At 36.2% G+C, this 72,089-nt stretch overlaps 3 protein-coding genes across 5 annotated transcripts in view; 2 read left to right on the forward strand and 1 right to left on the reverse strand.

The window, feature by feature from the left end:
- Positions 1-5,792: 5,792 nt before the first annotated feature.
- Positions 5,793-27,969, reverse strand: LOC144964264 (uncharacterized). 2 transcript variants are annotated; one of them, XM_078898344.1, is made up of 13 exons: positions 27,915-27,969; positions 24,774-24,882; positions 24,489-24,567; positions 19,389-19,474; positions 17,455-17,607; positions 16,297-16,454; positions 15,814-15,861; positions 15,414-15,608; positions 13,392-13,778; positions 10,928-11,087; positions 8,706-8,807; positions 7,232-7,309; positions 5,793-6,119 (listed from the first exon to the last, which is right to left on the reverse strand). In XM_078898344.1, the coding sequence occupies exons 2-13, from the start codon at positions 24,874-24,876 to the stop codon at positions 5,983-5,985; spliced, it is 1,686 nt and encodes a 561-aa protein (XP_078754470.1). In that variant the 5' UTR covers positions 24,877-24,882; positions 27,915-27,969; the 3' UTR covers positions 5,793-5,982. The 2 variants fall into 2 exon arrangements, with proteins under 2 accessions (XP_078754470.1, XP_078754471.1); XM_078898345.1 differs by having other exon boundaries at positions 24,489-24,564; positions 27,915-27,964.
- Positions 27,970-37,122: 9,153 nt separating this feature from the next.
- Positions 37,123-51,883, forward strand: LOC144964265 (uncharacterized). 2 transcript variants are annotated; one of them, XM_078898347.1, is made up of 3 exons: positions 37,123-37,449; positions 42,574-42,739; positions 47,475-51,883. In XM_078898347.1, exons 2-3 carry the CDS (start codon positions 42,577-42,579, stop codon positions 51,863-51,865), a joined length of 4,554 nt encoding a protein of 1,517 aa, XP_078754473.1. In that variant the 5' UTR covers positions 37,123-37,449; positions 42,574-42,576; the 3' UTR covers positions 51,866-51,883. The 2 variants fall into 2 exon arrangements, with proteins under 2 accessions (XP_078754473.1, XP_078754472.1); XM_078898346.1 differs by having other exon boundaries at positions 37,160-37,245.
- An 8,202-nt stretch (positions 51,884-60,085) lies between these two features.
- The window catches only part of LOC144964266 (ubiquitin carboxyl-terminal hydrolase 8-like), a 41,608-nt gene continuing 29,604 nt past the window's right edge, over positions 60,086-72,089 (forward strand). The window contains exons 1-9 of the mRNA XM_078898348.1: positions 60,086-60,223; positions 61,556-61,671; positions 63,054-63,198; positions 64,237-64,322; positions 65,329-65,465; positions 66,166-66,346; positions 68,808-68,970; positions 69,729-69,888; positions 71,026-71,623. Coding sequence (XP_078754474.1) covers positions 61,568-61,671; positions 63,054-63,198; positions 64,237-64,322; positions 65,329-65,465; positions 66,166-66,346; positions 68,808-68,970; positions 69,729-69,888; positions 71,026-71,623 — 1,574 coding nt within the window. The 5' untranslated portion in view covers positions 60,086-60,223; positions 61,556-61,567. The remainder of the gene's footprint in view (positions 60,224-61,555; positions 61,672-63,053; positions 63,199-64,236; positions 64,323-65,328; positions 65,466-66,165; positions 66,347-68,807; positions 68,971-69,728; positions 69,889-71,025; positions 71,624-72,089) is intronic.

The following is a 72,089-nucleotide window of genomic DNA, read 5'->3' on the forward strand; positions in this document are numbered from 1 at the left end:
AAATAAAATGAATAAATCAGTTCCTTCGGATAACCAACCGTTAATTGCAGTCAGTTAATCAAACATATCCAAGAAACAAATTTTATTAGGCATGGTGTTTGAACACTCGCGTTAATCGCATAACGAGCATCGGTGAGGCTTAGTCTCATCACGGTAATCTCGTTGACTCCAAAAAATTAAACGACAAAGCGTGAAGTCATATTAATCTATCAATCAACTTGCATCACACGCTTTGATTAAAACATACAGGGCTGCCATATGCTATTATTAACTTTCTACAGCATTTATGACTCAAACAATTTTAAAACAAACGATTTGAGTTACATGGTATGTCATGGTTTGGGTGATTTTGTGGTGACTGGAAACTCAACTTCGTTAATCGTAATAATCGATGATCAAGAGTGTTGCGAATATGCCGAAGTCACTAGTTAAAATTAATTAAATTTTATTTCGCAAAATAAAAAGTGTGATTTATAGAACATTTATTTTCGCACATGCATGGCTAGTTGAAACTTTATTAGTGCCATCAGACCAAAAAAAATAGTTAACCATATCAAGTTTCTAGATCCCTCTCAACACTTTATGATCGCCTTTTGTATTCTTTAACAATAACCATCGAAGCTACAGTTAGTACACAGTTCAGACCCAGATCAATGGAGATGTAAAAGTTGCAAATACCCATACACAGAGAACATGGTATTACGATGTTTATGCGTATTGTTACTCAAATAAATACATGGTGGCAACAGCACTAGCATTGTCAAGCTAAGAAGAATATTTGAGATAAAGTCGAGACAAAAGAGACACAATATAATTTCCGGGGGTGACCATTCAAACTAACAATTATTTTTTAATCAAAAACTCCGCAGAGTATGAAAATTAAGATATAAACTATTATATACAACAAAACGATATATTACGTCACCCTTTATTTTGGACACGACTTTCCATTGAGCTTAAAAGATTTGTTTCAGTCCAACCATTCCATAGTAAATCTTGAAATAAAAGTTCTTGCTATAAGCCTTTAAACTTTGTGATTTCACATCAAAACATACCATGGTTTTCAGTGTTTAAGTTTAATATTAATCTGTGATGAGTCGCGACAGGCTGCTTATTTTGGACAAAGCATTGGTGAAAGTAAAAAAAACAAATAGATGACAACAATTATCATGGGCGGATGGTGGTTGAATCTGACTTTTTTAACTCTGCGTTTATATGCTGTATTATAGTGTGATCCATGATCATATATTTGTTTCAAACCAAAGTCATTTCTAATAAACCCAACTTCTTAAATCCCGACTTCGCACCATCGCGAAGTAATTTTGACCAGCAGTTAAGCTTAATAGCCAATATTCTCAACACAAACATATAACATAGAAACGATTGAGACGTTGAGTATGCTCCGGTGTATGGGGTGAATTTTTAATTCAGAAAAGTGAGTGGAGCAGGCACTTATGTTGGTAACAACAAGATATGAAGTGAGTAGAAATGTGCCAGAAGACAATAGAGAATAAAAAATTTTTTTCGCGGCGGTGGTGGGGTTTGAACCTGCGACCTTATTAGTACGACAACTCCGCCTGGCAGGTGAGAGCGTGGCTCTACCGTGTGAGCTATCCACGAACACAAAAATATTCGTTTCAAACCCAAAGTCATTTCTAGATCCCTCTCTCACCACTTCTTGAGATCGCCGATTCGTTCACCACCATCGCGAAGTAATTTTGACCAGCAGTTAAGCTTAATAGCCAATATTCTCAACACAAACATATAACATAGAAACGATTGAGACATTGAGTATGCTCCGGTGTATGGGGTGAATTTTTAATTCAGAAAAGTGAGTGGAGCAGGCACTTATGTTGGTAACAACAAGATATGAAGTGAGTAGAAAAGTGCCAGAAGACAATAGAGAATGAAAATTTTTTTCGCGGCGGTGGTGGGGTTTGAACCCGCGACCTTATTAGTACGACAACTTCGCCTGGCAGGTGAGAGCGTGGCTCTACCGTGTGAGCTATCCACGAACACAAAAATATTCGTTTCAAACCCAAAGTCATTTCTAGATCCCTCTCTCACCCACTTCTTGAGATCGCCGATTCGTTCACCACCATCGCGAAGTAATTTGACCAGCAGTTAAGCTTAATAGCCAATATTCTCAACACAAACATATAACATAGAAACGATTGAGACATTGAGTATGCTCCGGTGTATGGGGTGAATTTTTAATTCAGAAAAGTGAGTGGAGCAGGCACTTATGTTGGTAACAACAGATATGAAGTGAGTAGAAAAGTGCCAGAAGACAATAGAGAATAAAAAATTTTTTTCGCGGCGGTGGTGGGGTTTGAACCTGCGACCTTATTAGTACGACAACTCGCCTGGCAGGTGAGAGCGTGGCTCTACCGTGTGAGCTATCCACGAACACAAAAATATTCGTTTCAAACCCAAAGTCATTTCTAGATCCCTCTCTCACCCACTTCTTGAGATTGCCGATTCGTTCACCACCATCGCGAAGTAATTTTGACCAGCAGTTAAGCTTAATAGCCAATATTCTCAACACAAACATATAACATAGAAACGATTGAGACATTGAGTATGCTCGGTGTATGGGGTGAATTTTTAATTCAGAAAAGTGAGTGGAGCAGGCACTTATGTTGGTAACAACAAGATATGAAGTGAGTAGAAAAGTGCCAGAAGACAATAGAGAATAAAAAATTTTTTCGCGGCGGTGGTGGGGTTTGAACCCGCGACCTTATTGGTACGACAACTCCGCCTGGCAGGTGAGAGCGTGGCTCTACCGTGTGAGCTATCCCGAACACAAAAATATTCGTTTCAACCCAAAGTCATTTCTAGATCCCTCTCTCACCCACTTCTTGAGATCGCCGATTCGTTCACCACCATCGCGAAGTAATTTTGACAGCAGTTAAGCTTAATAGCCAATATTCTCATCACAAACATATAACATAGAAACGATTGAGACATTGAGTATGCTCCGGTGTATGGGGTGAATTTTTGATTCAGAAAAGTGAGTGGAGCAGGCACTTATGTTGGTAACAACAAAATATGAAGTGAGTAGAAAAGTGCCAGAAGACAATAGAGAATAAAAAATTTTTTCGCGGCGGTGGTGGGGTTTGAACCTGCGACCTTATTGGTACGACAACTCCGCCTGGCAGGTGAGAGCGTGGCTCTACCGTGTGAGCTATCCACGAACACAAAATATTCGTTTCAAACCCAAAGTCATTTCTAGATCCCTCTCTCACCCACTTCTTGAGATCGCCGATTCGTTCACCACATTTGCGAAGTAATTTTGACCAGCAGTTAAGCTTAATAGCCAATATTCTCATCACAAACTATAACATAGAAACGATTGAGACATTGAGTATGCTCCGGTGTATGGGGTGAATTTTTAATTCAGAAAAGTGAGTGGAGCAGGCACTTATGTTGGTAACAACAAGATATGAAGTGAGTAGAAAAGTGCCAGAAAACAATAGAGAATAAAAAATTTTTTCGCGGCGGTGGTGGGGTTTGAACCTGCGACCTTATTGGTACGACAACTCCGCCTGGCAGGTGAGAGCGTGGCTCTACCGTGTAAAAATTTTTATTCTTTATTGTCTTCTGGCACTTTTCTACTCACTTCATATCTTGTTGTTACCAACATAAGTGCCTGCTCCACTCACTTTTCTGAATTAAAAATTCACCCCATACACCGGAGCATACTCAATGTCTCAATCGTTTCTATGTTATATGTTTGTGATGAGAATATTGGCTATTAAGCTTAACTGCTGGTCAAAATTACTTCGCGATGGTGGTGAACGAATCGGCGATCTCAAGAAGTGGGTGAGAGAGGGATCTAGAAATGACTTTGGGTTTGAAACGAATATTTTTGTGTTCGTGGATAGCTCACACGGTAGAGCCACGCTCTCACCTGCCAGGCGGAGTTGTCGTACCAATAAGGTCGCAGGTTCAAACCCCACCACCGCCGCGAAAAAAATTTTTATTCTCTATTGTCTTCTGGCACTTTTCTACTCACTTCATATCTTGTTATAAGAATAAATGTATATTGTATCGTACCAAATGTGACGATTTTGCTGTAGGTGGTAAGGAGAAGGTTAAGAAGGTAAAATAACATTAACATGTTACCACATACATTAAGAGCTGTTTAGATTCTTTTGTTCTGAATGGAATTAAATTGTTGACATCAGACATTTGTTAAATGGGTTATCTATATTTTTTCATGGAATGCATTGGCTACGGCAGGGCTGTGTGGAAAAGCGTAATTTTTTTTAAATATACAAGAACACTTCAAATAAGCGTTTTGTTATTTTGTTGGGTTTTTTAGGTTTTTTTGGGGGTTTTTTTTTAATTCAAGAGGAACCAACTCATCAACTGTGCAATGGTGAATTCTTTTATTCTGTTAACTTAACAATAAATAATAGTAATAAATACAGTTCCCTCCGGATAATCGCAACTCGGTTAATTGCAACTTTCGGTTAATCACAACATTTCCCAAGAAACAGAATTAATACTATATAAAAGTCACTGGTTAATTGCAACAAACTTCGGTTAATCGCAATAACGAGTTTGGTGAGAGCTTATAGTCTCTCATCACGGCTAATCTCTTTGACTCCAAAAAATGTTGAGAACAAAAGAGTGAAAGTCAATCAAATCTGAATAAGATGTCAACTTGCATCAACACTGCTTTTGATTGAAAAAGTATATACAGGGCTGCCATATGGTTTTTATTTCAATCTTATTGCTCAGTATGTAGTGGACTAAGAACAATGTTTACAACAACTGGTTTGAGTTTACCATGTATGTGTAAAATGTTGCGATAGTGGACTGGAAACTCAACTTCGGTTAATCGCAATATTCTCGCTGATCCCAAGGTGTTGCGATTATCCGGAGTCGACTGTAGTTACAAATTAATTAAATAATTCTGAAAAATAAAAATATATAAACATTCATATAGAACATTTCTACTTTTGCACCATGCTAAATGCGCTTCAGCTTTGTAATACTTTATTTACTCCCCATGCAGACCATATAGAAATAGAATCAAAGTTCTCATTCATAAAGTTAAAAGACATTTATAATCAATCCTTTTTGTAATACCACTTTAACAATAACCATCACAGTCTACAGTTAGGTACACAGTTCAGACCCGAGTCAAGTGGAGGATGGTGTAATGTGTGCAAATTACCCTACCAAAGGACACAACACTGTGATTAGATTTTATGCGTATTGTTACTAACAAGCCTTGACTCCATACACTTGGTCAACAGCACCTCAGCATTGTCAAGTGCTTGAAACGAAATATTTGAGTCGTATAAACTGGTAGACAAAATAGACCACAACTATAATTCTCAGGTAACCAATTCAAAATAACAATTATTTTTTAAATCAAAATAAATACAAAAATACATAAATAAATATAAAAATAAATAAATCTATTATATAAAAATAACTGGCATATATTTGCACGTGCTACCCTCTTATTTATTGGACAGACTTTGTCCATTGATGTCTTAAAAGATTTGTTTCAGTCCAAATTAATTTCCACAGTAGTAAAATCATTGAAATAAAAAAGATCCTGTGCCTATTAAGCCGTTTAACTTTGTGATTTGTCCACATCAAAACATACTCCATGTTTTTAGTGTTTTTAAGTTTAATATATAGATGCTGTGTTGATGACGTCACGCGACCAGCTGCTTTTTCAGCTGGATGGCAGAAGCATAGGTGAAAGGTGAAAAAATAAAATCAAATAGATGCAACAGTTATCACTGGCGGCGATGAAGATGATCATATTTTTTTTTTTTTGCTTTTTTTATGTATTGTATTATTAAATTGAATGAGTCTTTATATTTGTTGCTCCTTAAAGTATTTTAAATAAACCAATTTAAATCCTCCTGTAAGCATAACTAGTGAATTATGACTAAACCTTAACTCATCTAAATCAAGAGCTCGTAATTTTTAGATAACAGATTTGTTTCACAATCAAATATTTGAGCAGAGAAATGGATAAAGAGCAAGTGGTAGCACGAGGTTGTCAATTTGATCTGTAAAGGCCTCATAAAGGGCACTGTGCACTATGCCAAGTAACACGGCCATATGATTGTAGTATGACAAGAAACCTGTGGGAAAAAAATAGGCAAATAATTAGTGTATAATCAGTGTTCAAAAAGTAAGTTTGATCCTCAGAACAAATAGTTATCTTAACACTCAAAAAGTATAAGAAGAAAGAAGACAAAAAAGCAGCATTTGATTATCACAAGTCCTTGTGAAATGAAAACCTTTTAGAGGACCATAATGATGTTGAGTCAAACATTGATATTGCCACAAACTTCTTTAATTTTAACCAACTTATCCCTTTTAATTTTAAAACTCACTCGACTGTAAAAATGCAAGGTCCATTTTTTCAAAGTTCATTTTTATAATTTTTTTTTTTTTTACACACAAAATAAATCAGATCACCATTATGTTATATATCAGAATAAAGGTAAATCTTTCTTCTCTTCTAATATCACTCTGAAATTCATGTCTTATGGATAGGAAGCTAAAAGTTAATTTTTATTTAGAATTAGGTAGCATTTTCCCCAGAGTTACTTCTTTTGGCTTAGGATGACAGGGTATTCGTCTTCATTTTGGCTTAGGATGAAGGGTGTTAACTTCATTTAGGCCTAGGATGTAATGGGTTAATGAATTAATACAAGGGATTTGAACTTGTAAGTACTTTAGTACCAAGCTGTGATTAGCTGTGTTTAAAGTTTAAACAACACTTGTTGGATCAATCCCACTCTTCTTCACACATCATTCACAATGATACCCGTACACGCCCTATCCACCAGGTAAACAGTTCACACAAAGAGAAAAAAAAATCATCCCATTGCAATGTGAACGTCAGGGATGTGACAGCAGTCTACCAATGTCGGTTTGTAATAAAACTCACTGAGTTCAGAAAGCATTGCAACATTTTTAAAAAAAGTGCACTTCTTGCCTCCATTCTGCAGGCACTTTATGGTTTTGATTACTTTGTAGAAGGCTAGATGGCTTAAGTGGTGTCAAATATTTGAAAAAACAAACAAACAGGGATTAAAAATTTTTTTAATTAAATCTAAGGTTTCGTTGGATCTGAAGTCACTGTATCCGAGGTGCACGATATAATTGGAATTCAATACCAGCAAGCATAAAGAAAAAGAGAGAAAAAAAAGGGAACCAAGATCTTTGCAGATACCCTTAAACTTACCATAATATGAGAAAATGTAAACAAAACTCAGTTGAATAACAATCGAGCTCAAAGTACCTTCCACAGTTTTATTTGTCCCTGAAATCAATATGAATAAAAAATGAAATTTTTAAAATGTAAACTGGTGTCATTTGACAAACACTTGTAAAAAATGAAACAGGGGTAAAAAGTTAACCCAATTTAATACTTCCAACCAAAATGTCATATCAATGTCGCTCATAACAATTTAAAATTTGTACGTACTATTTAGTATCTTAGTACAAGTAGATTGGTAGGTGCCATTTTTGTACTAATACTCTTACAAGATCTGTCACTGTCTATTGTCTATAGCCATTCATACACGAGTCGAGTGGGAAAATATGTGTAAAGTGCCCTTTTAAATGCCCAGGCAAGAGTTTTGTAACCACTGTTACCTATCAACTTAACTATCTATTTTTGTTTGTTTGTTGCTTTAGGTCTCTTCCAACACAATTGAGGTTATATGAGAGACCGCTGAAACAAAAAAACAAGCAATCTAACAAAAATAGTACAAATGTAAATCAAAATCATAACCTAAAGATATCATAAGCTAAATTATAAATAACCAAGAACAAACAGGCAGAAGATTTACAGAAAAAAAATATCCCCTGTCAAAAATACAATCACAAACCAAAGAAGCAGGATAGGCTAGTAAAGAGAAGAAGAAACGACATCACTATCGGATCGTACACCCATGCGAACATCATAGGTATATGATTCAAGGGTGATGCTCCCATCCAACCACCCGCACTTAACTATCTAACTCATTCAACATGATTTGTTTTGTTACAAGACAAGCCATAGTACTGCTTAGTCATTGATTGCCACATAATGCAACTTGTTTTATTTTGTTCATCCATTGAGTCAAAGTTCCTCTTATCTCCTCTTATTTAACAGACACTAGCTTTCATAAAGAAAAATATTAAATATTACTTTCACAGTTTTAAGATTTCCATTTTCAGGGGATGTTGGCACCGAATTTTGTGTTTTCAAAAAGTATTATCAGCTATATGATGCATAAGACAAGAAAATAAAGGAATTGTTCTTGGATACGACAAGAGATGAATAGATTAGATGAATATGATGACTAAAGAAATGAGCCTTGGCAGAAGCATTACTCGAAATAAAGCTATTTGCCTTGATTCAACTTTTTATTTTCTTTCATACTTTTCGTATTTTACATTTTTTAAAAATTTAGCTCTGCAGTTTTAGATGGGGGATGCGTGTTTAAAAGCCCCTGAGGTAATGCTAAACCTAATTGCAAACTGATAACCAACAAATTGCATTACACTTTTTAAAATAAAGCTGTCATTTCCATACCTAAGCCTTTTACATAAAGAATTGAAAAAAGTAAGTACAAAATGTAACTTTACCAAAATCAACTGCCTTCTAATAGCAAAGTTTCATGTTGATACAGATATATTCTTGTTTACATATAAAAAATATGTGTACCCACCAATCCATTTGCGTCTACCAAATGTTCTCCCAATCACACAGGCCACAGTATCTCCTATACCAAGGGACAACACTCCACTGTACAATTTCAATGGAGATTTTTCTACAATAAGAGAAAACGGAGAAAACAAAAGTGTATATTGTACAGGGGCGTGGCTCTATTGGTTCAAATGGTGCCTGGCACCGCATCCATCTTTTAAAAATGGATAATATCATTTTTTTAAAAATATAAAACTGTGAAATGGTATATACCGCCTTTTGTCAACAGTGCGAAACATACTCCCTTTCTCTCACAACGCCTTCTGTCCACGCTTCTATCTCGAATCACACAACCGTTGATGACTGCGACTGTGTACCATCGCTGGGCGAGTAACTGGATTTTCCCACGCATGGAGCGGATTTTCCTTGGATCCATTTAAGGCTATTACTATCAGTGTTACCACATTGACCACTTGAGAAAATGACTCGAACTTTTACCATCTTTAAATACGAGAAAAAACCCGGCTTAGGTGCCGAGAAATTTTTGCTCCAACTCTGGTGGACTGGGCAATAATAGCTAATGTTAGTCATTTACGTCATAGTATGGTAACTTCGAACATCTTTACTATTATCGAAATCCCGATTATTAACAAGTTCATTTGTTTCTCTCTCTTTGTCGTGATTAATAATAATAATAATAATAATAATAATAATAATAATAATAATAATAATAATAATAATAATAATAATAATAATAATAATAAAAATAATAATAATAATAATAATAATAATAATAATAATAATAATAATAATAATAATAATAATAATAATAATAATAATAATAATATCATTATCATCATCATCGTCATTATTATTTTGTTTTTTTTTGTTTTTGTTTTTTAAATGATTATTATTGCTGCAAAAATTGATAGGAAGGAATGTGAACGAATTAAGCAATACATTTCTTGATAGTGATGCTATATGATCTTCGCGTGTATATGTGTGTTTGACTTTGTGTGTGTGTGTGTGCGCGCGCGTTCATCATAAGAGAGAGAGAGAAACAGAGAGAGAAAGAGAGAGAGAAAGAGAGAGAGAGAGAGAGAGAGAGAGAGAGAGAGAGAGAGAGAGAGAGAGAGAGAGAGAGAGATCTTGTATGGTGTCATGTTTGATTTCCTAAGTGGAATAGCTTTTTACATTCCTATGCTTTGTAAGTTTTAAAAATAAACTTTGTTCGATTGACATTCAATGTCTGCATGTGTCCCTTAAGCCATTTCCCTCAGTGTCCAAATTCCAATCAATATATCGTTCGCGATTTCTATAAACAAACTACGTATTTAAAAGATTTGCAGGGATAGAAACATCACCATGCAAATTTACTTTACAATTATGTAAGTATGTATTTTCTTTAATTTTTTTTTCTTTCTTTTATATTTACAAATATAGCATGTGTAAGTCATTTTCGTCTGGCACCACTTTATACTGTAAGCAAGCCATGCCGCTGATATTGTATAAATTCAGGAAACTACAAAGCAAAATATTTAGTCTAAATGTGACCCATCGCCCTAAAACGGTATTATGTATGGGTGGTTTAGATGGTGAAAACTGATTTTAGAGCCAGAAATATGAGACTTGTGCCAACATTTTTTTTATTAAGAAAATAGAAAATGATTTCTGAAGATACTTAAAAATAACATTTCCTAAATTTTAACTTTAAATTCACCTTTCATCACTTGGTTCACCCCGACATAATACTTGATTGAGATGGTAGTCACAAATTATCATTAGTTTTTATTTGACTTGGCCATAGTTCTCCTGATAACTGGTGTGACATAGGGATGCAACTATAGTGTTGAAGTGTATGTATTTGGCTCTGGATCATCATCCTCAGTTTGGCCCATGATAAACTTGCTTCTGTCAACCGATCATCCCAGTGTCTCTCAACTATTAGAAATATTTCTTCTGCCAGAGAGCCAGTATGGTCAACCTCGGAAGCTCTTTTTACTGTCTGTCCAATCCAACTGCACCTCTCTTTTGATATTTCTTCTCCTATTGGTTATTTAAAGTCATTTGTGCCCGATGCAAATTGACATGAGCACCAAAATTCAGAAGCATAAGATTTTGATTTAATCCCAAAAACAATATAATTGGAAAATATAATTTTATAATTACTCTCTTTCATATATCAAAAATCACAAGCAAGAGGTTCACATTAACATAAAACAACAACGAATCTTAAATACATACCTGTCAAGGAAGAGCATGTTATCCAGAGAGGAAGAGATAGCCCAATCAACAGATAAAAGTGTGTCAAAAACAAAACACCTTGATCCCTCTCATCAACAAAAGTACGAAGAATATTATCAAGATGGCGACCAATCCATGGCACTTGCATCACTCTGGCAGCCTAAAAAACAATGATCATCATTTTTGTGGACAAATTGAAATGGAAAAGAGGTATAATATAAATAGTTGTTAACTAGAAGAAGTGTGTAGTGTGCTTAGCGCTGAGAGGCTGCTTTTCATCCTCTCTGCACATTTTCAATTGTTTTACTGCTATTCATTTATATTGTAGATTTAATTTTAGTTGTGCAATATTGGATTGAAATTCCTTTTACTACCAGAATATTTTAACAGTGAAATTGTATGTTTTATTTGAGATCTTTAGTGTTTTACAAACTAAATTCGTAAATTTAAAATTTATATATCTACCATTAATCATTTTTATTTTGTTTGTTTGTTTGTTGCTTTAGGTCTCTTCCAACACAATTGAGGTTATATGAGAGACCGCTGAAACAAAAAAACAAGCAATCTAACAAAAATAGTACAAATGTCAATCAAAAGCATAACCTAAAGATATCATAAGCTAAATTATAAATAACCAAGAACAAACAGGCAGAGGATTTACAGGAAAAAAAATATCCCCTGTCAAAAATACAATCACAAAACAAAGAAGCAGGATAGGCTAGTAAAGAGAAGAAGAAACGACATCACTATCGGATCGTACACCCATGCGAACATCATAGGTATATGATTCAAGGGTGATGCTCCCATCCAACCACCCGCTTAATCATTTTTACCACCGTGAGGATCTACTCAAGTTCAAATCCATAACAACACTGCCACCACAACCAGATGTAACTAATTAACACATCTCAGTCTATTTCAGTCGACACAGTCAAGAAGAGGAAAGAAGGGTGGAAGAAAACACAAAGAACGAAAAGCGATGGAACATAGCACACTGAATGGAAATTAAAAACAACAGAGATACTATAACCACTGATGCACTGAGCAAAACTAAACACAACAAAAAGTCAAAACAAAAACAAACATTACAAGGAAGTGACACTGACATTGATTGTATAACACATCAAAAAGCAACCGACACATTAAGAACATTAATCTTTAACTTTAAGAGTTTGTGGAATTAAAAAGAAGAATTTTCAAACACAATTGAAGAAACAAATCAGACATCATTTTTGGAACGGAAATTTGGTAAAATGATAAAATAAGAAATAGTGAACTTCTCCCCATTGACTCATTTGATATTTACAAAAAGGACAGACTGTCAATGTTAAGGAGGCGAGGGTGGTATATTTTTATGTGTCCAAAAAATCATTGACGAGTTGCGTTCTAAAATATAATGAAAAAGACGCCAGTATTGTTCTGCAACATCTTGTTGAAACCAAAACTACCCCTGATAAGGGGAGTTTTTTACAGGAAGTATAGAACAAATGTGAATGCCGAGCTGATGAATCTTTCACGAGGAAATTTCAGCTTTAAGAGGAGGAATAATAAGAAGTGTATCAGATATTTACTTAAACTAAACCAAAAAACATAACCTAGAAAGTATCTTCTCCTCAATATTTATAAAGATAAACTAAAATATTTTTTAAATCATTAATTTCAAACTGAAAGTCAAAAATTACTTTATTCTTTTTAGTTATTGCCCATAAGGCCATGAGATCATCTAAAACTTTTTTAAGGAACAGCAGAGAACAAATGCATTCATATCTGTCCATCAGGACAACATGCTCGTCTGTTGCCTTATTTAACACTTTTATCCAGATTGTGATTTACCTAATAACCCAATCACAGATGGATCAAAATGGTAGTGTAAAAAAAAACCATAGTTATCACATGCTCAGTGCACTAAACATCACATAAATCAATGTTTAAATAGTAAATGTTTGTTAGATATTTACGGTTTTTACACCAGTTTTAGATCATTTCAGCACAAGCAAAAAGAAAGATAATAGAAATGGTAAAAGATTTAGATCTAGTTATATAACAATAAAGAATGAAGTTCAACAAAGGGGACTATATCAACAAACATCAGAAGTACATCCAAGAGTGATGTATCCATGTCAATTGTCTGAAATCATATTGACACTACTTTAGGATCTCTACCAAAAGAGATAAATTCAGATGGTTACAAACATTATGAGAATAATCTTATAAAGACATAAAATTTTATAGAGAGTTAATTTACAAGAAAGAAAAAATATCATCTCACACACCCATCTGACTGCTTTCTTCTCTTTCAGAAAAATAAAGACAGACTCAAAGCAGAGCAGAAGAGAAAGCAAATTATGATACCATTCCAGAACAAGAATACAAAGGTGCAAGGAAAGGACAAAAGATTTAGACAGGAAGAAGATATGGCAAGGCTGTCGACCAATGTAAATAGAGAATGATTTTAAAAACTAACCTCTACAATGATGAAAAGACCAAAAGCTATGCAAGAAGCAAAGTACAAAAGGTGTGGTGCTATTAATAATCCTGGAATGTACACCAATAAAATGAATAGATGAAAGACTTTGCGTGTGTTGAAAGAGACATTGGGTCTTGAAATTTTCTCATCATGCCTTTCGATTTCGAGATAATTTTGGTCTCCAAAATCTTCTGATGTTCTAACATTTTTCCTCCGCATGCGAGAACCAGACTTGTCTTTGCTTTCTTCCTGCCTCTCCACTGTGTATTGCAGTATATCTTCCAACTTCGTTTTTTGTACATGAAGAGATGATTGAAGAGCATGACCAATGGTCCAAATCACTGTGATGCCACAAAATAATATCCATGAAAACACCAACATGGACTGAAATGGAAAAAGAAAGACAGAAATGATAAAGATATCAATGAATTTTAAAATGTCCTTGATAGGAAACTTTTTGCTTTAAAATACGACTGAGTATTCATAATATTATCTCAATAATAAGAATTGGTGGGTTTTTTGTTTTTTTTGGTTTAATGCTTTTATCTGTTTCTTTCTTTTTAATAATTTTATCTCAAAGAATATGCAATGTGTAATGAACAATATATTGTTACTTATAATTTAAGGGCAATTAAAGAACACAGTCCATTTTAAAGCCCTATTACGGATATGATATGGTAAGTTCAAAACTTGCTTAACAGTTTGACATAATGTTTTCAATCATTTAACAGGTTGAAATCACTGGCTACAAAAGTACTAAAATCCAGTCCAGAACATATTGATCTTACAATATTATAAAAAAAACCTATATAGCAAAACAAAATCACAGCTTTTTATTTGACATCCCTCGTGTCTCTTAATGGACAAACCACAAAGATTTGCGAAAGATTTTTAAAAAAAACATGTTGTGCAAAACTCAATTTGATCCTGAATGCTAAAACTGAATGTATAATACATTGCTGAAATGTTCCGAATTGAATCATTGCATTGTTAAGGAAATCTTATCTTATATTACGATAAATCACTAAGTTCTCTATTTGGATATAAATTTTTTTTTTTAATTTTGAAAAGGAGGGAATTAATCTAGGTTTCAGATGCTGTTTATAGAAAGTATTTTGATGTTATTTTGTCTTCCTCAAGGGTTCATCCAAATCTATTCTTGGGAACTTTTCCATTCCTTTCTGTCTTCTTTTTATTTTGTTTTATACAATACCAACAAAAAATGAACTTTTGAATTGAGTTAATTGCTCTATTAATTAAGTTTTCATGAAGCCAAATTCTTAGATAACATATGATAACAGACCTGTAAATACTGAAAGACAGAATAGACTGAACTTTTTCAAACTCAAAATTGCTTTATACACCACTTTCATTAAATTTTAGGTCAGCAGAATGATCGACATAAACTTATACTTTGAAATTGATGAATCTGAAAATCAAAAGTCAACTGTAAAAATATAAGGCTCCATATAACTGCAGTTTCATTCATCGCAATATAACTATTACCAACAATTTCATGGCCAAGAAAACAGCAAATCAAACTTTTGTAGCAGTAGAAGGCTAAAAATAGCACACATATTCATTGACCTGTTGGCTTAACTCGAATGAGGTTAGTGACTAAGAGTGAAGTTTGCACATCTACAATGCTTTGCAGATTTCATGGGTTTGCCAAAATAAAAATAGCACAGCACAGTCGAAGTGGAGCATTCAATTATTTTATTTCTTCACATTTTCAACCTACTGAAGAAGGTTGGTGGATCAATTGCTGACAAATACTGGTGAGTCCGAATTATAATTATGATGAGAGGATTGACAGGTCTGTAACAAGCAATTGAGTAAGGGGCCACTGAACAGTTATATTTTTTTTTTTTTACTAAAATCTCGTAATTACACCTTTCCTTGCAAGGGGAGGGTGGGGGGGGATTTTGAAAGCATTTTTTTTTATGCTCACAAATCTTGTAAACTTGAAAAAAAAGAGGGGACGGGGGACATGACTGTACAAAAGTCATCCTGACCTACCAGAGTACAATCCCCTTGAATCAACTGCCAAAACCACCACAACAAATTGTCTTGACAGACCCAGGTAAGGAATCCCAAAGAGGCTATGGCAAATGCAGCATACACACAGAGGCATGACAGGAGTGAGAATACTGAAAGAATAGCTTTCATTATCCAAATGGCAAATGTTGCTGTCAATATAGCAATCACTGCAGTCTGGAGAAAAGAAAATTTTAAAGAAAAAGAAAACTATTAAAAGGATCTATTGCTTTTTAAATAGATAAAGAATTTATCTGTATACTTTAGATGTTAATATGAGAAATCAGTATGTCAAAAACTGAAACACTTTATTAGAAACAATATATTCAAAGGTGATGCATTTTAACTTTGCTACTATTCAACCCTCCATTTCATGACTTACCACTCCAATCCATTTCAAACGAAGTTCATCTTGATGTACATATTGCATCTGAAAAAAAAAATTTATAAAAACAGAAAAAAAAATAATTCGAAAAAAAATCTAATAATTCTACATTTATGTGAAAATTTATTATTTACTTTAAAAAGAAGAAATAACAAAGAATTCTAATTTGACATTAAGTCCTACATAGAACCATATTCACATATCTGTCTCTATCCTTCAAAGTATATCAGTTGACACTAATAAGGATAGAAAAGATTGCAGGAAAAATATATCCTGGCCAAAATGCATTTAACAAGCAATATAATACCAACTAATCTCTTTCATGAACGTTATAGTTAATGCAATATCTGAAACAGATAAGTCACTTATGGAGGAGTGGACAATTGCCTAAGGAGTCCAATTTTAGATAATCAATTAAATAATGGTCATATAAAATCTGACAGGAATTGATATGACTCCAGTTTCATAAACAATACAGACCCTGAGTAATTCTCTTATTATCCGTGCAATAAAACAGAGACCCAACTGAAGACAAATAGTCATTTCAGCATATGAAAAAGACCGAGGAGCAACTTCAGGAATCCAGCTTAAACCTTTCCACAACAGTAATGATGACAAAGTAAAAATAAGATGTGTGCCTGAAAAATAAAAATAAATTCATTTTAACTATAAATACCTGTTTATTGATTGAATGTCAAAAATTCAATATTTTGTCAAATGAAAAAGAAGACATTGTAGACATATCTAAATTGTAAGCTAATTATGGGACATGAATCATGAGAATGAAATTTCATTATTGGTACCAAGGCTCAAAGTTCAGTTTTCAAAGAGAAATTACACTGTCAAAAAATAAAAGGCATGAAAGATTTTTTTGGTTCAAAGGATTTTATTGTGCAAGCATTAATATCGGTCTGTGTAAAAAAATTTGCGGGCATACTCTCTCTCTTTTTCACTCTCTCTTCTTGTAACAAGGAAATCTTGAATGTTGTCAGGGATAGGGTGAGTGACAAAGATTATAAAACTCAATTGCGTCATGTGCTTTGATACAGCATTTTACACACATTAACCTCAATCATCCTTAGTGTAAATGAGTACGTACCTGGCAAACGGCAGTGACAAATATTATAAGAGTACTAGTACAAAAATGGCAACTAAAAGGTGCATAAAATTGAAATTTAGTTCTAATGGCCTCTTTGGGATATAAATTAATTTGTTGTGAAGCACATTGAGGCAAGGTGTGCTTATAAAAATGTATTATTGTTCATACTTATACATTTTGTTCTATGTGCTAATTTCATATAAATACTCATTCTCTAGTAAAAACATGTTTCTTCTTTTTCCCAGCATTTAGGTGGTCACCACTGCATTCATTTTCATTTCATTTGGATTACAGCTGCATTAGCATATTTTGCCAATTTTGTCAAAAAGCGTAAAAAGAAATGTAAGAAAATGGCCATGATTTGATCAATTAAAGTGGTTAATAGTCCGCCTAAACAGTGCTTACAATTATATTAGACAGATCGTAGTTTTGATCAATTAAAAAATAGAGAAATAATGAAAAGGGCTCGACTGCAAATGGTCATTTAAAGCTGGATTTCTATGTAATTTTAAATCAAAAAAGGACTTGTTGAAACTTACTGAAATTAGCAAATACTAAAAGGTAACCAATTGTTGTTAATAAAACAGCGATTGCTGCTAACTTGTGCTTGCCCATAAGAAAGAAAAATTTTGTGACACTGACTGCTGTAACTCCTAAACTCAGATGAATATCATCAAATCCATCGAATTTGTCTGAAAACAGAAAAATGTCATTTTCATTTAAATAGATATTATCATAGGTAAAACCAAATCCTGCATAAATGGAATAATGTGTATTTGTCTGAGTATAGAGTAAAACAATTCAACACGAGGAAGGGGGGCCTTTTTAAAAGAAAACATATTTTCCCTTGTTTTCCTACTGTCACCAAACTTTAAATTGACCAGCTTTGTGACACTTGCCTTCAGACTGGTAAGTCACTGATTTGATTCCTGCTCTTGGCAATGCAAAGTTGAATCCTTGTAAAAGACTCTGCATCACATTCTCTCACAACACTCGTGTGAAAACTAAGTACCTAGCCAGTAACAGTGTTGTGTTTAGATAGATCGGGTGTGAAAGAAAGAAACTGGAAAGTTTCGAAACATGAAGCATGTAGCCGTCAGACTGTTGCAAGTCTAAAATTTTACCACAAACCCATTTATTGAAATTTCTAAACAATTTATATACGAGCTGTGTTTCAGAATTAAGTTTCCCTCTTCTATAACGTCACTAATAAGCAACCTAGAACTACTAAATTTGAGACAATATGATGCCATATCTAAGAAATTTCAAGTAAATTGGCGGTCATGTCATAGAGCTGTGATGTGCAGCCTTCTCACACTAGGATGATCGGGTTGTTATAAATTTCCAACTCTTCTGTCAAAATACAGGGAGACCTTTGTAAAATTTTGGAGCACACTGCTCCTTCAATTCAAACTGTTAGAAGGTGGATCGGGGAAGTTGAAGATGGGAGATCTGACATGCAGAATGCTCACAGAAAACAAGGAGAGAAGAAAGTGATGCATAACGTTTTTGTCCAACACACGTGGCATTATTCTGAACTGGCCTGTCCAACCTGGTCAAACTGTTAACGGAAACTATATCAGATTAGTTCTTAAAGACAATCTGAGACCAGCGATATACAAAAAAAAAAGACCCACTTTGCTTTAACAAGGCGTCATTCCGCATCATGACACAGCACCAGTTCACAAGTCAAGAGTTGTGAACGAACTTCTCATGGGAACTGGTGGAAAATACGCCCTATTCACCTGATCTTGTCCCATGCAACCTCCATCTCTTCCCTAAAATGAAAGAAATGCTGCGAGGTCAACAATTTGAAGACAAGGACCAGATTCAAGAGGCAATAAGGAATGCAATCATGGCCTTGGATAAATAGCAACTGGTAACCATCTTTAACCATTGGGTGCAGAAGTATGTGAAACTTAATAGTTCTTATGTTGAAAAGGTAATTAAGTAAAGTTTCATATGATACCAAATACAAGGTTATTCATAATATTTTGTGAGTACAGCGTGACAGGGAAACTTAATTCTGAAACATACCTCGCGTATATATAATATATATATTTATATCAGGTGGTACCAAAAAAAATGTGCCAATGTTTATTTATTTCTATTGTAGAATGTTATAAAGATATCTTTTCCAAAATTTCACTACTATTAGAACTATTCTTTGTTAATAGACTTGCAAAATATCAAAATACTTGGATGAGCGATGTTTGAAGAATATAAAATCTTGTAACACCACCTAAAAATTTCGATATCAGAGAAAAGATGATACTAATTATATGACATTTGTGCATTGTAATTCTTTAAAGAAGACACTTGTTGCTATGCCTAGATGCACATCCAACTACATATCTGTCAAAACCATAATGAACCATTTTGCACTGTTTGAACCGTTTGAAGAAAGGAAAGGGCACAGCCTCAAATATATATATTCACTAGAAATAGAGTCAGAAAGCTATAACGCACTTACCTAATTTTGATCCCATTGCTAACTTTTCATTGACGAAACAAAGTGGTATCATGAATAAACACATTAGGTTTGGACTAACTAGCGGTCTGTAGAATGGATTTTAAAAATAAAGAAGAGATCAGAATTAGCAAACAGATACAGCAATCTATTCAATCAGCCCACTTATAGTTGGGATTCTATACGATATTTGTAGTATCAGTGATAAAGTCATTAAATAATTATTTTACTTAGAAATGATTAAATTACAGAGCAATCTCTAGATAACAACAGCCTTGAATAAAGACAACCCCTGGTAACGACATTGTCCTCTGGTCCCGATTTTTTTTGCTATATGTTATTAGTGATAAAATAAACAAAATAGCAACATATATTTTAGTAAAACCAATAATCAGCAGTTGATACCAATGCTTGATACCCGACCATCATCATCTCTCGTACTCTTAACCAATAAAATATGCCTTTTTTTTTGCTCCCAACGAGATCACTTTGTTAATGACCAATCAGAACACACGTTTACAACACTGCATGGAATCAGCGCTTGTTCATATGGAACCACAGCTAAAAAAGTTTATCAGTGGATGGAACTCTAAAGGGTCCATTAATTCTTCCATTTTAGTAATCTGTCTGAGATCAGTGGAGATAAACTGATATTAGGCAAATGCCGTGTCCAATGACGACAATTATGGATATTTATGGTCTCATAATATGTTGGAATAGTTGGGAAAACAATAACAGCCTCTTTAACTTCATCATTTTCAATTGAAAAATCTCTAAACATCAGTCCAAATTTGATCTTTTTGTGTTAATAACTAGTTTGTCTTTTATGTTTTTAATATCGCAAGATGTAGATCTACGATTTCTTAAGTGCTTGTAAAGTACGGTGCACTTAAATAAAAATTTCAGTATCGCATGGATTTGACTTTATTTAAAATAAAAACTAAATGTGTGCACCTGTCTTCTTGTGCTGTATTATCATAGCGGCACTTGAATTTTTATTAAATTTTTAGTTTTGTTAAATGGTGTTCGAGCACTGTTTACCATCAAAACAATGACAATACACATTGGAGAGTGAAAGCGTAACTGGTATAACATTTGTAAACAGGAGAAAGACACATTCTATCATTGTTGAAACATGTCTCCTCTCAGGCACTGGTCCGTGCATTGCACTGTTGTGTATTCACAGGTATCACAATGTCCCCCCCCCCCCCCACTTAAAAACCCTGGAATAATGACACCCCAGGATAATGACATAATATTCCAGTCCTGGGCAGTGTCGTTATTTAGGGGTTGCATTGTACCAATCTCCAGTGAGAATTCCTCTTTCTTTTTTTTGTCTTTTCTTTTTCTTTTAATAAGTGGACACCTCCCTGCACAGGTCTTACAAGGACTTTAAAACGTACTTGTTTCATATCCTTTAAAATCCTTCGAACATCATTTATTTTCAGTCATGAGATCTAAGCTCCATTAATATAGTCAGAGATTCACCATTGTTATTATCAACAGTGGCAGTGGTGTATAACAGTGGTCCTCAAACTTAGTTGGGTAATCGCCCCCCTAGGGCTAGGTAACAGTCCACGGGACTCCCCCCCCCCCCCCCCCCCCCATCCCACTTTTTAACCATCAACACAAAATGACTAAGGCAGACAAAAAGATAGTTTTGAGTGTTATTATTGTGCAAATCTCTCTCTCTCTCTCTCTCTCTCTCTCTCTCTCTCTCTCTCTCTCTCTCTCTCTCTCTCTCTCTCTCTCTCTCTCTCTCTCTCCTCTCCTCTCTCTCTATCTCTCTCCCCCCCCCTCCCTCTCTCCCTCCCTCCAAATCGTCAATAGACTGAACGAAATCGGGTCGATCGAGGCGCCGTACGCCGAACCCAAACGGATCTAGCCTTCTCACGTGACCATGAACGAGATCTGGATAGTGAAGGCTCTCAAGCGATATGCAGCATCGGATCTAAGGTCACGTGATAGAAGATAGCTTGGGTTTTGGCAGCGACATCTAAACAGACGATGGTTGCTGGCCAATGCAGCGTGTCTTCGTTGTTTGCTTCGTAGAAAGGAGGAGGGGTTATGAGTTGTAGTAGTGTATCTCCTATTTATGTAGCAAAAAAAATTAATAAAAAATTTTTATTTTTTTTAAATTATAATAATAACAATAATAAAAATAATAATAATAATAATAATAATAATAATAATAATAATAATAATAATAATAATAATAATAATAATAATAATAATAATAATGATTATAATAATACCATATAAAAAAAGACACCTAAAGTAAAATATGTTTGCTTTTTAAAAATGTTGCTCTGAATGAAATAAATATTATTTCAACAAGAATGATATATTAATTTCATCACAGAAATCATGAAGAGATGTAAAGTTTGATAAATAATGTGTTATTGTACCTACTGTACTTTAAATAGTCCAGAAAATGTGGAATCTCTATTTGCACTTAAAACGTTAAATTTTCTTTTTGTGTGTGATGGATGGTCATAATTTAACAACAGAATTAAATGTATTTTATTGCTTTAGATCATGTAAAACTGAATTTGGGTAAATATTTACAATATGTTGTACTTCAAATCATGGGAATTCAATTTGCTTTGAATACCTACTCGTAATGATAAAAATCAGCATTTTTAATGCTCCTATATTCTACGGAAGCATTCAGTTGAACTTCAGAAAACCAAAAGTCTACTGTTGGCTTCAGCTGACAAGAAACGGAGAAGGAAAGAATGGAGACTACCTCAGGCCTCACCCTACTATGTGTTAGGGGAGGGGCAATGTCAGTGTCATTCAATAGTAGATAATTGTGCATGACAGAACTTTTATTGCGTTATATCATATAAGCTCCGCCTCCTCTTTCTATTCTGGAGTGACGAGATTAGACGAGAGGAGGCGAGAAAAAATTGATCATGTGTTCGTTCAGCTTCGGCGTCCAACTATAACTTGGTAATATCAAACTCCTATTCCTATAGACCCAGGATCCATGCTAGCACATCGAGTAAGGATGTCCTGGAAGTGATTTCTCATATCGACTTCAATTTTTTTCAATATGATCTGTTAAGATCCGAATGTTGTCATTAGAGATATGCTCTGCGATGTCTTTGAGGTTTGGATATTTAGTGAAGTCCCTCGGCAGAAGGAGTGCCTGTAAATAGGAAAATTTGCTATGAAGTTGGATATAGCAGATTTCATTTGGATCATGTTGGTGTCATTACCTTGTAACTGTAGGTACAGTTAGTTGGATTTTCCGTAGACCTCAGACAGGTAAGTTAATCTATCTTTGATTTCGGTGAGCTGGTCGGCGATTGGAGAATTGATTGACTGTAAAAGCTCGACAACGGAGTTGAATGATGCAGTCATTAAACAAAAAAGTTCCCTTTAGAAAGCCATCAGAACTCTGTGTGGAACAGCAACCTATTGAAGCAGGGTTCGAAAGGAAACAGCAAACAAGTGCTGTATTTATAGACCTATCAGCGGCGTACAATACACGGTCTGGTGCAAAGGGTTATTGCTCAAACTTGCAAATATCATAAGTGCAAAAACACCTTGAATTGTTTTCTTCAATCCTAGGAGAAAGACAATTCCATGTCACTGCAGCAGACACCACGAGCAAAGTCATGAAACTGAGGAATGGAGTCCCTCAGGGATCTGTTCTGGCGCCAATGTTGTTTAATGTCTACATTAGTACTCAGTGAGGACACCATCAGACTCAAATCCTACTTTGATAAGTGGTATCTGAAGATGAACATTTCAAAAGCCCTGGCCACAGCATTCCATCTATGCAGTGGGTGGCTCTCCCATAATCTGAATTTTTTCGTCGGGGACCAGTTTCTCCCATATGAGCCGAATCCAAAGTAATTGGGGATTAAGCTGGACCACAGCCTTACCGATCGTGTCCATCTCGAAGGAGTTGCCAGGAAGATAGAGGAAGCTGGTATTAACAACTTGGGGTGCTAATCAAGCACCTCTGAGGATTTCCGCCCTGGCACTTTCCACTGCGGAGTATTGCAATCCAGTGTGGGGTAGAAGAGAAGGTTGAAGTAAAACTTCACAATTCCATGCATATAGTGTCGGGAATGCTGACAACGCCTAGAATGAATGTGGGGCCCAGTAATGGCAGCAATCCAGCCCCCCCCCCCCCCCCCCCCCACCTGTCAACTGGCTTAATAAGATCATAAAGAGAGGTAATGGGGATACCCCTCTCTAGCATGTAATGAATTTCGAGCCAAAATAATTCCTGGCAATACCTGACTTTGGACAGAGCTCCATGTACAAGATGGAAGTCGGTTTGGACGAATTCAATCCCTGGAGGGGGCGGGGTCATTGACTACTCGAAACTGGGGGAGAAGTTGCCAGGCTTCTCTACCACCAAGAGGGGACACTAGGTGGTAGCAAACTGACTTTGGTCAAGAACCTGTCTCAAGGCATTCTCTCTTTATCAGTGAGGACTTGCCACCTGTCCAACATGTACCCGTTGTGGTCAAGAGTCCAAAATGTAGTTGAACGTTGTCTTGTGATGAAGCTTCCAGGTGGGTTCGCAACTGTACACAATTGTAGCGATGAGTTTGCGACCTGGATAGATCATCATAACATAGTAGTATGACACCAGTAAAAGCTGCTGTCAATGACAGCTTTGTGTGGATGGAAATGGTGACTAAGCTGGAATTTACAATGCTAAAGGGAAAGGACATAAACTAAGCTTTGTTACTGCACTAGCCCCGACTTTTAGAGCAATTGAGAGGATAAACTATCATTGATACTAACTTCTGGAGAGTAGGAAACTGCACCTATTTGTTCCACCACACATCAAGTCTCTCACTTCAAGTACATTTGATTGGGGGAAATGTAATTTTTAAAAAGGAGGAAATTCCTCCTCCAACTGCAAAATTGCGGGTTTCCAGAGATCCAAGAAAACCATCAGCACTGATTTAAATTAAGCAAATTTCTAGACTCAAAACAAATTATGATAACCACTACATACATTGAACCAGAATGTGCCAAGCCCTCTAAATCATTGAAAGTGCAATTGTGGCAATGACAACATAGAATATCAATGGTTTTAAGAACAAGATCGTTTGTGCTTGTCATACTCACCGGTACTTTGATTGATCTTTCAATCCATCTGTATTTCTACTTAATAACAAAACAAACAGAGACTGCAGGATCAAAACTTCTGAAAAGAAAATTAAGGTAAGAAAAATCATAAAAGAATAAATCTCAAATTATTAATAGCTTGTGAAGTTAATAGCAAATGACAATAACTATGATGAGGAGATGACGACGCTTATGAAGATGAGATGATGAGGATAATGAAGATTATGATGGGTGATGATGATGATAATGATGAAGATAATAACAAGTATTTTCCAGTCATCATACCAAATGTAAAGCTTGTAGTTGATGTTAACCATTCAACCCTGACACAGACATAGAAGCTGTAAATCAAAGATACACAAATGAGGAGATTGCATTCCCTCTCCATCGTGATCTGAAAATTTGCAAATTGAAAATATAAAATATATTTACAATGCTAATTGACTGATAGAAAACCAAACAAATCGTTTTCATAAAATCTTATTCCACAAAAAAAATATTTTTTGTCTTTTTTTTTTGCTAATCATCAACTGCCCTTTGCACCAGCTGGCTTTACCCCCAGCTTCCAATCGTCTTAAGTTTGGTCTCTACTGTTTGTCTCCAAGAGCCCATCGACCACCCATACTTTTTTTTCCCCTCAGGATCTCATTTCGCAATTACTGTCCAGGCCTGTTTGCCCATCTCGTATGTACATTGTATGTACCAGTACCCGACACTACTTCTGCAGTTTGCGCTGAGAATCTCTCTTGACTGTTACTGTCTTCCTGCTGGCGTTCACTAATGCCAATCATCATATAAGACTCTTGAACTTGAAGAATCCCAGGTGGGCCCTCACTCATTGGTTTTTCCGTAGCATGTTTTTAAAATTTAATGGGATAATGTTTTTGGCCCTAACCCAACCGCTAACCTGCAGTGCCAGTGACTTTGGTCCTGATGCTGTAACTGTAACCCTATCCCTAGCTACTAAAAGTGGCAGATGAGTATGCGGCCTTACCAAATGGCCTCCCATGAAGAACTTCCATATACAGCACCACTCAGGGAAGAACTGAGATTATACATCAAATGTCATAGTCATAAGTTATGCATAGATATTTATTAAACTTTAATATATATCATAATATTAAATGCATAGCTAGATATAGGAAACTTAAGTATTACATGGATTCAAAATTGAAATAACTGGCGAGTTGTATATATAAAAAACTATTTCAATGTGCAATATTTTTTACAGTTAAGACATTTCCATAAGAAAGTATGGAATAACCATTAATATAGATAATATCCGTAGGAGATGCTTTGAATGGAGCATACCTATTAGTAAATGTTTCAAATACAGTCCACTCTGGATAATCCCAACTCGGTTAATCACAACTTTCGGTTAACCGCAACATTTCTCAAGAAACGGAATTAATTCTATATAAAAGTCATTAGTTAATTGCAACAAACTTCGGTTAATCGCAACAAATTTTCAACCTCAACAGTAGCAAATTCAAGAAACCGATCAAACAAATTCTCCTGATTAAATTTAATCATGAGTGAAATATGCAGCTTTAAGAATCGTGATTAGGCAAGGTTTAATCCTACACCACTCTGAGACAAAAGAGGGTGGGGCTTTGCAGTATATGGTTTTTGCTGATATCTTTAACCTCGTGAAAAATCTCATTTCATTATTCATGAAGACTCTTTAAACATATTTGCTTCCACCATTGGAAACTATTGAGCATCACGTTTATTGACTTGCCTTTCCAGGAAAACAGACGACGGAAATGAGTGATGTCAAAAGCAAAGAAAAATTATGGGATTTACAACCATTAAAAGCAAAAAAATAATTATAAATAAATAAATAAATAAAATAAAATATAAATTAAAAAAGATACACAAAAAAAACAAAAACATAATTTTAAAACCACACGCATTTTAATGAAACCATGCACTGTCCAAGGTTGTGTAAACTCAGAGGGAAAATGTTGCTACAGTGGAAAGAAAACTCAACTTCGGATAATCGCAACATTTTCACTGATCCCAAGGTGTTGCGATTATCCGGAGTGAACTGTATATATCTAAAAAATAAACAATAGATTTAATGTAAAAAGATTTAATCAAAAGCAAAGGTTAAAAAAAAATAATACTTCCCTTGTTCTGAGATTTTGACATTTGGCGGAATATCCGGAGGAAAAATAACCAATACTCCCTAAAATTGTTCTGCTACTTTCTAGTGGCCAGATAGACAGTTTAATACTAATAATACTTCAGGTACTTTCAATTATTTATTTGGCTTCTTTTGCATGACACAGATAAAATCTCTAGTATCAAAAGCTACAGCAACACTTTCAAAGATGGCCGCAAAGCTGTATCTCGATTGCAAATCTAAATTTATGAAATTATTGAAATCAAGCCGTTTTTCTGGTCTAATACAGATAAATTTGTTTTTTTCCTTTGAATAAATATCACTGTAACTCAGTGAGCAAGTCAGTATATGTACTATTACGGACTATTAGTCATTGAAGTTTGAAGTGGAGCCTGTGTGTGGATTTCAGCCCATTTCAAGTTCAATGTCTTTATCTTCAAAAGGCGAATTACCCACCAATGCAGATTTTATACAATTATGTGGTGACTTTCTCCATTATTGTGTTATTATTGAGTTGAATTGAAAGATAAATGTTTAATAGTTGACCATATATAATATATGTTGTTGGTAATGTCTAGGATTTCTGGTGAGAGTTTCATTCCTTGATGGTTCTTGGGAAGAAACTGTTTTTATATGTGTTGGTTCTGTGTGTTGGAATTGTGAACTTACTGCTATGACAATTTCTTGTGGATGTACAGTGTTGTTTTGTGAAATACTGTGGTAAAGTTACTGCTGTTTTGTTGGAATGTACTATTCTGTGGAGAAGTCGGAAGCGCTTTTCTTCCGCCTACTCTCCAGTGTTTTCCACAGCGACAATTTCAGGGTCTCAGTAATGCATCCTGACTCGCGCAAGTAATTGTTGGTGACAAAACTCGAAGCTGCCCTTTGAACTTGTTCGATTTTCTTTTGATGTGGCCTTTTGTTGCTGTTGATAAGGATCCCACATTGGGTCTGCTGAATTGGTCTATGATGAATAAGAGTATATGCCTGATTAATAAATTCACAGCTACAACATTACAAGACGTCCCCTATCCGCCACAAGGGGACCCTCTGGAATCGATTGTTTAGTTTACCTGCCGTTTAATAGCCTTCACTGATAAGATAAGGTTCCCCATGTTGAGCGATGATGAGGAGAAGAGAGCATTTACACATTCACAAACCAGGACCAGGATATCACTCTTCTCTAATTTACTAACTGCTTTCGCTACGATTTAAATATATGAGCTGTATCTAAACAAATGAGAGATCCTACTATTGTTGTCCCTAGACCTCAACTATTCTTAAATCTTACAACTTACATGGGCTTCTCACGACTTCTTACGTCTTGTTGTTCGATAAAACGAAACCGAAAGCAGAGAGGGAAGCACTCAAATTTTATAACTTCGAAGCAAAAGAACACAGGACGGTAGTCTGTGGAACATTCTTCGGTTCTCTTGTGTATCAAGTATCAAATAGAAGGTGTGGGGTGTAGTGGTCGTAGGGGGTTGGGAGTATTTCTTGGACCAAAGAAGGGGTTGGGGGGGGGGGGGGGGGGGGGGGGGGGGGAGAGAATTTGACCAATCCAGGCGAGCGAGATGTAATGGATAAAATGGTTTTCTTTCAATCAAATGTTAATGCTGCTGGTAAAATTAAAATAACAGCGACAACATTCTTTTCAAAATTATCTAATTTAATTATAAAAGTGAACAAATTGTGAAATTTCACCGGCTCGTTTCGTAAGCTGAAATTTATTAGAAGGGAAGGGGGGTGCTAAAAAGTTTTGGATGGGTGCTCCGCAAAAATTCTGGGGAAAAATGGGGGGGGGGGGGGGTCTATTTGATACACTATAGAACTACATTAGCAACATTTTGGGCTTGTTTTAATCTTGTAATGGAAAATATTTATATTTTCATGCACTACAGTTTTTTATTCACGCCCTTCTATGCGGTATTTTCAGATGTCGCTTGGGCATCTATGAAGAAGAATAGATAATCCACCAGACAAACCGAGAATCCCCAATGTTGTCCAAAGTGTGCAAAATTGAGATTAATAATCTTGAATCTTGCACAAGGAAAAAAATGATGATGATGATGATGATGATGATGATGATGATGATGATGATGATGATGATGGTGATGATGATGATGATGATGATGATGATGATGATCATGATCATGATGATGATGATCATGATCATGGTCATGATAATCGTTCTTATTTAGCGCTTTTCACATCAAAGTCTCAAAGCGCTTTACATCAGATTGGAGCAACGAAAACATAATTCTGCAGGTGATGATTCACACAAAGATTTTCTAAGAAGCTCTTGAGTCTTTTCTTGAAGTCTATTGTGCTTGTTGATAACCGGACGTCCATGAGCAGTCCATTTCAAATAGAGGGGACAATTTGACTGAACGCACGATCATCAGAAAATTTCAGTCGTGATCTCGTGGCTGACAGTAAGCGAATTGAGCTTGATCTCAGTTGTCTTGGTGGAACGTTGATGGTGCGCGGTCATTCAGCGCAACACTTTGCGATCTTGTATTCAATGCGGGACACGAACAGACAGCCAATCGAGACCCACCTTTATTCAGGCGCGCAATCTTCCCGATTCCAGATCCCAGGCTATACGGTGGTCCAACGCGAGGACACTTCGAGGCTCAAAGGAGGGGTTAGCGTTTACGCTAAAGAGCCATCGAAGGTAAGGGTCATTGAGAGCGTAACGGACAGCAATGGGGTGAACCGAATTTCCGTGGAAGTAGGTGGACTGTGTCTGCATAATATTTACAAACCACCTAGAGCGACTTGGACTACACCACCGGTACCGGTGGTCAGCCATCCTTCCATCTGTCTGGGAGACTTTAATAGCCACCATCACGAATGGGGCTACCGAGACTGCAACGAGGCAGGAAGACAACTCCGCTCATGGATGGACTGTAATGATCTACACCTAGTGTACGATCCTACAGCCAAGGGTACCTTCCGGGGTACCCGCCATAAGAAGGAGTACACTCCAGACCTCACCCTCGTAACGAAAAGCGCGAACGGTGAACCGCTGCAGGTGAAGCGGACAGTCCTCGGGGACTTTCCGCATAGCCAGCACAGGCCGGTTCTTGTCACAGCTGGGGTGACAATACCGAGGGTGCAGTCTCTCCCACTTTGCAGATGGAATTTCAGGAAGGCTGACTGGGAGGAATTCAGTTCCTATATCGAGCAGGTCTGCCCTGCCATTCCTCCCAAGTCCAAGAATATAACCAGATTTAGTAGGCTACTGGTTAAGAGCGCTCAACGCTCTATTCCACGGGGCAAGCGGAAATTCTACACCCCTTGCTGGACAGCAGAGTCGGAAGACCCGTACCGAGAGTACCAGCAGACCCAGTCTCAGGACACAGCCGATAGACTACTTCAGTCTCTGGCAGAGGGAAGGAAGCAACGGTGGCAGGAGACCGTAGAAAGTCTCGACTTTACACACTCCAGCCGCCACGCTTGGCGTTTGATAAAGAAATTGGACCCAGATCGGAATTTCGCGAAGGCTGCACCGGAATGCGAGGCAGACACAATTGCCAAGAATATTAAGAACCGTAGTAAGCGGGTCCCTAATCAGGCTTTTGAGCGCGGTGTCCGCAAGGCGTACCGAACGATTTTGGACTCGCTACCTGCGGAGGAGTCGGACTGGACGGCCCCGTTCAGTCCCCGAGAAGTGGGTGCAGCCATTAGCGAAGTAAAGAACGGCAAAGCAGCAGGGATAGATGGTGTATATCCCGATATGGTGACGCATCTGGGCCCCAGGGCACGGGCCTGGCTAGCAGAGGCAATGTCGGACGTCCTTGCAAAAGGAAAGCTTCCACAAGTGTGGAAGCACGCGAAGATAGTTGCCATCCTGAAGCCAGGGAAGCCGGCGAAGGAGGCAGACAGTTACAGACCCATATCGCTGCTGAGCTGTCTTTACAAATTGTTGGAGCGTGTTCTATTAAACCGATGGGGGCCGGTCCTAGACGCTGCCCTGCCACCAGAGCAGGCAGGCTTCAGGGAAGGGAGGTGCACCACGGAGCAGGTCATTGCCCTTACAGAGCATATTGAGCACGGGTTCGAGAGAAAACAGCAAACAGGTGCTGTGTTTATAGACCTATCAGCGGCGTACGATACGGTCTGGTGCGATGGGTTAATGCTCAAACTTGCAAAAATCATAAGGTGCAAAAAGACCTTGAAGTTGTTCTCTTCGATCTTAGGGGAAAGGCAATTCCACGTCGCGCTGGGAGACGTCACGAGCAAAGTAAGGAAATTGAAGAATGGGGTCCCTCAGGGGTCGGTACTTGCGCCAATGTGGTTTAACGTTTACATTAGCGATATGCCGAACACTTCCTCCCTGAGGCTGGGATACGCAGACGACTGGGCACTCGTTACTCAGAGTAAAGTGTGGACCCGTCTCGAGAGCGTACTCAGCGAGGACGTCACCAGACTCAAATCCTACTTTGACAAGTGGTACCTGAAGATGAACACTTCAAAAACCGTGGCCACTGCATTTCACTTATGCAGTGGTTGGCACACCCGTAAACTGAATGTCCTAGTCGGGGACCAGCCACTCCCATATGAGCCGCGTCCAAAATATTTAGGGGTGACGTTGGATCGCAGCCTTACCTATCGGGCTCATCTCGAAGGGGTTGCCCGGAAGATAGAGAAGCGGAATAGTCTTCTGAGGAAGCTGGCGGGATCGACTTGGGGCGCTAGCCAAGCGCTCCTGAGAACATCCGCCCTGGCACTATGCTACTCCACCGCGGAGTATTGCGCTCCAGTGTGGGGTAGAAGCAGAAACGTTGAGAAGGTGGATGTAAAACTTCGCAAGTCGATGCACATAGTGTCGGGAACGCTAGCAACAACCCCTAGAGAATGGGGCCCGGTAATGGCAGCGATCCAGCCCCCGATGTCCGGAGAGAGACCATTACGGGAAACTGGCTGAGTAAGATCAAAGAGAGAGGGAATGGGGATACCCCTCTCATGCGCATAATGAACGGTGCCCCCGTTTCGAGCCGAAATAAGTCCCGGCAACCCTTGTACGCAGAATCCCTGACTACGGACAGAGCTGCACATACGAGATGGAAGTCGGTTTGGACGAATTCAATCCCTCGTGGGGGCGGGGACCTACACTCCTCTAAGCTTGGTGAGAAGTTGCCAGGCTTTGATACCAGTAAGAGGAGACACTGGGTAGCTGCGAATCGGCTTCGGTCGAGGAGCTGCCTAACGGCCGGTGCGTTACATCAGTGGGGTCTAACTTCCTGTCCTTTATGTCCACGCTGTGGACAAGAACCCGAAACGGCAGAGCATCTAGTCGAAAGGTGTGTTGTGACGATGCTACCAGGCGGGTTCGCGACGGTGCACGAATGCGGACCGGACTTTGCTGATTGGGTCGATCGTCATAACATAATAGTGTGAACCATAAGAAGCTGCTGCCAATCAAGTGCTCGTAACAGGTCTTCTGCTATCTTTTCGTCCTGATCGTTGAAAATCAATCTTGCTGCGCGATTTTAATAAGAGTTTTAGTCTACCTATACGTGGAAGACCCACTTATAAAGACTTGCAGTAGTCCAAACGTGATAAGACTGCCTTTTAACGACTCTTTTGGTAGAAACTTTTTCATCCGTTCAATTCGAGTAGGTGAAATTTTAGAGATTTTATTACAGTATTTATGTGGTTTTCCATTTTAACCCGCTGTCGAGGATCACATCCAGGTTTTTGCCGCTCGATGAAAGTGGAAGGATATTATTTCCGATGCTAATTGTTTTTACTTCGGTGGACTTGATCTGGCTGTCCGTGCGACAAATGGCGATTTCTGTTTTCTCGTCGTTTCATTTTAGCTGATTTTGAGTTATCCACGTGTCTAACGAATGACTGGTCACAAAAAAAAAAAAAAAAAAAAAAAAAAAAAAAAAAAGGAAGACATTTTTCAACACGTAGATCATGACCAACCCAAGCGACTATTACCAATAAATTTGAATTTAATTTAAATGTATAGATAGTATGCAGATGACGTCACTCAGGCCTTTGTTATTGTTTTTGCCATCCGCGTTTGTGAGTTGTTCTCACTAAACTGTATTAACCAGACTATAAAAGTTCATGGTTACACAGAGTTTGTGTGTTCGTCCGTTACACTTCCGGATGGCAATGTTGTGAACTCCTTGGCCAAGCGCATTCTATCTATTGAGATGCAATCCAAAATGTGTCTTCCTGCAATGTTTGACACAAAGCGGAGGATTTTAAAAGTCGAAAGAGTATTAAGAACATATTATAAAATGTTATTTTCTTAGAGAATTATACCATTATCATGTGATGATACAATGTCAACAACCACCACCCATCCCCATTTTTTTCACTTTAAGAAATACTTATAAATCTGATGGTATGATATGGTGGTGGTTAAGTAAAGCTATTGATAGAGATGATAGTGTGGCGGTAGTTGTAGTACTCATGATAGGCAGGATGCTGTGGTGTTGGTTTTATTAGTGGTTATTGTAGGGATGATGATTTGGTGGTTGTTGTAGTAGCAGTGGTGGTAGGGATGGTGATGTAGTGGTGATTGGGATGGTGATCTGGAGGTGGTTTTTAGTATTGGGGGTAGAAATGATGATGTGGTGGTGGTTGTAGTAGTCGTGGTGGTAGGGATGATAATGTAGTGGTTGTAGTAGTGTAGCTGGTAGGGATGATGATGTGGTGGTGGTGGTTATAGTAGTAGTGGTGGCAGGGATGATGATGTGGTGGTCGTTGTTGTAGTGGTGGTGATAGGAATCATGATGTGTGGGTAGTTGTTGGTTGATAGGGATGATGTGGTGGTGGTTGTAGTAGTAGTGATGATGGGAAGGTTGGTGATGTGTTGGTAGTTGTAGCAGTAGTGGTGGTTGGAATTATGATTTGTTGGAGGTAGTAGTATTTGTGGTGGTGGAAATGACGATATGATGGTGGTTGTAATTGAGGTGATGGTTGTAATAGTAGTGGTGGTGGCGTGGTGGTATGGAGGGTGATTGGAGTAGTGGTCGTTGTAGGGATGATGATGTAGTGGTTGTTGTAGCGGTGATGCTAGGGATAATGATGTGGTGGTGGTTGTAGTAGTGGTGGTGATAGGAATAACGATGTGGTGATGGTTGTAATAGTAGTGGTGGAAGTGGTTGTGGTGAGTTTTTTTATTCATATAAAATTTTGAAACTGGCGGAATTGTGATGGTGATGGGCGGAGATGAACAAACATTAAGGCGGAAATCCTCCTTTAGTAGAAGATTCTCAGCCCTGTTTCTATGACATTGCAAGTGGGTGTAACTTGTGATGGTATTGACAATCTATAAACATGGGAATCGTCAGCATACATTCATGATAATTAACATAATGTGACGCAATGACGGAGTTGAAGGGCATTGTGTACACGGTATAGAGCACCGGTCCAAGTACTGAGCTCTGAGGCACGCCGAATTTAAGACGCACTCTGGACTGATCGCCATTTATGATGACGGTTTAATACCTGTCAGAGAGATAGGATGTAAAACCAATCCAGTGCAATGCCCTGAATTCCATGGCATTCTTATAGACGTTCACACAGTATAGCGTGGTCCAGCGTGTGGAAAGCTGCTGACAAATCTAAGAGTGCTAGAATTTAGACGTCGCTGTAGTCATTGGAGACAAGAATATCATCAGCTGTCTCAGTGCTTTGCCACTCTTTGTATGCCGACTGGAAGTTCTCAACTTGAATGTTTGATGATAAATGTTCATTAAGTTGCTGAAGTACCACTTTCTCTAAGACGCGCAACTGCGATTTAAATTAAATACTATCATTTAAATATACGCACACGAGTTCGGACTAAAGGCCAGAGGTATTGTCTATCTCAATTTATCAAATTAATATATAAATTGTTGCTATAGGTTCTTGGTTGTATATTTTTGACATTTTGAATCGCCATAGATTCTCAACTTTGTATTTATAGATTTTTATGCATGCCACGTCTGTAAACGAATTTCCATTTTTTTTTTTTTGGACGAATAAAGTATATATTATTATTATTATTATTATTATTATTATTATTATTATTATTATTATTATTATTATTATTATTATTATTATTATTATTATTATTATTATTATTATTATTATTATTATTATTATATTATTGTTATTATTATTATTATTATTATTATTATTATTATTATTATTATTATTATTATTATTATTATTATTATTATTATTATTATTATTATATTATTATTATTGTAAAGCGGATGATTGTTCCTCAAGTTTTTCTGGTCCAGAGTTGGTCTTTTATTTAGAGGCTTGATGGTGGGATTCTTATAAGAATTGGGTATCACTCCAGTCTGCTGCAATAAATTGTTGATTGCCGTGATATATTCGATTGGAGAATCAAGGGATTTGAACAAAAGCTTTGTTGGAAATGGATCGAGGTCACATGATTTCTGGGGGAAAACATGATAAGTGTTCGTATTTCATTTAATGTTGATTCGAAAGATGCCCCATCGTGATGTGGTACTCTTGAAGAAAACTATGTTAAGAGTTTATGACTCATTGATTAAAAGTGTAATTGCGTTTGGCTGCACCATATGGTTTGGAGGATGCCGACTTAAAGATAAATCAAAAATTTCAAAATCTATCAAAGAGGCATCAAAAATAATAAACCATCCTCTTGATGGAGTAGAAAGAATTCATGGAAAAGCAATAGAAAGGAAAGCATTCTCAATTACCAACAATAAAAAACATATTTTATACCATGAATTTAGTCTTTTACCATCTGGGAGAAGGTTTTGTCAGATTAAATGTAGAACTAACAAGTATAAATCAACGTTCGTTCCATCAGCAATAAAAATTTTGAATATTTCATATGGTACAGAAAAACCAAGGATTGATTCGTTGACTGATTAACTGATTAATTTATTTAATGTAAGATTAACTGACCAATTGATAATGATGATAATTTTTGGTGTCGAATTGCCACAATCGTAACAAATTGAAAACGAAATGAATATGTTTATGTTGTGTATATCGCACGTGTGAAAGAAAGAAAGAGAGAGAGAGAGAGAGAGAGAGAGAGAGAGAGAGAGAGAGAGAGAGAGAGAGAGAGAGAGAGGGAGAGAGAGAGAGAAAAAGTAGGAGAGAGATATCTGTTCAATCTTAGTTATCGTTTAACATTATAACAAGTGTAACTAAATGACAAATTGCCATATTTATGGACAATAAAGATCTATTATTATTATTATTATTATTATTATTATTATTATTATTATTATTATTATTATTATTATTATTATTATTATTATTATTGATTTTTGATGAGAGAGATGGAGAGTTGTTATTTGATGATTGCGAATCCAAATCATTTCTGAGGTCTGACACATTCAATATTACTTTTGAGTAGGCATGATGATACGAAGAAAATGAGTAATCATATCCAATGACCACACATGTAAAAAGAACTGTCAACACTCCTTTTCCCAAAAGAGGCCAAATGAGTCGAAAACACATGAATTCTGTTCACCATAAATTACAACATGCTAAACCATTTTAATCCACACTGCATTAAAAGCAAACAAACTATTGTATCATTATCCAAGCTCTCATTAATTAGTTGTTGTTATCCAAGACGGGCAAAGGGTAAAGTCGACATGTACATATATGCAGGTCTGACATCCGAACGCACTTGTGGGCCTAGTTTAACATTGTTGTAATGGACAATATTTTGCGTCATTTTTGTTTTAGATTTCCATTACAACAATGAGCCCATAGAAAATAGGGTTATTAGACCTGAAAATAAGTGCACGTCAGATAAAATCTAACATACCACCAGATAAAAGGGAATGGGTGTTGAAAGGCTTGATACCATAATCTTTTAATTCATGGACCTATTTGTTCATTTGGAGACAAGGCATGAATCCCGTATTGCTATATAATTGTGTGTTATTTTTATTTTTCCATTTCTTGAAAAGATAAAACATCTTACAGTGTTCTAAAGGCCTGGAATCGTCTCAGTTAATTGGCATGCACTCTGATTAACCAGTAGAAATTAAATTATAAAAAATTCTGTCACTGACGTCGCTGTAGTAATATAAGTCCGCGTTTCAATTACCGGCTTCAACTGTAATAAGACTAAGACATTTGTGTGTTATGCCTATCTACCGAGGTGCACATATTTGCAGGACTCATAACCCAATTTATATGGACTTATTGTTGTAATGGGAATATATATAAAAAATAATAATAATAATTAAACGACGCATTAAATTGTCCATTTCAGTGTTAAACCTGTATATATAGGACGTCGCTACCTCCCTATTCTCCACCCATATAACTTTCAACTGATTGAGAGGCCTAATGATTGAAAATAATTTTCAGTTAATTAAAAGGAAAGGATGAGGCAAACATAAAATAATTTTTGTGTCTCAACAAAATTAAATAAATTTTAGACTTGTGCAACTTATATTATAGTGATTGCAATAAAGTTTTTTCTCATAATCCGTTGATCGTCACCTGACAAGATTTGATGACGAAAACAACAGAGAAGAGTTCTCCTTAGTTCCTCTTTTCCCAGGGCACAACTTCTCAGGATCATTAGGTTGGCAGATGCAGTCGACCATCGCAAACCCATTGAAATTGGAAGCAAGGAAAAATGTAAATAATTTGGTTAATTTCTTCATAGCAAAACAACCAAGTTTGACTGAAACTTAAGCGAATTTTCAGAGTGAATATAGGGCGGTAGATTATCATATGAAATGTTCATTTGATGGTGACGTGAAGGCATCGTTAGTCGTAGAGTGGCATGCTCTTGCTCTTGCTCTCCCGTCTTGGCAGGATCAGTGACTGCTATGACAGCACGTAAGTCTACATTCTCAGCATTTAGATGTCATTTTCATTCGTCTTATTTAAACTCTTTTCAGCAGAGGGACTACAAATCTGCTGTCCTTGCCTATCGCTTGAAGTCCGTCACAACACCAGATGAATCCATGAAAATGAACATGGGTCTGGGTGAAGGAATTGAATGAGACACAACAGCCGTTATCTACAGACGCTGAATAATCACAGTCACAAGCCGCTATCGACAGACCGATGCCAGATAAATTGTATACAAAATGCCTATCTTGTTGTGCAGTGTCGAGTAATATCTAGTAATGGTAATTTGTGTACCAAATCAGTAAAAGTAAAATTAATTAAAAATAAAAATAATGCTGTGATTTACAGACATGTCTGAGATGAGAATAAGAAAATTGATTATTGGCAGACACTGTTATACTTATACTTATACACAGACACATTTTTGAAACTCTGCTCTTTTAAACATTTATCCACATTCCAGAATATGGGAAGTTTCAAAATGCACACATAGAAATAGAAATAAGTAAAGTTAATAAAATATAAATAAAAACATAAAATTAACTAACATTAAATCAGTCGATGGTTAGTAGATGACTATTATATACACAAAATGCGTCGACATTCGTGTGGGTGCCATTGCCGAATGGTTAAGCCGTCTGCCGGAATCGAACTGTGTGTTCGATTCCTGGTTCCGCCACTTTTTTTTTTTCCATCTTCTCTCTACAGAGCGTTGCAAATGATAAATGCCCCATCCCCCCCCCTCCCCAACTTTTTTTTTTTTGTTTGTTTGTTTTTCAATCTCTTGGTTCCTTTCTTGCAAAATCTCATATATTCGTCCCCATTCCGATCTCAAAAAGTATATTCTAAAAAGAATAAATAATTAAAAAGCAAACAAACAAAAATATATTCAGAGAGCGACCAAATATGGTCAGATAGAGAAAAAAAAAAAGAAAAAAACAATTTTAAGAAAATCATGCTCAGAAACGGAACAAGGCCAAACAAGAAAGGAGAAAAGAATAGAATCTGTCAAAAAATAAAAAAGGGGGAGCAACCGGATTTGAACCTTTGCAGCTAAAAGGAACCAAATGAAAGGTGGTCTAACCCAGACCATATTGGTGTATCTTAAAATTCATATATGAGCTAGATAATTTTTCACCATCTTTGCTTCCCTGTTTTGATAGTTATTTTCATCTCTGATTCGAATAATATGTTGTTGGATCTAGTTTTGTGGAAGTGTGATAATAAATTGTATTGTTTTGTATGAAGAAGACAGGAAAAAAACAGGTGTGGTTGGAACAACACCTAGGCCTAGAGATTCGTCTGCAAAATAAACAAATTCCCGTCCATCATCAATATCCCCAAAATTGTGGTCAGAATGAACAAATTATAGAAACGAAAGAAGATCAATAAAGTTAACAGGTAGGTAGGGAGTGAAAATTTTAATGGTTGGTGGCCTATGAACCGATTTGATGATTGACAAGTTTTTTGCTGGTTGAAAAAAGAAGGCGAATTGCCAATTTGACGTTTCAGTTCAAAGTGTCAAAACTTACATTTCATTGATCCTTTTGCTTTTTTAAAAAAAGCTGGATTTGGCGTATGAGCAATATTTACTTTCGTCTTGTGTTAAATATCACTTGATATTAACTGATTTGGGACACAAATTACCACTGGCATTTTTTTCAGATTATTTGGAATTTTTCACGCCTAGTTTGGCATTTTGCATTAAGTTTTTCTGCCAACTTGATAAATGTGTCTCCCAATAACGAAAAGGCCATGCTTTTGGTTATAGTCAGGTTTTTTACTATTGCCAATAATCAGTTTTCTTTATTGGCAGACATGTCTGAGAAAACGGCAGTCTAAAAATAAAACAAGTTTAGAAGGTCAATGAAAATGATACTTAACTAATGCTTAAATTGCCAAATCCAGATCTTTTTTTCCAATGCCAATAAAATACAAATTTTCAAGTTTTTGACATTTGGACTGAAAACGTCCAACTGGCATTTCCACTTTTTTTCTTTATTTTTCCAATCCTTAAGAAACTCGTTAATCAGTATCAGGAAATTGGTCTATGGTCCACCCACAACCTAGCTGTTAATTGTATCATTCTTCTTTTATTTCTATAATTTGTTAATTCTACCACTATTTATGGGGAAGGACTTCCGTAGTTTCACAGTACTCCAAAAGAGAGAATTTAAAAAAAAATTGTTGGGGGGGGGGGGGGGGGGGGGGGGGGCGGAAGGGGGAAGGGGGGGGGGGGGTCTGGAAAAAAAGCCATTTGATTCTGCGATTTATTGAAGAGAGGAGAAACAGATCTCTTTTATGTCTAAATGATGATTTTCCTATTTTAGAATCATGAGGCACACATTTGTACAGTTTACAACAAATGAGGATCACTAATGTCTATTTTTATTTAAGAATCTGTCATTAATTTTCAAGATTTGTTTTTGATATGCTTGTGTGGCAGATTTTACAATTCAAACAAAAAAAGTACAGTAAAATTACTTTAAACCGAAAGAAGCTAAACCGAAAAATACCTTAAACCGCAAAGAATTTAATAAATTGTACGAGTTTCTTCATTATCTCTGTACTAATTCTTACGATGAACCGAAATACTTTGAAGCAGGACTTTCTTTAAACCGAAACAACTTGAGAGCACCTTCCTTTTTTCTCTATATTTTTCTTCAAAAATTCGGGAAGGAGGCCATACGTAATAATGCCCGGTGATATTAAACAGAGCGTAAGTATAAGATGAGGGTGATGGGTGGTGGGGGGGAGGCAAACACTTCAATCACTGCACTTGGGCTTGGCCAACACCACAATCGCACAGACTGGAAAAGGAAGACAGCGGGTGACTGACAGGCGAAAAATGAGGAAAGAGGGGGAGTTGGGGTGTAGAATAACGCAAGCGAGATGTTCTCGCTCGTGTGTTGATGCTTTGGAACTGACTGGATTTTCAACACGACAATAAGGATGGGGGGGGGGGGGGGGTAGACAACTTACAATTGAAATGCCATTTCATTTCCACTTCGTTGTTTAAATGTGTGTGAGGGGGGGGGGGGGGGGGGGGGGGGGGAGGGGGTTCTATGTAATTAGGCCTTTGAACCTAATGAAATGGCTTTTCAACAAAAGAGGGATGTGTAGTAGACAGCTTAGCATTGACATGCCTTTTCATTTCCATTTCACTTCACCTCTGAATAGCTGCGCATCATTCATTATCAATTATCGCACAAGAACTTTCGATCTTATTTTAGCTTTGCATTTTACTAAAAGTTGTCTAAAAGAAAGCACTGTGCTTACACGTTGGAGTTTAAAATCAAAATACTATGTGAAGTCGATGAAAAAAAAAGTTGATCAAGACGGAGATATGTAAATTACACGGCATCTCGAACTCAACTCTTTTAACAATTTTGAATTGAAAACGAAAACCCCCAAAAATATTTTTAAAACACAAAAAAAAATTATTTTTTTAAATTAATGGTTACGAAGACTGCATTTATTCAACAACTCCATTTAACGGGAAACCCATGATACGTTTAAATGAGCAAATTCCTTAAATAGTTACTACCCTTGAAAAACATTGCAACACGGGAACTTACTTTAAACCAAAATGTCTTTAAACCGAAATGGTTTAGAAGGTCCCCAAAATTTCGGTTTATTTAAAGTAATTCTACTGTATGTACTTTAGAAATCTCAAGGTATCACAGTGGAAACAACTTTCAATGCCTTCATCCTTCGTGTTAGTAAATATGATCTGTGTTGTCTTAGAAAATCACAGTTGTAGTTTTGTGAAGTTCTTAAATATTTTTTGTTTAATGGGGTTCTTGAAGTTTTCAAATTGTCGAGAGGGGTTTTAATTTGTCACATGTTTATTTAGTATTTTCTTGCTAGATTGAGATCAGGCCCTGCTTCAATCTGCTTTTTCAAATTCCAAATTTCAACTATAAAAGTTTGATGATCGTCATAAACACACAATCACTTTCACTCCCACAACCATTACATCACAGATTTTCCAACTCTGTCGATTTTATTGGAAAATTCCTGATATTTGTTCTCATTCCTTAGTTCCCTAGTTTCCAGCTATTTTTCTGATTTTTATTGTATTTTATTATTCCAGAAAACAACCATCATCATTATTATTAATATCATCACCATTGTCATCTTCATCAGCATCACTTCTACCACCACCACTTTCATCACAGCATCATTTTCACCACGACTGTCATCTCCACCACCATATTATCACTGCCATGACTATAACCACTACTACTATCACATCATCATCATTACATCCATTACCACCACATATACATTTTGTACAGATGAATAAACTTTACCATGTACCTCTGACAAGCTCAAAAATATCTAGAATGTAGTATTTTATAATTTTTAAAACAAACTTCTTGGAGAGAATATCCCTGGGACCACTCTCAGAAACTCAAGCACTCAACATATTTGGGAGTAACTTCTGAAACCATTTCAATTCTTACTAAAGATATTAGGATTATTGTTTCAATAATTTTTGTTGTTATAAAATTAACAATTTAAAGAGAACTGTAAAACCACCGGTCACAATCAGTACTCCAACTCACCAGTATTGGTCAACAGTCCATCCACCTTCTTCAATCCTATGAAAATTAAAAAGATTTTTAAAAAGTTCTCCAAAAAAAAAATCAAATGATTAATAAAGTTACAGATTTGGTAATTGAAACTATATAAAACAATTGGGTAATTTTAATTTCTTGACCCCCCCCCCCCCCCCCCCCCCCCCCCCCCCCCCCCCCCAAAAAAAAAGAAAAAAAAATATTACCAGGTTAATTGTTAAAGAAATTATTTCATAGGATCCCACTTTCTTTCTTCCTAAGCTTCATTTCCCAAACTCCACTAAGTTCATCTAAGTTGTTTTTTTTTAAAAATCAATATTGAATAATCAGAGACAGTAATCCACAGATATGCTTGCTCAGCCAGGGCCTATTATGAAAATCATTATGATTGCAGTTAGCTTTGACTCAATTGTGTCAAGGCAGAGATGACAAATCAATACACAGACTCAACAGGCTGCTTTGTTCTTTATCCCTTTTTTCTTTGTAATTATGTTCTCTCTCTCTCTCTCTCTTTATTTCCTCTAAGGTAATGGAAGGCACAGATAACAATAAATGTCTTCCTGATCTCTGGATGTCACAGGTCGATCCTCAGTATTCTGGAAATCTTGGGAACTCTTCTCTGAGGGAAGCAATGAGCTCTCCAACTCACTTAGATCTCTCAAGAAAACAACCAGCATTATATAATGATTACGGTATGTGCCACAGAAAAGTTTTTTTCCCCCGGAATTTTCCACCCTCCCCTCACGCGCGCGCGCTTTCTCTCTCTCTTCTCTCTCTCTCTCTCTCTCTCTCTCTCTCTCTCTCTCTCTCTCTCTCTCTCTCTCTCTCTCTCTCTCCCTCTCTCTCTCTCTCTCTCTCTCTCTCGTTTGTTTTTTTTTGATAATTTGTTTGTTATTGTAAAATTATTATTTTTTATTGTTATTATTATTATTATTATTCAGTGATGATTGTCTTCTGTGGAATTTTGGGATTTCCTCAGAAATTTTCAGCTGATTTTGCAGTGTAAAACATTTTCCTCTGATAAAAGCCATGTCAAGTGGTGGATCCGTGAAAAAATCCCCGTCATGTCTTGTGTCATATTTTGACACCTGTACTCAGTTGCATAAATTTTGTTGACACTCGCTCTAGACAAACTGGCACCAGATATAAAAATTGAGACAAGGCAATTGATGGTCGAAAAGGAAGGGGTAAACGAATCTATATTTTACTTGTGAGTAGGTCAGTAGTGGTAATACAGTTATGGGTACGTTTAAAAAGATAATTATTATAACTTCCCCCTTATTAGAAAAAAAGCCCCATCGATTATACTCTCTCTCTCTCTCTCCCTCTCTCTCTCTCTCTCTCTCTCTCTCTCTCTCTCTCTCTCTCTCTCTCTCTCTCTCTCTCTCTCTCTCTCTCTCTCTCTCTCTCTCTCTCTCTCTTCCTCCTTTTTCACTCTTTCTTTGTCCCCCTCTCTCTTTCTGTTTCTCTCTTTCTATCTTTCCATCATCCATTTATCTCTCTCAACCATTCTTCTGTCAATTTTCATTTTAACTTAATAAATGTCATCTAGTTATAGAGCGATGATATTAATCTGTTACAATTATATGGGGTGCTCAACTTAGTTTACTCTTTTTACCTTTTTTTAAAAAAATGTTTAACAATTTTAATTAATTAAAGATACTTGAGTCTTATTTGTAAGATCCGTAATTACTGGGCTACAGTAACAAAGATATAACAATTAAAAACGAATACGTTCAGGCCTTTTGGCCAAAAGTTAATTTCAAATCTCTTGAATAGAAGGTATTTTTAAAAACTCATTTTAAGGAAAGGACATTCATTAAAAATTTACATAAAGTAAGTTATATCTCTACTCTATTAAGAATAGATATACACTTGAAGTAGTAATATAATATACAAAACTATGATCAGGGTTGAGAATCTTCCGCTTAAGGGCGTATTTCCGCCTAATTGGTGATTTATCTCCGCCCATCATCATCACAATTCAGCCTTTTAAAAAGAATCACCATAACCAATACATCAAAATCCTTACCACCACCGTTACTACAACCACCACCACATCATCATCCCTACAATCACCACTACAACAAACACCAAATCATCATTCCTATCACCACTTCAACTACAACCACCACCACATCATCGCCCCTACCATCACTACAACTACAACCACCATCACATCATCATCCCCACCACCACTACCACTACAACCACCATCATATAATCATCTCTACCACCACTACTACTACAACCACCACCACCATATCATCACCCCTACCACCACCACTACTACAACTACCACCACGTCATACAGTGATGATAATCTTCCGCAGAATTTCGGGATTTTGGGATTTTCTTTGAAATGTTCCGCTGTTTTTGCAGTGTCAGACATTTTTCTATGAAAAGCACTCAAGTGGCTCCAAAGTAGATAGATGAAAATATCATTTCTTGTGTCAAATTTTGACACCTGTGCTCATTGCATAAATTTTGGTGACATTCGCATATTTTAATGGCGTCAGCCAGGGTGGCACCAAATGTCAAAAGTGACACAATGCCTGTGATGTCCTTGGAAGAATAGATGTTGGGTAGGGATTGGAAAAGACAAGTAGAAAATCAATTCATAACTCACACACTCTCTCTCTCTCTCTCTCTCTCTCTCTCTCTCTCTCTCTCTCTCTCTCTCTCTCTCTCTCTCTTTCTTCTCTCTTCTCTCTCTCTCTCTTTCTTTCTCTCTCTTCTTTCTCTCTCTCTCTCTCTCTCTCTCTCTCTCTCTCTCTCTCTCTCTCTCTCTCTCTCTCTCTCTCTCTCTCTCTCTCTCTCTCTCTCTCTCTCTCTCTCTCTCTCTTCTCTGTCTTATTTATTAACTGCATAACCACCAGGTTGCAGGTATTGTAGTGTGTTTTGTAATGTAAAAACAAATACTTTCTGGCCTTTGGGGCAAAAATTTATAATTTATCAGTGGTATGATTAATATTGTGGGCCTTTAAAATCATTTTTGGGAAAGGACAATTCATTAAATATGTATAAAAGGAGTATATTATATAATGTTTTTGTAACTAAGATATTGTTTATGTAATTTTTGTATTTCCACTTGAGTTTGCCCGGTGGACTGATACATTTCCCCCCTTTTTGACAAATTGCCATTATCATCACTGATCATCATCCCTACCACCACATCGTCATCCATACCACCACTACTATTACAACTACCACCACATCGTCATCCATACCACCACTACTATTACAACTACCACCACATCGTCATCCATACCACCACTAGTACTACAACTACCACCACATCATCATCCCTACCACCACTACTATTACAACTACCACCACATCATCATCATCCCTACCACCACTACTATTACAACTACCACAACATCATCATGGGTGGGGATCCTGACCTCCCATAGCGGGCAGGGAGGTACATACTGTCTTCTATCCCCTTATATCTGTTTTCCAACATGCTTTCTGTCTTTGTCTTGGAATGAAATTACTTGGTTTTGTCCTGGCTCTGGCCGGAGTCCTAGCTGGGAGGGAAACAGTCAAATGCATAGTTATTGTTTTGGGAGATGATATTTTTTTCCTTGAAAATCATCTCTCTGTTATGTATTATTATTTTTATTTTGAATGTATAATGTAAGCATTTGAGTGTATTCCTCTTTGTTGGATTTTGTGCTTGTGCCTGGATGAGACTTGTAGGTGATTTCAAACTAAGTACATTGGTGGTATGCTCTTGGAATCTACATCTGATCCCTATTTGTTCTCAGTTCCCCTTTGTCTTACTTTTTCTTGGGTGCTTTAATTGTAATTCTAGAACTTTTTACTATCCCATTTTCTTCCTTTTTACTGGCGCTGATATAACCTAAATGTGTTGCAAGCGCCGTAAAACCCTTAAAAACAAAAAACATCATCATCCATACCACCACTGCTACCAAAACCACCAACACATCGTCATCCATACCACCACTACAACTACCACCACATCATCATCCCTACCACCACAACTACTACTACATCTACCACCACATCATCATCCCTACCACCACTACTACTACTACTACTACTACTACTACTACTACTACTACTACTACTACTACTACTACTACTACTACTACTACTACCACCACGTCGCCATCGATACAACCAATACTACTACAACCACCACCACACCATCATCATCCCTACCACTACTACTACTACAACCACCACCACATCATCATCATTATCCCTACCACCACTACTACTACAACTACCACCACGTCATCATCCCTATCACCGCTACTACTACAAATACCTCCACATCGTAATCCCTACCACCACCACTACTACAACTACCACCACGTCGTCATTCCTACCACCACTACTACTACAACCACCACCACCACATCATATCATCTCTACCAATACAAGTACTACAAACACCACAACATCATCATCATCGCTACCACCATTACTACTACAACTACCACCACGTCGTTGTTATCCCTACCACCACTAAATCACAATGTGAAATTGAATGTAAGCTTCGATTTTAATATAAGAAAACAGATAAAATGGATGTTTCTGGTTTTCTCTTTATCAACTAAACAGGATGAATGAAACACCGCAGACGAATTGAACCTTACATGCAATTTCACATTGTTATAGATTTCTTCGAGCTTCGAGCAGCACCATACCACCACCACTACTACAACTACCACCACATCATCATCCCTACCACCACCACTACTACAACTACCGTCATATCATCATCCCTACCACCACCACTACTACAACTACCGTCATATCATCATCCCTACCACCACCACTACTATAACCACCACCACATCATCATCCCTACAACCACCACCACATCAATTCTACCACAACTATTACAACCACCACCACATCATCATCCCCAGAACCTCAACAACTACAACCACCACATCATCATCCCTACCACCACCATTACTACAACCACATTATGTTGTAATTATACTTCCACCTTTTGAAATTCCTACGAGTGGTGTCAGGAATTGCTGCGAGACACATTATTTTGGATTGCATCTCAGTAAATTTAGTGAAGTTCAAATCTATAGGTTATCGTCATATGGATGGGTCTTGATCTACGCGCTGAAAAATGTCCTCCTTTTTTGTAACTAGTCATTCTCACCCCTGATGATATTTTGTGTTATGATTTTTTTTGTGTTTGACAGATGGACCGATACATTTTCCTCCTTTTTGACAAATTGCCATTATCATCACTGAATTCTTGTACCTTTTTAAAAAATATTTTTGGTAATGGGTTCAAGACTTATTGTGCTTGAATTTTAAAAAATTTGACGATTCATATTGGATGTTTGTTTCTTTGCTTTTTGTTGTTGTTTTTCTTTGTTACATTTATTTTATTTAAAATACAATTTCAATTCTGTTATTCTCCAGATTTGTCAAATGTGCATTACAAGCAAAGCACGCAAATGGTTTCTGCACAAGTAATGCAACAATATGCACCCCCATCCACGAGATCTGCATGGGAATTTGCAGGAGAAAATTTTTCATCCCAATCTTTGCCACAGTCTGTTGCTAACACCACTCCAAGATATTCTCAATCAGTCCATGATTTTACATTACAACAAAATGTATCGCAACCACTAGATAGACGTTTTGCATCAAACAACGTGTCACAGTCTCATCGGAGTTATGCACCTGAAAATTTATCCCAGCCTCCCCTGGGAAATTTCATGACACAAAATACACAACCTATAAGAGAGCAGACGTCTCATATTGCACAACAAAATGCAAGAACAGATCGTTCGGTGTGGTCCCATTTATATTCCCTTGATCCGTCAATTGCTTCATACAGTATGACGGGTCAAACTGCCCAGAATACAAACTTTAATCAAGACAAGCCATATTCTTATTCACTTCCACGTTCTGAGGGAACAAGTACCTCAGCTATAGACCGCTCTTCAATAAATACGAGTTCGGTACATGCTGAGAAACATCCTTTAATTCTTGGGAAAGTGACTTCTGCAGAGCAAATACCCTCCTCCTATATCAACCAAGGCTCTCTTCCTGCAGAAAATATTCCCATCTCTAGTTTAGGTCCAACAATGTATTCAGATGTGTTAGGAAATACCAATGTTACTAAGCAGAGTAGCTCGGTGAGTTATGAGGATGAAATTGGAGGTTATTCACCAGTATCACCACCAACACATGAGACACCCTCTCCCTTTCCTGCTCAATCAAATGATAGAAATGCAGATCTTTCTCTTAAAGCTGACAGTTTTACAATGTCTTCTTCATTGTCAGATTTTTCTTCCTCAAATACTAACAAAACTCTTCCAGTTAACAAATTCATGCATTCTGACTCAAGCATGTTGCAAATTTCTCATGATGTGCCATTAGATATGTCCAAAGGCTGGTCTTCGCAAAATACAGATCACACTGCAGGTACACCAATCACATGCAGCAGTGCCATACAGTTGAGTCAACCTGTTACTCAAAATGATTTTTCATTTGGAATTTCAAATCAACACTCAGACATGCCAAATAAACATTTTGCAGCAGATCATCAAGTGAGAGCTCCAGGTGCCAAAGTTATGGCTCCACAAAATCTTCCACGGTTAATTTCTGGGAATCAAGTATCATTTAATAAGCTAAACGAAGCTTCGTCAGTAAGTCAAGTTGCCCCTGATAATCTTGCAGTTTCGCTTTCTATGGACCAGTTTTCAACAAATAAGCCTACAGATTCAATGTCTGTCAACCAATTAACTGCAAATATAGAAAATAAAGGAAGTGATATTTCCCCATCTGTGAATCAGTTTGCGATATCAAACGAATCACCCGCCTCACATTCGACAACAAATTCAAACATTCACATCATTAATCAGCTTTCAACAAATAAGTCTTCAGATTCATTTGCCACCAAAAGGTTGACCTCAAGTAAGTCGACAGATATTCCATTTACAAATCAATTTTCAGCCATTGAATGTTCGGAAACAAATTCAGCTAATCAGGCTAATTTTTCACAAAAGATAGCTCCCAAAAAATCAAATTTTTATGGCCGAGACGCATCGTATTTTTCTGTTCCTGAAATTCCATCTCAGATGGATGATGCAAGGAATACAAATGTTACTATCAGTGAAGACATTTCCTCAAATCAAGTTAAAATTGATCCTGTGTTGTCACAGGCTGATTCTAATGCAGGGTCAATACAAACATTTGACAGTTATGAAATTAAAGAAGCAATTCCTGGTGATTCTCTCCTTCCTGCTGGTATTGAATCCAACAGCACCAGTTTTGCTGATTCTTTTATTGATGCAACTACAGCACCAAGCCCAGAAAATGATGACAGATCATTTGATGATAGAACTGAAGATTTGTCTCGAAATGAAAAAGATGACAATGCCAAAAATGTCAATTTAATTGAGGAAAAAATCAATGACACTAGTTGTGCTTTGGACCAAAAAGATGATACTGTTGGTGTAAAGGCAGAAACAGGTGATGTGCCAGAGATAGGTCCAGAAATTCATTTCAATGTACCCAATACAGTTTCAAACATGCGAGGAGGCAAGGCACCAAGGGGTCGTAAAAGGAGAGGGGGTGCAACCCAAAGGCGTCAACCTAAAAAAGCAAGTAAAAAGACCCTTGACATCAACTTTGCAAATATTGAGGCTGACATTGTCCCTAATGCTGCTGATACTGGAACAAAAGATGATAATGACGGAAATATGAATACGGAAACCGCACCTAGCCAGTTTAATCATCCTGCACCAAAACCAAGATCAAGGAGAGGCAGGAAGAGAGTTTTATCAGCAGACATGAATAATCCCGATTCTGACGGATCAACAACCAGAAGGAGCTCAAGCAGACGTTCTAAGGACAATGCAATGAGATTAATAGAATTACAAGCTGAATCTATATATGGTCATGTAGCCAAGCCAGTAGTTGAAGAACCTATCCGACAACAGCCGTCTAAACCACGTAGAAAAGCTGCTAAAGCAGCAGTTAAAAGTACAACTTTTAGTGATAGGGATGATGAGGATCTTGTGGAAGGGAAAGACATCTCATCAGATGAAACGAGTGATGGAAAAGATGCTGACTATGCAGTGGATGATGAGGATGTGGAAGCAATGGAGAAAGATGAATTATTAGATGTTACAAAAGATCAGAAAAAACCTACTGTTGAGAAAAAAGGTGGTGGTTTGAAGATTTCAATCAAGCTTGGTGTTGATGCATCAGCAGAAATTGTTTCAGGGTTAGAGAAGTCACCTCCTCGTAAAAAGAAAAGGGTAATCAAGAAAAAGCCAGCTAGTCAAAAATTCAAAAGCAAGGCCATCATTCAGGATGATGACTTAGATGATGATGATAATGGTTCTTTATCAGTTGATACAAAAATTGAATCAGAAGAGAAGAGAATTGAATCGGAGAATAGTAAAAATGAATCTGGCTCTTCTGAATTAAAAGATGCTACTAAAGAGGATGAAAGAGAGGTGAAAAATGAAATTGAAGAGAAAGGTGACATTGTTGATAAGCATAACTCGTTGATGGACAAATATTTTTCATCAGCAACTCAAGCACGTCCTGTCCACAAGATGTCTGTCAAAAAAGACCCTCAGAGCAAAAGACACGATACTTCAAAGTCAAAGCTAACAAAAGTTGTTAAAAGTAGTATTCCTAAAACTAATGTAGGACCACCCCCACATTCAAGTAATGATGGAAATAAACCTGTTGCTGAAACCAATTCTACAACTGATACTGGAGTGCCAAAATTTGTGTGTGGTTATTGTCCTAATAGATATCACAACAAACAAGAACTTCTTTCTCATATGGAGGGGCATATGGCAGAAATGGAAGATAAACCTGAGAAATCATCAGGTGGAGAAAGTACTGGTAAATTTTCTAAAGAATTAAAAAAGCCAGGAATCTCTTCTTTATCAAAAAAATCTGAATCTGGTAAAGGTGCATTATCCAAGGTAGGCAAGAAAAGTGAAGTATCAGAAGTTTTAAAATACAATTGTGGTGAATGTGGAAAATCATTTTCCTCAAAACCAAATTTGTTAGATCATGTACGAACACATGCAGCTGAAAAACCATTTGAGTGTAATTTATGTCATAAGTTTTTCAAGGAAAGAGATCAGTTGTCTGTTCATCGTAAAGTTCATGTGCAGGAAGGATTACTTCGATGTCAGTTTTGCCAGAAAGGCTTTGTAAATAATGCAGATTTGACTGCTCACATGGAGTCCCATCCAAAACGCACAAAATCAGCTCAGCTTCATTCTAAACATCCTGTGTCAGATCCTGTAAAGAAAGTGATAAACATTGATTCTGATCCTACAAAGAAGAATTCTAATCCTGTTTTTGATTCTTCAAAGAAAATATCGAAAACGCAACAAATTTCACGAGATAAGGAAGTGGTTTTACCCAAACCTAAATCTTTTGCCTCAGCCTTAGAGCCCTCTGCTGTTAAAGACAATCCAACTTTGTTGTTAAGAAGAAATGATGTGAGTACTTCATCTTCTAAAGATGAAACTCATAAGACAACAAAACCAATAAAGCCTGCTGCAAATCTTTCAAAAACTTCCAAAGATGACTCTGTAAAGAAATCTTCATCAAAAGCACAGGATGTTAAGAAAGATTCAAAAGAGTCTGTGGGTGTTAAAAGGGAACCAAAGGAGACTAAAATAGTTGATCAGAGGCCAAAAACAAGCAATGAAATAAGTGTTCCTTCCGGAATAAACAAAGAAGAAAAGGGCAATGCTGAAACAGGGGAATGCACATGTCAAGAATGTCCTGAGTGTGTTACAAGATTTTTGAATAGTTTTGAATAAATTTCTCTTTCCTTGGCTTGCAGGGTGTATTTGATTTGTTAAGCGTTTAAGGATTCGCTTTCCTGTTACATATGAGATTGTGATGACTGTTAAGATCAGATGTTGTTAGGCTTGTTTTTATTTATATTTATTTGAGCTTTCAACAAAAAATTATGATTTGATGGTGACTAGATCATTAACGGTGTTTGCACTGCTTGCATTTCGGGGCAACCGTCAGGAGTTAATGGTGGTGTTCTTTATTTTCTAGTCTGTTGTCCCATATGTGAGTGTAAATCATCTTTGTTTTGTACTGTTTTTTTTTTTTTAACATATGATTTGTAAACATTTGAGTGTATTCCTCTTAGTGGGATCCTTGCTGGTGTCTGGATGAGAATTTAAGGTGCTCTCAAACTAAGTACATTGGCGGTGTGCTCTTGGAATCTATGTCTGTTCCCAATTTGAACCAATTTCCCTTTCTCTTACTTTTTCTTGGGTGCTTTGATTGTAAATCTAGAATATTTTGACTATTCCATTTTCTTCATTTTCTGGCGCGGATATGACCTAAATGTGTCGGAAGCACAGTAAACCCTTAAAAACAAACCTGGCTGGATAGGGGGTCCCAATAGCTCAGTTGGTAGAGCATTTGTTTCACACGTAAAGACCAAGACCGATCCTGGGTGTAGTTGAGATTTTTTTTACAACCCCCCCTGTCCACCCAGCAGTGAATGGGTAGCTGAGTCTCTTAGACTTAGTGGACAGTACTTTGCGATATGCTAGCATCCTATCAAATGGATAGCAATCAAAAGCTGTTGTCCGTTTCACGTTATAGAAACCGGGATAAACTTCGGCTCAATGGGCCCAATGGCTCTGAAGGACTACTACTGACCAGAGTCCTTGGCTGGGAGGGAAACAGTCGAATGCATAGTAGTTGTAGTTTTGGGAGATGATATTTTTTTCCTTGTAAATCATCTCTCTGTTGCGTATTGTAATTTTAAAAAGAAACATATGATTTGTAAACATTTGAGTGTATTCCTCTCTGGTTCTGAAATGACCTGAATGTGTTGCAACTGCCATAAAACCCTTAAAACAAACAAATAATAGAATTAGAAATGATCTCCCTATTGGTGGGGGGAGGGGTACTGTACTGGCATCTGAGTGAGATTGTAGGCCGGGCTATGTGGTATATTGCTGTTGTTATCTACTATAGTGCTCGCCCAATATAGTATCATCGTCAAGACCACAAAAACTTAAAGAGAGCTGTCATTGCAGCAGAGCAACCTAAATAGTAGGAGGGAAGGGAGGATAAAATATCTACTGTGATCATTTTAGCCGCAGTCGGCTACCATGAAAGTAATGCCATGCTGCTTCTTGAAATGACAGACATTGCTTGCTTGAAAACTCATCGTTCCTAGCATGCCTACAATTATCATCTCTTTGTCTATAATGATAGATCATGATATTGGAGTTGGTGTGTTGATAGCTCGGTTTTGCTTGAAATATGTCAGCACAATTGCATCATCTGCATTTGCATACCTGCCAACACTTCCAATACTTGAGGCCAAGCAAGACAAAAAGCTAGCTTAGGTGGTGTTTAGAGTTGCATCAGTGTTCACTTGCTGGTCAACAAAAGTATGATGGCCAGCACATTTCTCTTCAACTTGGTAGAAGTAGGAGTGAACATCATGATTCATTTTCATATTAGTGTGCGAGGTCAGTGACCAGAGATAACGATTGCGAAGTATCTTTCATTGGTGTGGGTAGCATTCACTAGCTGGTCGACCATCCTGTGCCATGGTGAACACGTGTTCAATGCAAGCACCAGGTATGCTTGGCTTTTGACTCGCTTTGCCTCGCCTACTGAAATCATCCAAGTCAATTAGCCTAGAGGGAACTGGATATTATTGATCAGCTAATCAAGCAATTTCATTTGCTATGTCTATGGGATATGGGTCGGAAATCAAGCTTTTCCATTGGACCAGAAATTTCACTATGACTGTCCCTATACAGTTTTTCTGTGTCTTCTATGCCTCATATCTTGTTTCCCTTTCCGCGTTGCTTTCTATCTTTGTTCTTGCTTTTTGTTCTTTGATGAGTTGAACTTAAGATCTAAACATTTCCTGTACTAGCGCTGAAATGACCTAATAGTGTAAGAAGCTCAGTAAAACTCCCAACAACTAAATGGTAAAACTAATATTCTTACAAAGCTGTTTGTAGTCATTACCCTATTTGATTTTGCCTAGTTGAAAAGGATGCAGTAAAGTATATTTTTTTGTAAGCCGCTCTGTTTGTCCTTTTTGCAGGGACCCTTTCTCGGTGATTAGATAGCTTTAGACAAAGAACTGATAGATTGGATCTACTTTTATTCTCTACTTGAATTAGTCCCTTCTTCCCATAGTGGACACTCCCTCTATCTGTTTTCCAACATGCTTTCTGTCTTTTTCTTGGAGTGAGATTACTTGATTTTGTCCTGGCCCTGGCTGGGAGGGAAACAGTCAAATGTTTAGTTAGATTTTTGGGAGATGATATTTTTTTCCTTGTAAATCATCTCTCTGTTATGCACAGTACTGTATTGTTTTGTTTAATGTTAGATATGATTTGTAAGCATTTGAGTGTCTCTCTCTTAGTTGGGGCCTGTGCTTGTGTCTGGATGAGGCGTTCAGGTGATCTGAAGCTAAGTACTTTGATAGTTAGCTCTCGGAATCTACATCTGTTTCCTATTTGAACAAATTTCCCTTTGTCCTACCTTTTCCTCTGTGATCTGTGCTTTAATTGTAATTCTAGAACTATCCCATGTGTTGCAAGCGCCATAAAACCCTCAAAAACAAACAAAGAATGTGTAGTCCCTTTTGTTTTATTTCTTTTTAAGTGCCGCAACCACTGTAAAACGTTTTAATCATCAACAAAAAATGTTCTTTACTAAAAGATGCACTCGTGTGTGTATGAGTGTATGTATATGTGTGTTTTTTTTGTGATTGGTCAAAAATGAGTATGTTGTTGGGGCTTTTTTTATTTTTTGCTAATTTTTGTTGTTGTTTTGTTTCGTTTTTTGTTGTTTTTATTTTTCAATTATTTTTTTAAAACATCTGTCGTGTGAGCTGATAAAAATATAAATAGTTTGGGTTTTTTTGGGTTTTTTTTTTGGGGGGGGGGGGGGGGTTTCAGAGTCTTATCATTTTTCAATGGAGTTATGGGAAATATATATAGGGGGATAGAAGAGACAATAAGTACCTCCCTGCCCTAGGTTAACCAGGTAGGAAACCTTTATTTTGAAATACATACTGTGATACAAAGTGTTAGTTATATTAATCTGTATAATAATATTTTTACCCATAGCATACTAATAATGTACCTTTGCTTTTTTAAAATTATGCAGTAAAAAACAATGGAATGATTGATTTTAAGCAGGTTTTTTCATCATTCAATTTAATTTCTTCTTCACATTCACATAATTTATTATTTCAATTACTTTTGGGTGTGTTTGTGATTACCAGGAAAACAGTATTTTATTTCTTGCAAATTTAATTCGATTTTACTTTTATATTTATTTTTAGATATGTTTTTCCTTTTATATTTGAAAATGTAATGATTTGATGAGTGCATAGTATTATATCTGTGAATGAGAACATTTGAACTGTTATGATATGATTCCGGATTCGACCTTTCAAATGGTGATCCAAGGCGCTTACTATTACTATTGATATGTTTTCTGTCCCTCTGTGTCTGTTTTCACTTTCAATTTTGCTGTCTGTCCTTTTCTCGCCCCTGGCTAGCTGAGATCCTTATCAGAAAGGAATGCAGTCAAATATATATAGCATTTTGCGAGGTGATTTTTTTAAAAAATTGTCAATCATCTGTCTTATTTAATTTTGTATATTTTAGTTTTTATTGTATAATTTTTTTTTTTTTTCACTGAAGTGTATCCCAAGCCATATCCTATGATTCTGTTTGGGCAGGACCTTAAGTGGTCTCAAACTAAACACATTAATAGATGGGATAGATAGATCTTGGAGTCTACCATTTAGCTGGATCTGAAATGACTTTAAATTTTGCAAGCGCTGCCATATCCCTAAAAACAATATGATTCATAGATTCATACTCATAAGATGGTCTTCGTGCGCTGCCTGATTAATGTTTGTCTCTTTTGTGTGTTCCACAATGATAATGTTAATATATTTATTTTATGTTGTTTTAATCACAGGGCATACATAATAATAGGTACATTTCAAGCATGGGTAAACGTGATCTTAAATATTTAATAAGATAATGATATGATGTTTCTGGGTGGGGTTCCTGACCTCCCATAGTGGCTAGGGAGGTACTTATTGTCTCTTCTATCCCCCTATATATATTTTCCATTGGCTTTCTGTCTTTTTCTTGGAATGAGATTACTTGGTTTTGTCCTGGCTGAGAGGGAGACAGTATAGTTAGTTTTGGGAGATGATATTTTTTTCCCTTGTAAATCATCTCTCTGTTATGAACTGTATTGTGTTTTGTTTACGTGTTATATATAATTTGTAAACATTTGAGTGTACTCCTCTTAGTGGGGACCTGTGATAGTGTCTGGATGAGACTTTAAGGTGATCTCAAACTAAGTACACTGACAGTGTGCTCTTGGAATCTACATCTGTTCTCTATTTGAAACATTTCCCCTTTGTCTTACTTTTTCCTCAAGCCCTTTTAATTGTGCATCTAGAGTGCTTTTACTATCCACTTTTCTACCTTTTTACTGGCGCTGATATGACCTAAATGTGTTGCAAGCGCCGTAAAACCCTTAAAAACAAAAACAAAACATATGATGTTTGCCCATAATTTAGATATATGACATAATATTAATTTATATTATGATGACTTTGTTGATCAATTCTTGTTATGTCACTCCCATGGATGTCAATGAATCGTTTGATTGGAATAAAATTTAAACATCTTTGAAATTGTTTCATTGTTTATTAATGAACTTTCATATTATGCCTATATCTTGCATGGTCTCTTTTATCCACGAAAATATGTTGTTTCTGGGTGGGGTACCCGACCTCCCATAGTGGTACTTGCTGTCTTCTATACCCCTGTTTCTGTTTTCCAATAGCTTTCAGTCTTTGACTTGGAATGAAATTACTTAGTTTTATGCTGACCTTGGCCGAAGTCCTTGGCTTGGAGGGAAACAGTCGAATGTATAGTTATAGTTTTGGGAGATTATATTTTTTACCTTGTAAATCATCTTTCAGTCTCAGTTATGAACTGTTATTTTATTTTTAACATATGATTTGTGAACATTTGAGTGTATCCCTCTTAGTGGGATCTTGTGTTGGTGTCTAGATGAGACTTTTTTCTTCAAGTCCTTTTAATTGTAATTCTAGAATTTTTTTATAATCCAATTTTCTTCCTTTTTATTAGCGCTGATATGACCTAAATGTGTTGCAAGTGCTGTGAAACCTTAAAAAACAAAAAACAACAAAAAACAAAAACAAAACAAATACAGCTGTATGCTGTTTCTTCCTAGTGGTGGGCTAGATTTAATAATGGGGTCTTTTGATCTCTCATAGTGGGCTGGAGGCCTTTTGCTGAATCTTATTTCCACCTAAATCTGTTGTTTTGTTTTTTTAGATGCTTTCTGTCTTTGTCCTGTAATGCGATTACTTTGTTTTGTCCTGACCCTTGCCGCAGTCCTTGACTGACAGGGAAACAGTCAAATGTATAGTATTAGTTTTGGGAGATGAAAGCTCAATCGGTAGAGTACTCGCTTCATACTCAAAGGGACCAGGATTGACCCAGGGTGAAGACGACGACTGCTTTCAATACCTCACAAAACAAAATGGCGACGAAAAAACAAAACAATGGTCGTAATAGGAAAGTTCAAAATTTCACTAATCTATCAAGGTTTGTTCTAGAGTTTTAAAAAATGATATGTATTGAATAAATAAACGCATGACAAAAGATCCATGGTGAAAATACAAATTGAAAGAAATGCTAGCGCGAGGAGCTTTAGGAAGGCCTCCCCTCCAGACGGCTTCTGGAAAGCTTCGGACAGGTCTGAAGGCCTCCCAATGGATTAAGAATGCTCTAGATGACATCTGGACGGTAATTAGTAGGACCGCCTAAATGTGTTGCAAACACCGCAAAACGCATAAAAACAAGACATTTACACGTGGCGTTCGGCGCCGCACAGCAAATCGCATGCTCAATGGGCCGAACGTGTGTGTCGAGCGAGAAACGCGAGGAACAGACTGTCGTTCCGGGCCATAGCCCTACTATAATACTCTTTTAGTACGCCATGTTCCGGGCCCATCCGGATAATGAAGCAGTGCTTGCTTTCTTTTGGACAACCCCTTTCACCTGCTATCATTGAGGTAGGATGATTGACATTTCCGGTATTCGTGGCTCACTTGGGACACATTACTTATAACAATATTTTTTCCGGCTATATAAAAAAGTAATTGCAGATTAGTAACCAGCGATCTCAAATTTTATTTCAATCCAGATAAAGTCAATTCGCTAAGGCATTCTGGGCACCGTGGCTCAGCGTAACTGTCTTTGCTTCGTACCCGAAAGGTACCAAGTTCGAACACCCGCCGCTGCGTTGTGTGGCCTTGAGCAAGTCACCTCGCCCTAGCTCAATTTGCGGGTTATTCCAGTCTTTCCTTTGGGATAGACCCTAGAGACAAATTTCCCACAAGGGATGAATAAAGGAAATTTTGCTTTTTTTTCTAATTTATTTATGTTATTATAGTAGAAAAACGCACATGATGATGATAATAATAATAACCTTAATAATAATAATGCAGTGTACTTATAATAATAATGGCAATGAAAGGAATAATAATAATAATAATAATAATAAAATAATAATAATAATAATAATAATAATAATAATAATAATAATAATAATAATAATAATAATGATAATAATAATAATAATAATAATGATGATGATGATGACAATAATTATAATAATCATAATAATGATGGTGATAATGATAATACTACTACTACTACTACTACTACTACTACTACTACTACTACTACTACTACTACTAACTACTACTACTACTACTACTACTACTACTACTACTATAATAATAATAATAATAATAATAATAATAATAATAATAATAATAATAATAATAATAATAATAATAATGATGATGATGATGATGATGATGAGGATGATGATGATAATGTCGCTGCTGCCGATGATGATGATGATGATGATGATGATGATGATGATGATGATGGTATAAATTATAAAAACAAAAATCACGGAATGATACTGCTCAGCTTTTAAATAAAAGGACCTTTCCGTAAAACATTCAAAGTGTAATTTTCTTAGAAATAACATATTCTTATCTCATTGGTTTATATTGGTTGTTTCTGGGTGGGGATCCTGACCTCCCATAGTGGGCAGGGGGGTACATACTGTGTCTTCTATCCCCCTATATATGTTTTCCAGCTTGCTTTCTGTCTTTGTCTTGGAATGAGATTACTTGGTTTTGTCCTGGCCCTGGCCGGAGTCCTAGCTGGGAGGGAAACAGTCAAATGCATAGTTATTGTTTTGGGAGATGACATTTTTTCCCTTGTAAATCATCTCTCTGTTATGTATTATTATATGTGTTATTTTTAATGTACAATGTAAGCATTTGAGTGTGTTCCTCTTTGTTGGATTTAGTGCTTATGTCCGGATGAGACTTATAGGTAATCTCAAACTAAATACATTGGTGGTATGCTCTTGGAATCTACACCTGATCCCTATTTGTTCCCAATTCCCCTTTGTCTTACCTTTTCTTGGGTGCTCTAATTGTAATTCTAGCTTTTTACTATCCGATTTTCTTCCTTTTTTCTGGCGCTTATATGATCTTAATGTGTTGCAAGCGCCGTAAAACCCTTAAAAACAAAACACATATTGGTTGTTTAATTTTTAAAATCTCATGTGTAGAAGTTTTCTTTTTATTTATTTAAAAAATATACTGTTTGTATGGGTGTAAAATTGTGGTTTTTGTAACTAATTATTAGTCCAAAATGTTCCTCTTTAAAAAAAAAATGTTTACGTCGTCTTTCGCTTTTCTACAATAGCAAGAACACATACATCAAGCACATTATCTAAAACGACATCAGTCATCAGCCATGTTTACTGTCGTGGAAGGGCAGGGGTTGATCGTCCACTAAAATAAGGGTTTAAACCAGCGCCAAGCGCATTCCCTTTAGATTATTGGACGGTAACGAAGTCAAGAATCACTTCTGATAAAATGAATTCTGGGAACTCGGAAGTTCCTTGTCTGCTAACCCAAAACAAAGTAGAGTAGAAAGTGTCAATATTTTCATCCCACTCCCACAGAATAACATTGATCATGCTTCGCTAACAAATTTGTAGACGACTAGTGATTACAGGTATTTACAAACTAATCAATGCAATACAAACATCCTCTTTTTATGATTCTCTGTTACGTGTAAAAAAGATCAATCCGTCGACAAGTCGGAATCTCCGTCTCGGATGGTCGTGATCAGTGATTTTGATTTGTTGATTATGATTATGGTTATTAGCCTATTGCAGTCTAGACCTAGAATAGTATCTTTTTTGTATGTGTCTGTATTGTTCTTGTAATTGTAAATGAAAATTGTTGTATGATTTGGCAATTGTGATATATTGAATCTACGTGTAGCAGTAGCATATCTATCTATCTGATCACTGATATGGTAGTGGTAGAGAGGCGAGCCTTCTTCTACGAGTCAACGCCTTTAACTTTAAATTTATTGACTTTATGGTTAGCATTAGCATGTCCTTGATTGAGTAAATTAAGCCACACATGTAAAGTTTATGTAAAGAACAGGACAATGAATAAGTAAGACAATGCGAAGGGTGTGTTAGTGAGAGAGAGGGAGAGAGAGAGAGAGAGAGAGAGAGAGAGAGAGAGAGAGAGAGAGAGAGAGGTGAGATGAGAGGTGGTAGAGAGAGAGAGAGATGGAGAGAGAGAGAGGTGTGTGGGAGGAGGTGAGATGAGGGGGGGAAGAGGGTATACTTATATTGTGTGTGTGTGTGTTTGTATGTAAAATATATTGGAATAGATAAGGTGTGTGGGAGAGAGGTAGATAGAAGAAGGAGAAGGAAGGATTTGACAGGAATAGACTTGAGATAATATTTGTTCGAAAAGAAGTCAAATTGGCTTTACTTTTTGACTGATTTTGCTCTTAAATAATGGGAAATATAATGAACAATGAGATTACAAATAAAAAATTGGGATTGGTCAAGACCAATGCTCTCTATATGTCGACTCGCCGGGGACCTGGCGTGGAAACTAGAAGTAGAAGGCCCACGAGTCCCTCTGATAGGACTTTACTCTCTCTCTCTCTCTCTCTCTCTCTCTCTCTCTCTCTCTCTCTCTCTCTCTCTCTCTCTTTCTCTATCTCTCTCTCCCTTTCTCTCTCTCACTCTCTCTCTCTTTCTCTCGTATGGGCACATTAATATACGGTACAGTCATTAAAGGTAAACTTTATCGCTAAGTCATTAAAGGTAAACTTTATCGCTAAAACGTGATTGTGTAAGTGAGGTGAAAATCATAATGATAATGATAATAGGGGTGACTATGTGTCGATTATACTTATTATAAAAACCCTAAAATATCCCTCATTTAGACTTTTTCAATTTAGCAGCCCTGTGTATGATGTGATGTTTGTTTTCCAGTTTTCTAAGCCAATATCTTTATTGAATATCTCTTCAATCAGATACTTGTAAAAATGCCAGGCGTGGTTTCAGGCAAGAAAAATCTTTACCTTGGCAAATGCCTCGGTGATCTTCATAAAATGAGTGAATTCAAACATGTAACCTATCAAGTGAATTTGTAAGTGCTCTCACTGTTTTATTTAATTAGCGTTTGGCTATTATTATACCACCAATGACTACAGTACAGACACAAATGTGAGGTGGTAAATAATCATCATCATCATCAATATTTCTGTTTGCAATTTATCATTGTTGATTAATTTATGATTCTTCATACATTTTATCACATTTATCGGAGCTGCCAACTGTATGCTAAAAAGGCATTTTTTACACTTTTTAAATCAAATACTCTTTTATGCTTTTTTGTTCCGCATTATGCCTTTTTATCGTCATCGAGGTTATTGATTTAAGCAATTTTTTCTTCGTCTTTAATCTCGTCGCATTGACAATGGAAGAAAGTTGCATTTTCATCGTCCACTTATCTTGTTTTCTCAAGTCTAAACCAGAGCCATTATTTTGGCAGAAGTAGTCTTTATCAAATGTATTGTGGAGAGAAGTCTTCCAATTGAGATTGCAGATGATTTTGATCATACATGTTTATTAATAATGCCTTTGTTTTGAACAATTGCACCTTTTGCTTCAAAAAGTACACCTTTTTTCCAGTCAAAATCACACCTTTTCTTTGGTTTGGGTTTGAAGCTCTTCATTTATTATAGATTCGATTCTGATTCTGAGTGATGTGGTCTCTCATTTTGTGACAAAGAAAAAGTGGAATATGGAAAAGTGGGAAAGTGGAATATGAGAGGAATATTTTTTGTTTTGCTTTTTTTTGTGTGTGTTTGAACAATTTGCAATTGTAGAGCAGTGGATTATTGTGCAGAGTAGGCTAGGCCATTACATGATGAGTTAATGAGGTGGTAACCACAGAATTATTATATTGCTCTTGTAGTTGTTATTATTATTATTATTATTATTATTATTATTATTATTATTATTATTTATTATTATTATTATTATTAGTATTATTATTATTATTTTTTTAATTATTATTATTATTGTTATTATTATTATTATTATTATTATTATTATTATTATTATTATTATTATTTATTATTATTATTATTATTATTATTATTATTTATTACTATCATCATCATCATCATTCATCATCATCATTATTATTATTATTATTATTATTATTATTATTATTATTATTATTATTATTATTATTATTATTATTATTATTATTATTATTATTATTGTTTTTATGGTTATTATTATTATTGTTATTATCATCATCATCATCATCATCATCATCATCATCATCATCATCATCATCATCATCATCATCATCATCATCATTATCCTTTTTATTATTATTAATATTATTATTATTTTTAATATTATTATTATTATTATTATTATTATTATTATTATTATTATTATTATTATTATTATTATTATTATTATTACAATGTTTCCAAAACATTTCTCTTTAAGCATTGTCAAATCAGCTGTCAAGGTCTTTCGGTTGGCAGAAAAATGTGATGATGAAGGAGATGAAGAGAGAGCTTTTGTATTGTATATGAAGTACTTTAATATCCTGACATACGTCAAATCAAAAGCTGATTATACAAAACAAAAGGTTTGTTTTACCTCATAACTATGACATATTTTTATTAATTTAAAATTAATTTTTGTAATCATTATTTAGTGGATCCATGATAAAAATGGAGTCAGAATTACATCATCTTTTTTGCAAAATTATTTATTTCTCCATTCAATGTATCAAACAATTTCAGATTTCATGTACCAATAACCCAAAAGATGACATTAATAATACTGAAGATAACACAGGGGAGATACAAACCTTTGTTTTGCAGATGCCTTTGTGTGGCAGACAACTGTTTTTGGAGGACATCTTGCAGTCTGAAAATCATTTTTTTTAAAAAATGATATCGTGCACATGGCAGACATTTGTTAACACTAACAGTAGGCACGATAAAAGAGCATAAGTCAGACATCTTGCTGCTTACCCTGTTTACTGCCCCTGAACTGTGTTACTAGATCTAAACCATTTGTCCCGTGTCTACTTAGACTAATGGATGGAAGGGTGATTAATATATCTTGGTGGAGATGATAATTTTTCCTTTGTAAATCTCCTTAAACACATTCCTTTGACTGCCTTCATATGACTTTTAGCTTGTCTCCAACTAGACTTTGATAGTTTTCTCTTGGGACTGTCTTCTTTTCCCAGACTTTTTTGTCCTTTAAAAAAAATTGTTGCATGTATGTGCAACCAAACTTGAGACTTAAAAATGTGTTTTTGATTGTCTTATCATCTGTCTTTCTACTAGAGAGCATGTGATAACTTATATCAAACCATAATGTGTATTTAGCTGTAGATATCTGACGCAATAAGCAAAATGAAAATAGGTTGTTATTAAGATTAAGTTTCTAACATTCATAGAAACTTTTAATGGTCTGGAAACTTGATTTTTCATTTTTGTTGTTAGATTCCTCATTTCATACTAACTGTTTCTTAAAGTGGTTATTGATTCTAAGAAGTTCTTGCTTATGTTGGGTATTGTTTTTGTTTTTTGTTATTGTTTATATTTTATATGTGGGTTGGAATTCTTGTTGTTTAAAATGGTTTTTTTTCATTCAAACACCCTTTTTTCAGGAATACTATGAAAACCTGATTGGGAAAAATAATCAAAATAAGGCGATTGAAAGAGCGGAAAAATTGTCAAGTAGTTTAAAAGACAGGTGAGTCTTGATTATGGTTATCGTCATTAACTTTTTACATTCTTTTGTTTTTAAATGGTTTAATTTCTCGTTGCATTCTCAAGATATACTCAAAATGAAATGTTAGCAGCATTTTTCCAAGCGCCATTTGAATTATCATGGTGATTTATTAAAGAGGAGAGGAATAAGGAAATCCACTACTGGCATGCTTTGTGTGAAATCACATGATTCGTCTAATATAAGGAACTGACATAAAATCCTGTCAGATTTTGTCAATATATTATTTGTTTGTCATATCAGCAAAGATATTGAAACAAGGACTGCTAAATGAGGCATGGTTGTCTATAAAAAAACCTTTCAATTAAATAGAATGAAAAAACAAATATTTGCCAGCCCAAGAATGCTTGAATGAAAACAGGTTCACATTTTTTGGAGAGAGACAGGTTGACAAAAGCTATCAGATTTAATGCTATTGAATTGTTACTATCTTTTTATGTGGAATAAAGCTGACAAAAGATAAAAGTTTTTATCCGGTTCAAATATTTTGGCTTAATCTTAATCCTTTACAGGCAAGGTTTTGATTATACTGCAGAGCAGGTTTTTTATATTACCGAAATGTAACGGCTTATTAATGTCACCAACAGAGATATTACTGCAATGCGTCCCATCGTTTTTTTTGTTCTTGGTTCATTGAAGCCGAAATAGCATTGTAATCACTGTTGTCTTGGTGAAAAGATGGGACAAATTATGGTTTCGCAAAAGTTTGCTGATATTAATTAAGAATGAAACCCCAAACACTTTGTAAAGTATTATGTTGTTTCCATGATGTTTTAAAAGTAATGATTGGCTTTCATCAGACAAGAAATCAATGTCAAGACGTTGAAAAAAGCCCGACCACAATTACTTTTTTGATTGTTTTTTTTCTTTTTCATTCTTGTTTATAGAATGTTATTTTTTGTTGAAATGTAGATGATTGTTATAAACAAAAATCAAAACGAGTTATGTCACCACTGAAATGTTCCTATAGGTATGATTTTCAAGAGGCAGAACTGTTAGCCAGAAAGCTTCCCTCTGTTGGTGCAGCACCTGAAAAGAAGGAAGTTACTAAAGAAAAAGAAGTATCCAAAGACAGTCATGACACCAACATCAAAGCTGAGCCAAGTGGTAATATTATTAATTATGGTTTGAAATAATTGGGTTCTATATCATTAGACAGTTTTTGTCTAAAACTGTCTCTTGTATGAAGAAATAAAGAACAGATCTTGTGGATTAAGTATTGTCAAATAGTATCTTGTCTTGCCTCTTGAAATTAAAGAGGAAATTCTTAGCATTCAATGATGCGACCGATGACTTGTAAGATAAATTTCATGGTCATACCATGATAGAATGCAATTTAACATTTTTTTGTATTTTTTTGTGCAGGCTGTACAGACAAGTTGTACTCCACTATGGGAGTGTTAAAAATTGTTACTTTTTTTTTTGTAAGACGGCTGGATAATGACTGTTCATTTAATTATTATTATTTCTAAGTATCTGACCTTTTTTATTCTCAGCACCTTACATAATAAAAAGAAATTGGCTTGAAACCTATTTGAATATTTTTCTTACTCAGAAAAATTGTTCAGTTTCATTTTCGGTACTATTTTTAAACTCTGTAAAAATTTTGTGAAATTTTGTGTTATTGTATGCTGTAAGAGTCAGCAATAAAGACGTTACTGTACTTTCTCTCTCTCTCTCTCTCTCTCTCTCTCTCTCTCTCTCTCTCTCTCTCTCTCTCTCTCTCTCTCTCTCTCTCTCTCCCCCTCTCCCTCTCTATTTCTCCCACTCTCATCAACCTCCTGACCATTGCAAATTGGTGCTTCAGTCCTTTCAGAAAAAGACTCCAAGAAACAATGCTCTGTCACCTGCATGCAACTGTGTGATTTACTAAGAGATTCTAGTACAAGGCTCATCCTCATGGATATTCGTTCTACCGCTGACTTTGCCAAATCCCATATATCCCACTCAGAATGCATAAGTGTTCCAGCAGAGGTGATTGTCCCAGGGTAAGAATATCACCAAAACTTGTCCTTTTCGTCCCTTCAGCCTTCAAACTTGACCAAAGAATCTTTTTATTACATCATGAAATTCACTCACTCACACTCCTCCCACAGTGGGCAGGGGGATCACATCCTGTGTCTTCTATCCTCCTATATCTGTTTTCCAATTTTCTTTCTGTCTTGGAATGAGACTTGGTTTTGCATAGCCCTGGTTGGCCGGAGTCCTTTTTTGGGATGGAAACAGCCAAATGTAAAATTGTAATTTTGGAGCTGATATTTTTTTACTTGTAAATCATCTCTCTGTTCTGGACTGTTATATTTTTATTGTTTTGAATATAAAATGGGTAATAAGTATTTTAGTGTGGGATCCTGTGCTTATGTCAGGATGAGACTTTTAGGGATCTCAAAATAAGTACAACTGACAGTGTGCTCTGTGGAATCTACATCTGTTGTTAATTTGAACCATTTCCCTTTGTCTTACTTTTTCTTGTATGCTTTTAATTGTAAAGCTAGAATTTGTTACTATCCCATTTTCTTCTTTTTTACTGGCATTGAAAGGACCTAAATTAAAAACAAATCAAACTCACACTGTCAATCCTCTCTGTGCCTGTTGGCACTTGAGGGAACGCAAGGGATCTCCACCTGGTCCTGTCAGCTGCTATTCCTGGGGCCACCTCTAAGGTTAGTTCTATCTGCTTTAGGTCCCTAGGTTACATCTCCAGGTCTCCTTGGGGCAGCCTCGCTACCTCTTTCCTTTGGGTGTCCATCCCAGAACCTTCTTGTCAATGTTTTGGCAGCAGGTCTGCGACAGACATGCCCCAACCATTGCCATCTTCTTTTAATGTCTCCATAAACTCCACCTCTGTATTAGCTTCTAGGTCCTCATTTGAGATAATGCTTTGCTAGAATATCTTTGTAGCTTCGTCCTAAACATTTGCTTTGGAATACTTCTAGTTTCTGGATGAATCTTTCTGAGCAATTTCAACACTCTGATCTGTGGAGCAAAACGCTCAAGACAGTAGTACACTTTTTACAAAGCCATCACATTTGTGTTAAATTTTTCCAAAAATGGTAAACATGCTGTGTTTTAGGTGTTTGTTTTACCTAAGAAAAGATTCAACCATTCCATAGTCATATAAATGCAATTCTCCCATAGTGGGTAGGGAGGTACATGCTGTGTCTTCTATCCCCCCAACCCGGTTTCCAGTTGTTTCCTGTTTTCTTGTCGTTGTCTTGGAATGAGATTACTTGGTTTTGTCCTGGCCCTGGCCGGAGTTCCATGGCTGGGAGGGAAACAGTCAAATGTAATAGTTTTGGATCATGGAAGATGTTATGCATTGTATTATGTTTAGTTTACATATTATATGATATGATTTGTAAACATTTGAGTGTATTCCTCTTAGTTGAGACCTGTGCTTGTGTCTGGATGAGACTTTAAGGTGATCTCAAACTAAGTACTTTGACGGTGTGCTCTTGGAATCTACATCTATTCCCTATTTGAACCAATTCCCCTTTGTCTCACCTTTTCTTTTGTGCTTTAATTGTAATTCTATAACTTTTTACTGTCCCATTTTCTTCCTTTTTACTGGCGCTGATATGACCTTAATGTGTTGCAAGCGCCGTAAAACCCTTAAAAATAAAATAAATAAAAACAAATGCAATTGATTTAAAAATCCTTTAGAATGTTTCTCAATTTTCATTGGCTAATAGTCACTAAACAGGCAAGGCGTCATGGAGCTTAAAGATGAGACCTCATCACAGAAATGTAACTGTGTTTGGGATGCTCTTAATGTGTTATAATTTATTCAAAAGCTGCAGTGTAGGAGAGTGGGGCTACACTGAAATCTTGTCAGTAAATTTTACATTGTTCAAGTGATAGTTTTCAGTAGTATTAGTGGTCCAAAAGCCACTTAATATACTTTTGTTTTTTGACTGATAACAGACTGAGGTTTGGGAATTCCTGTTCAGTTTTGCTCCTCATAAGGGACCTAGAAAAATGGTCCTTTAAAGTTATAATTTTGATTACAGGTTTAGATTGGGGAAAGAAGTATTATAGCATCCAATCCTTTCCTTCAACACTTTTGACACACCAATACTTTTCTTTCACATCAGTCTGATTCCTCATACATTACTTTTAACTAGATTAAAAGTTTCGAGAGGAGCATAGTCAAAAAGGAATTTGATCAAACCATCACAGCGAGATTATTTTCATGCAAGTCGTTCGGTTTGTCAATATGATTTTACTATTAAGTCTGGTGATGCATCCCATATTGTTAAGTTGATTCAGCTTTTTGGTCTCAAATTCCACTTTTTTTTTGTTTTATGATTCCTCTTGGGGGGGGGGGGGGGGGGGGGGGGTAGAAGCATCTGTAAATATTATTATCAACCCCATCACCATCATTATCTTCATCATCATCATCATCATCATCATCATAATTGTTTTTATGCCTCATCAAAATTCTCTCAGGTCAACAGTGACACACATTGAGGCAAAACTTACAGATGAATCAAAAGTCATATGGCAGACTCGTAAAAATGCAGATCACATAATTTTGATTGACTGGAAGTCCAAGATGAAGGATGTCAAGATTGGAACTCCTATACAAACCTTGAAAGATGCACTTTACAAGGTAAGACATCTCACAGGTATATTCCTGGGGCCACCTCTAGGGATAGTTTTATCTGCTTTAGGTCCCTCGGTTCAGGTCTCCTTTGGGGCAACCTCGCTACCTCTTTCCTTTGGGTGTCCATCCCAGAGCCTTCTTGTCAATGTTTTGGCAGCAGGTCTGCGACAGACATGCCCCAACCATTGCCATCTTCTTTTAATGAGAGTCTCCATAGACAATCTTTGATTGATTGGGTTTTTTTTTTTTAATTATATTTTATTTTTTAGTGTCACTTTGGTTTACACAATCTTAGATACTGTTCAATACAGACATACAAATTATTCCATTGAACAAGTTTGTCTGAAAGCATATTTTTGTTGTCTCCTGACAATCATGCCATATTATTTGCGCCATTGCTTTTCCTTTTAAGTTTACCCTCTCAGACTTTGATTGCTGTAGTCTATAATAGCTTTGTCATTTGGATACCAGGCATACATTTCTTTATTTCGTATAAATATACCTTGGAATTTTTTAGTTTTCAAGTAAATGAGTATTAATTCAGTTGATGGAAAGGTGGATTTATTGCATTAAATTGTTTGATGGAAATCACATTTTAAAAATAAAATGCAAAAGACATTCTTTTACTTGTTTATTCTTTTATTTTGCATTTTGAATTTTTAAAGCTTTCGAGAATAAATAGAATTTGAAAATGCAAAATTTTGTCAATTAAACAGTGATGTTTCATTTATCTATACATTAATTGGTATTATTTTCTATATCAGTTTGACACAAGCATCATAATCAAATCAGAGCCATTACTGCTGGAAGGTGGTTATGAGAACTGGCTATTTTTATATCCCACCTTGACCACCAACCCCCATGTCGCTGTTCCAGACCAAGAATTAAGTGTCAACAACAAGGCTCCTTCTCCAACTCTTTTATGTAAGAGAAAAGATAAGAAAACCACTTCTTTCTTTATCATTAAATGTTTGCTATAACATCTCATAAAATTGCTCATAAACATGCACTTTCAAATAAATAAGAACTCATATTTTCAACACAGAAGCAACATCTTTTATGTTAATATTTTTCCTGTCGTCCATTTTAAGTTTGTAAATGATAATCAAAGGTCTTCCATTTAAAGCTCATAATGATTTCGAGTCATCCAATTTAATTGTATGCATCGGTGGCTGTGTGCAGTTTATGTATTGATGGTGATGGTGGTGTGGGAGGCGGATATCAAAATTTGACCTTTTGCATATCTAAATAAAGGAATACTACCTCTGCACTTTCATTTTTTATTAAGATTTATCTATAAGCTTAACTAAAGTGACTAAGTAAGTTTAATAATCTGGGTGGGGATCCTGACCTCCCATAGTGGGCAGGGAGGTACATGCTGTGTCTTCTTTCCCCCCATACCCATTTTCCAATTGTTTCCTGTCATTGTCTTGGTATGAGATTACTTAGTTTTGTCCTGATCCTTGCCGGAGTTCCTTGGCTGGGAGGGAAACAGTCGAATATATAGTTATTCTTTTGGGAGATGATATTTTTTTCCTTGTAAATCATCTCTCTGTTATGCATTGTATTATGTTTAGTTTGCATATTATATTATATGATTGGTAAACATTTGAGTGTATTCCTCTTAGTTGGTACATGTGCTTGTGTCTGGATACGACTTTTAGGTGATCTCAAACTAAGTACTTTGACTGTGTGCTCTTGGAATCTACATCTGTTCCCTATTTGAACCTATTCCCCTTTGTCTTGCCCTTTCTTTTGTGCTTTAGTTGTAATTCTAGAACTTTTTACTATCCCGTTTTCTTCCTTTTTACTGGCGCTGATATGACCTTAATGTGTTGCAAGTACCGTAAAACCCTTAAAAACAAACAAAAACAATAAGTTTAATAATAATGTCTGCAAGGAGTTCTGAAAATTCTTTCCAATGGGACGTTAAAAAAAAATTGACAAACAAAACACACCCTGGTTTGTTTCTTTTCTTCTTTTTTTTTCATTTCAAATCAGTGGATTTTGTCCTTAAAGTTTGCTAAAATATTCATATTCCATTATCTTTTACAATTTCAGTGGACTTTGATTACCCAGAGCTTGATGAAAACCTTAAAAAGAAAATCAAAGCTCCAGCACCAGTCCAGAACAATGATATTAGTTCAGCAAATAAGTCAGCTATTACTATGAATGCGACGGTTCCCAAAATTGACAGATCATTAAAACCATCAATATCTAACCAGGTTGGCAGCTTGAACTCTCCAGACCCTAGAAACAGCCCCGAGGTCATTGGCAGCTCTCAACCATCTAGCAATGTTAACATGTATCCATCAATTCCCCAGCCAAAGGGATTGAACGGTACAATTCAGACAAATGCAAATGCATTAGACGTGACAGACAAAGCTAGACAAAAACCTATTAACTTCTCTGTCAAAAACAATCTCAATGGTCAAAAAGCAGATGGTAATAATCAAAGGTGTGAAAAGGTACAAGAAGGAATTGAAAGGATAGCGGAAGAAGAGAGGAAGGTCAGAGAGTTGGAACAGTTGAAGAAAAAGAAAGAGAGAGATGTAGCAGATTTGATGAGAAAGGAAAGAAAGATAAGGGAGGAGCTAGCTAGCGAGAGATTGAAAAAAGAGGAGAATGAACGCACTCTTGCTTTAGAAGAAGAAAACAGGTAAGCAAGATAATATAGGCTGCTTTTTTCTCCCATTTAATCTGCCTTTGATAGTTGCCTTACTCTATTTCTTTTTCCCCAGTTTTAATCTGCATCCCTTAAAATGATATATTTTGATTATAAAAGTTTTTTGTGTGAAATAGGAGAGATTTTAAAGAGAATCATCATATCTTTGAGGTGCAGAGCTGTCTGTTCCACTTAAGAAGTGCAAGAATTGAATAAAATATATTATAGTGATTTCGTAGTAGATTTGCATTTTTTTTTTTTAATGAATAGATTGTGTACTGTATAATTTACTCAACTCTAATTCGTTCTCAATTTTTGAAGATATTTCTTTTTTAACTTGTGCATTATCGTATGTTTGATTTTTAAGGGGTTTTCCCTTCTTTAATCATATCTAATTTTATAAATCAATGACAGTCAAGCTGAGAAGCGGAGTCCACTTTCTGAAAACAGACAATAGAGG

Source organism: Berghia stephanieae, chromosome 2 (genome assembly GCF_034508935.2).
Source record: "Berghia stephanieae isolate SIO BIC M18660-M18661 chromosome 2, UCSD_Bste_1.3, whole genome shotgun sequence".
Classification (NCBI taxonomy): Eukaryota; Metazoa; Mollusca; class Gastropoda; order Nudibranchia; family Aeolidiidae; genus Berghia; species Berghia stephanieae.

Coding starts and splice junctions, on each gene's coding strand:
- LOC144964264 (XM_078898344.1), bottom strand. CDS start 24,876: ATGGAGAGGGAATGCAATCTCCTCATTTGTGTATCTTTGATTTACAGC. Junction 24,568..24,773: donor AACTACAAGCTTTACATTTG/GTATGATGACTG, acceptor TTTTCTTTTCAG/AAGTTTTGATCCTGCAGTCT. Junction 11,088..13,391: donor GTCTTTTCATCATTGTAGAG/GTTAGTTTTTAA, acceptor ATTGTTTTTTAG/GCTGCCAGAGTGATGCAAGT.
- LOC144964265 (XM_078898346.1), top strand. CDS start 37,198: ATGCAGTCGACCATCGCAAACCCATTGAAATTGGAAGCAAGGAAAAAT. Junction 37,246..42,573: donor AATTGGAAGCAAGGAAAAAT/GTAAATAATTTG, acceptor ATTTCCTCTAAG/GTAATGGAAGGCACAGATAA. Junction 42,740..47,474: donor AGCATTATATAATGATTACG/GTATGTGCCACA, acceptor GTTATTCTCCAG/ATTTGTCAAATGTGCATTAC.